General features: G+C 39.9%; 1 protein-coding gene and 1 pseudogene across 1 annotated transcript; both read right to left on the reverse strand.

Moving 5' to 3' along the window:
- Positions 1–20,731: 20,731 nt before the first annotated feature.
- Positions 20,732–22,736, reverse strand: LOC611145 (proline-rich protein 23A-like). Its single transcript, XM_038571030.1, has one exon. The coding sequence runs from the start codon at positions 22,734–22,736 to the stop codon at positions 22,005–22,007; it is 732 nt and encodes a 243-aa protein (XP_038426958.1). The 3' UTR covers positions 20,732–22,004.
- A 2,976-nt stretch (positions 22,737–25,712) lies between these two features.
- On the reverse strand, positions 25,713–35,588 carry LOC611155 (annotated as a pseudogene).
- Between the last annotated feature and the right edge of the window lie 36,501 nt (positions 35,589–72,089).

The following is a 72,089-nucleotide window of genomic DNA, read 5'->3' on the forward strand; positions in this document are numbered from 1 at the left end:
TCTGCATGATTTTATTTTATTTTATTTTTTATAAATAGTGGTGTGTTTGGATTCTTTTCTCTTTATCTTTTGTGAACAACTGTACTTTTTTTGGTGTGTGGTTACTATGGGGTTTGCATTGAACATTTTGTAATTATAACAATCTTTTTAAAGCTGATGACAACTTAACTTCAATTGCTTGCAGAAACTACTTTATGTAATTGATGACAGATTCTATTTTTCTCTATATTGTGTTTCTAGTAACAAATTTCTGTGGTTATAGTTATCCTTACTGTTTTTGTCTTCTAATTTATATACTACTGTTAAAGTGATTTATGCACTACCATTACAGTATTACAATATTCTGTTTGTCCTTATATTCACCTTCAGCAGAGATTTATACTTTTGTAAGCTTTTATGTTACTTAGCATCTTTTCATTTCTACTCGAAAAACTTCCTTTAGTGCTTCTTGTAAGGCAGGTCTAGTGTTGATAAACTCCTTCAGTTTTCGTTTGGGAAAACCTTTTCTATCCTTGATTTTTATTTTATTTTATTTATTTTATTTTATTTTATTTTATTTTATCCTTGATTTTTAAAGGACAGTTTTGCCATGTATTCTTGGTTGGCAGTTTTTTCTTTAAATACTTTGAATAGATCATCCCATTCTTTCCTGGTCTGCAAAGTTTTTGCTGAGAAAACCACTGAAAGGCTTCTTTGTGCATGGCAAATTGCATTCAAAATTATCTTTTTGCCTTTCATTTTTTTTAAAAGATTTTATTTATTTATTCATGAGAGACACACGCACACACAGAGATGCATAGACACAGGCAGAGGGAGAAGCAGGCTCCATGCAGGGAGCCCCACGCGGGACTCGATCCCAGGTCTCCAGGATCACACCCCGGGCCACAGGCGGTGCCAAACTGCTGCGCCACCAGGGCTGCCCTCTTTTTGCCTTTCAATAAATTAAAAATTAAATTGTGTCTCCTTGTAGACCTCTTTGGGAACTTTTGGGCTTCGTGACTCATGATGTCAACCTCTCACGTTGTGGGAAATTCTCCACCATTTTTTCTTTAAATAGGCTTCTGTCCTTTTCTTCTTTTTCTGGAACTCTGATAATGTGTATCATTTCTTCTGGTGATTTTAATTAAGTCCTATGTGCTTTCTTCACTCCTTTTCATTCTTTTCTCTTTGTTTCTCTGAGTAATCTCAAATGACCTCTTTTTGCGTTTGTTGATTTTTTTTCTTCTAGATGATTGAATCTCTTTATTGAATTTTTCAGTTCACTCATTGTATTCTTTAGCTCCAGAATTTCTGTTTTTAAAAAATGATTTCTATTTATTAAAAATTTAAATTCAATTAATTAATATATGGTGTGTTAGTTTCAGAGGTAGAGTTCAATGATTCATCAGTCTTAAATAATACCCAGTGCTCATTGTATCATGTGCCCTCCTTAATGTCCATCACTCAGTTACCCCTTCAATCCCACCCTTCCAGCAACCCTCAGTTTATTTCCTATAGTCAAGAGTCTCTTATGGTTTGTCTCCCTCTATGATTTCATCTTGTTTTACTTTTCTCTCCCTTCCCTTATGATCCTCTGTTTTGTTTCTTAAATTCCACACATGAGTTGAGATCATATGATAATTGTTATTCTCTGACTTATTTTGTTTAGCATAATACCCTCTAGTTCCATCCATGTCATTGCAAATGATAAGATTTCATTCTTTTTGGTGGCTGAGTAGTATTCCATTGTGTATATACACCACATCTTCTTTATACATTCATTTGTCCTTGGACATCTGGTCTCTTTCCATAGTTTGGCTGTTATGGACATTGCTGCTGTAAACAGTGGAGTGCAGGTGCCCCTTCGGATTACCACATTTGTATCTTTGGGGTAAATACCTAGTAGTGCAATTGCTGGGTCAGGGAAGCTCTATTTTCAACTTTCTGAGGAACCTCCATACTGTTTACCAGAGTGGCTTCACCAGCTTGCATTCCCACCAATAGTGCAAGAGGATTCCCCTATCTCTGTATCCTTACCAACATCTGTTGTTTCTTGACTTGTTAATTTTAGCCATTCTAATTGGTGCAAAGTGGTATCTCATTGTGGTTTTGATTTGTATTTCCCTGATGCCAAGTGATGTTGAGCATTTTTTTCATGTATCTGTTCACCATTTGTATGTCTTCTTTGGAGAAAGTCTGTTCATGTCTTCTGCCCATTTCTTGACTGGATTATTTGTTTTTTGGATGTTGAGTTTGATAAGTTCTCTGTAGATTTTAGATACTAGCCCTTTATCTGATAAGGCATTTGCAAATATCTTCTCCCATGCCACAGGTTACCTTTTAGTTTTGTTTACTGTTTTTTTTTTCTGTGCAAAAGCTTTTTATCTTGATGAAATCCCAATAGTTCATTTTTGCCTTTGTTTTCCTGGACTTTGGAGACATGTCTAGTAAGAACTTGCTGCAGCTTGTATTCTCCTCTGGGATTTTGATGGATTCCTGCCTCACATTTAGATCTTTCATCTATTTTGAGTATACTTTTGTGTATGGTATAAGGAAATGGTCCAGTTTCATTCTTCTGCAAGTGGCTGTCCAATTTTCCCAACACCATTTGTTGAAGAGATTGTGTTTTTTCCATTGGATATTTTTTCTTGCTTTGTTAAAAGTTTAGTTGACCATAGAGTTGAGGGGGTCCATTTTGGGGTTCTCCATTCTGTTTCATTGTTCTATGAGTCTGTTTTTGTGCTGGTACCACAGTGTCTTGATGATTACAGCTTTGTAATACAGCTTGAAGTCTGGTGTTGTGATTCCATCACCTTTGGTTTCCCTTTTCTACATTTTTTTTTTGGCTATTCAGGATGTTTTCTAGTTCCATACAAATTTTAGGATGATTTGTTCCAGCTCTGTGAAAAAAGTTGATGGTATTTTGATAGGGATTGCATTGAACATATAGATTGCTCTAGGTAGGGTAGACATTTTAACAATATTTGTTCTTCCAATCCACAAACATGGAATGTTTTTCCATTTTTTTTGTGTCTTCCTCAATTTCTTTCATAAGTGTTCTATAGTTTTTTGAGTATAGATCCTTTGTCTTTTTTTATTAGGTTTATTCCTAAGTATCTTATGGTTTTTGGTGCAATTGTAAATGGGTTGACTCCTTAATTTCTCTTTTTTTTTCTGTCTCATTATTAGGGTATAGAAATGCAACTGATTTCTGTGCATCGATTTTGTATCCTGCCACAATACTGAATTCCTGTATGAGTTCTAGCAATTTTGGGCTTTTGACATAAAGAATTATGTCATTCTGTGAGGAGTGAGAGTTTGACTTCTTTACCAATTTGGATGATTTTTATTTCTTTTTGTTGTCTAATTGCTGAGATTAGGACATCTAGTACTATGTCGAACAACAGTGGTGATAGTGGACATCCCTGTCATGTTCCTGACCTTAGGGGTAAAGCTCTCAGTCTTTCCCCATTGAGAATGATACTCATTGTATGCTTTTCATAGATGGCTTTTACGATATTGTGATATGTTCCCTCAATCCCTACACTGTGAAGAGTTTTAATCAGGAAAGGATGCTGTATTTTGTCAAATACTTTCTCTGCATCTATTGAGAGAATCATATGGTTCTTGTCCTTTCTTTTATTAATGTAGTGTATCACATTGATTAATCTGTGGATTTGAACCACCCTTGCAGACCAGGAATAAATCCCACTTGGTCATGGTGAATAATCCTTTTAATGTACTATTGGATTCTATCAGCTATTATCCTGGTGAGAATTTTTGCATTTATGTTCATCAGGGATATTGGTCTGTAATTCTCCTTTCTGATGGGGTCTTTGTCTGGTTTTGGGATCAAGATAATGCTGGCCTCATAGAATGAGTTTGGAAGTGTTCCTTCCATTTCTATTTTTTTGAAATAGCTTCAGAAGAATAGGTATTAATTCTTCTTTAAATGTTTGGTAGAATTCTGGTGGGAGGCCATCTGGCCCAGGACTTTTGTTTTTTGGGAGGTTTTGATAACTGCTTCAATTTCCTTGCCAGTTATTGGTCTGTCCAGGTTTTCTATTTCTTTCTATTTCAGTTTTGGCAATTTACAGTTTTCAGGAATGCATCTACTTGTTACAGCCTAATTTGTTGGCATATAAATCGTCATGATACATTCTTTTTTATTTTTTTAATTAAAAATATTTTTATTGGAGTTCACTTTGCTCACATATAGCATAACACTCAGTGGCCATCCCACCAAGTGCCCCCCTCAGTGCCCATCACCCAGTCACCCCATCCTCCCGCCCACCTCCCTTTCCACTACCCCTTGTTCATTTCCCAGAGTTAGGTGTCTCTCATGTTTTGTCACCCTCACTGATATTTTCACTCATTTTCTCTCCTTTCCCTTTATTTCCCTTTATTTCCTTTCACTATTTTTATATTCCCCAAATGAATGAGGCCATATAATGTTTGTCCTTCTCTAATTGACTTACTTCACTCAGAATAATACCCTCCAGTTCCACCAATGTCGAAACAAATGGTGGGTATTTGTCGTTTCTAATGGCTGAGTAATATTCCACTGTAGACATAGACCACATCTTCTTTATCCATTCATCTTTCGTGGACACCGAGGCTCCTTCCACAGTTTGGCTATTGTGGACATTGCTGCTATAAACATTGGGGTGCAGGTGTTCCAGTGTTTCACTGCATCTGTATCTTTGGGGTAAATCCCCAGCAGTGCAATTTCTGGGTTGTAGGGCAGTTCTATTTTTAACTCTTTGAGGAACCTCCACACAGTTTTCCAGAGTGGCTGCACCAGTTCACATTCCCACCAACAGCGCAAGAGGGTTCCCCTTTCTCCACATCCTCTCCAACATTTGTTGTTTCCTGTCTTGGTAATTTTCCCCATTTTCACTAGTGTGAGGTGGTATCTCATTGTGGTTTTGATTTGTATACATTCTAAAAATCATTTGTATTTCCTTGGTGTTGCTTGTGATTGTTCCTCCTTCATTCATGATTTTATTAATTTGAGTCTTTTCTCTTTTCTTTTTAATAAGTCTGGCTAGGAGTTTATCTATCTTATTAATTATTTCAAAGAACCAATTCTTAGTTTCATTGATCTGTTCTCCTGTTCTTCTGGCCTCTACTTCATTGAGTTCTGCCCTAATCTTTATTATTTCTCTTCTCCTTCTTGGTTTAGGCTTTAGTTGCTGTTCTTTCTCTAGTTCCTTTAGGTGTAAGTTTAGCTTGTGTATTTGAGATTTTTCCAATTTTTGAGAGAGGCTTGTATTGAAAGGTGGTTCCTTTTTAGGGCTGCCTTTGCTGCATCCCAAAGATTTTGGACAGTTGTGCTTTCATTTTCATTAGTTTGAATGAATCTCTTTTTTTTAACATTTTAAAAAATTTAAATTCAAATTTCTAACATATAGTATAACATCCAGTGCTCATTGCATGAATCTTTTTAATTCTTCTCTAATTTCCTGGTTGACCCTCTTATTTTTTACGAGGATGCTCTTTAACCTCCAAGTGTCTGAGTCCCTTCCAAATTTCTTCTTGTGATTGAGTTCAAGTTTCAGAGCATTGTGGTTTGAAAATAAGCAGGGTATAATCCCAATCTTTTGGAATTGGTTGAGTTCTGATTTGTGGCCTAGTTTGTAGTCTAGGATCTTTTCTGAAGAAAGATCCATGTGCAGTTGAGAAGAATGTGTATTTTATTGCATTAGGATGGAATGTTATATATATATCTGTGAATATACACTGGTCCCATCTGGTCCAGTGTGTCAATCAAAGCCCTTGTTTCTTCTGCTCAGAAGATCTGTCCTTTGCTGTGAATGGAGTGTTGAAGTCTCCTACTATTAATGTATTATTATCTATGTGTTTCTTTATTTTGATTATTAATTGGTTGATGTAATTGGCTGCTCCCACCTTAGGGGCATAAATATTCATAATTGTTAGGTTCTTTAAATATGATATAGTGTCCCTCTTCATCTCTTACTACAGTCTTTGATTTAAAATCTAATTTATCTGATATAAGGATTGCTACCCCAGCTTTATTTTGAGGTTCATTTGCATGGTACATGTCCTCCACCACTTCACTTTCAGTCTGAAGGTCTCCTTAGGTCTAAAACGAGTCTCCTATAGACAGCATCTAGATGGGTATTGCTTTTTTATACAGTCTAATACCATGTGTCTTTTGACTGGAGCATTTAGCCTATCCATCTTCAGAGTAACTGTTGAAAGATATGAATTTAGTGCCATTGTATTACCTGTACTGTCTATGTTTCTGCAGATTGTGTTTCTTTGGGCTCCCTCTTCACTTATAGGATCCCTCTTAATATTTCTATCAGGACTGGTTTGGTGGTCACATATTTTTTCAGTTTCTGTCTGTCCTGGAAACTCTTTATCTCTCCTTCCATTCTGAATGACAGCCTTGCTGGATAAAGTATTCTTGGCTGCATGTTTTTCTCATTTAGTACCCTGAATATATTATGCCAGCCCTTTCTGGCCTGCCAGGTCTTTGTGGATAGATCTGCTGTTAATCTAATATTTCTCCCCCTATCTGTTAGGAATTTCTTGTCTCGAAATGCTTTCAGGATTTTCTTTTTATCTCTGAAATTTGCAAGCCTCACGATTATATGTTGGGGTGTTGATCAGTTTTCGTTGATTTTGGGAGGGGTCCTCTTTATCTCTTGGATATGAATGTCTGTTTCCTTCCACAGATTAGGGAGGTTCTCAGATATGATTTGTTCAAATATACCTTCTGATCCTCTCTCTCTCTCCATACCCTCTGGAATCCCAGTAATATGGATGTTATTTTTTTTTCAAACTATCACTTAATTCTTGGAGCTTCTCCTCATGGCTCTTAGTTATTTTTCTCTCTTTTCCTCAGCTTCCTCCCTTTCCATCATCCCGTCTTCTATGTCACTTATTCTCTCTTCTGCCTCATTCACCCTGGTAATAAATTCCAAAATTATAAAAAAGCAAAACATATAGAGAAACAGCAGTAAAAACAAAAAAAGCGGGGAGGAAGTGGGAAGGGAGAGAGAATATACTCTCATAGAGTAGACCAAAACAGTGATCCACTTGGTTCTGAGTGTATTTTTGTCTGTATGTTAGAAGGTACTTAATTTCAAAATTATTTTTTAAAAAAGCAAAGCATACATAAAAATAGAATTGAATATGGTGAAAGGAAGCAAAAAATGAAGAATATATCTATATTATGTAGTAGTAAAATATAAAGTTAAAAAAGAAAAAAACTTAAAAATGAAGAGTTGATAAAATATTATAGCTAAGATGGGAAAAAAGAAAGAATATTGGAAAATTTTAACCTGAAAGATAATCATAAGAAAGCCCTCAAGTTCTATATACTATTTTCCGCTAGTCTTGGAGGTTTTTAGTCCTGTTTGGTCAGTAAACTTGCTGTTCCCCTGTTCCTCCAGCTGGTCTTCTGGGAAGGGGCCTGCTGCACTCATTGTCAGGTGTCTATGTCTGGGTGGAGTGGCCAGGCTCAGTGTAAGCAGTTTGCCATGTGAGGTCTTTGTTCCTGGAGGCTTTTTGTTCCTCTCTTGCAAGTAGTGGTCACTTTTCTATTTGTGGAGTTCCAGCCATTCTTTCTTTACATCTCAGGTTGAATTCATAGGTATTAAAGATGGTTTGATAGTTATCTAGCTATATTTGGGGGACCAGATGAAATGAAGGCCCTACTCTTCCGCCACCTTGCCTCACTTTTTGTTGAGAGATTTTTTTGATTACTGCTTCAATTTCCTGGCTGATATGGGTCTGTTCAGCCTTTCAGTTTCTTCCTCTTTCAGTTTTGGTGATTTATATATCTCTAGGAATGCATCCATTTCTTCCAGATTGCCTAATTTGTTGGCATATAATTGCTCATAATACGTTCTTATAATTGTTTGTATTGGTGTTGGTTGTGGTCTGTCCTCTTTCATTCATGATTTTATTAATGTAAGTCCTTTCTCTTTTCTTTTTGATAAGTCTGGCTAGGGGTTTATTGATTTTATTAATTCTTTCAAAGAACCAGCTGCTACTTTTGTTGATCTGTTCTACTGTTCTTTGATTTCTCTGTCATTGATTTCTGCTATAATCTTTATTATTTCTCTCCTCCTGCTGCATTTAGGCTTTATTTGCTTTTTTTCTCCAGCTACTTTAGTTGTAAGATTAGAATTGTGTATTTGAGACCTTTCTTGTTTCTTGGGAAATCTTGTATTGCTATATACTTCCCTCATAGGGATGCCTTTGCTGCATCCCAAAGGTTTTGAACAGCTGTATTTTCATTTTCATTTGTTTCCATGAATTTTTAAAATTATTCTTTAATTTCCTGATTGACCCATTCATCCTCAGTAGGATGCTCTTTAGCTTCCATGTATTTGAGTTCTTTCCAAATTTCCTTTTGTGATTGAATTCAAATTTCAAAGTATTATGGTCTGAAAATATTCAGGGAATGATCTTAATCTTTTGGTACCAGTTGAGATTGGTGACCCAGTATGTGATCTATTCTGGAGAATATTCTGTGTGCACTCAAGAAGAATGAGTTTTCTGTTACTTGAGGATGAAACACTCTGAATATATCTGTGAAGTCCATCTAGTCCAGTGTGTCATTCAAAGCCCTTGTTTCCTTTTGATCTTCTGTTTCAATAATCTGTCCATTGCAGTGAGTGGGATGTTAAAGTCCCCTACTGTGGAACCCTCTTGCACTGTTGGTGGGAATGTGAACTGGTACAGCCACTCTGGAAAACTGTGTGGAAGTTCCTCAAAGAGTTAAAAATAGAACAGCCCTATGACCTAGCAATTGCACTACTGGGGATTTACCCCAAAGATACAGATGCAGTGAAACACTGGAACACCTGCACCCCAATGTTTATAGCAGCAATGTCCACAATAGCCAAACTGTGGAAGGAGCCTCGGTGTCCATTGAAAGATGAATGGATAAAGAAGATGTGGTCTATGTATACAATGGACTATTACTCAGCCATTAGAAATGACGGATACCCACCATTTGCTTCGAGGTGGATGGAACTGGAGGGCATTATGCTGAGTGAAGTAAGTCAATTGGAGAAGGACAAACGTTATGTGGTCTCATTCATTTGGGGAATGTAAAAAATAGTGAAAGGGATTAAAGGGAAAAGGAGAGAAAATGAGTTGGAAAAATCAAAGAGGGTGACAGAACATGAGAGACACCTAACTCTGGGAAACGAACAAGGGTTAGTGGAAGGGGAGGTGGGCAGGGGGATGGGGTGACTGGGTGATGGGCACTGAGGGGGGCACTTGACAGGATGAGGACTGGGTGTTATACTATAAGTTGGCAAATCGAACTCCAATAAAAATATTTAAAAAAGAAAAAAATAAAGTCCCCTCTGTTACTGTGTTATTATCAATGTGCTTCTTTAATTTTGTTATTAATTGGCTTATATTTATTGGCTGCTTAATCCAAGTTAATTAACTGGCTCCCAAGTTAGGGGTATAAATATTTACAGGTGTGAGATCTTGTTGCATAGAGCCTTTAATTATGATAAAGTGTCCTTATTCATCTCTTATTACTATCTTTGATTTAAAATGTAATTTTGTCTGATATAGAGATTGGTACCCCAGCTTTCTTTTGATGGCCATTAGCACGATAAATCATTTTCCAGCCTCTCACATTCAATCTGGAGTTGTTTTTAGGTCTAAAATGAGTCTCTTGCAGACAGCATATCAATGGGTTTTGCTTTTTTTAAAAAATCCAATCTGATACCCTGTGTCTTTTGACTGGGATATTTAGCCTATTTATATTCAGAATTACTACTGATAGATATTAATTTAGTGCCATTATGTTATCTGTAAAGTCACTCTTTCTAAATATTGTCTCTGTTCCTTTCTGGTCTATGTTCCTTTTGGGCTCTCTCTTTACTTAAAGGATCCCTTTTAATAATTATTGCAGAGCTGGTTTAGTGATCACAAACTCTTAGTTCCTGTTTGCCCTGGAAGCTTTTTATCTCTCCTTTTATTTTGAATGACAGCCTAGCTGGATAAAGTATTGTCAGCTGCATATTTTTCTCATTTAGCACCCTGAATATGTCATGCCAGTCCTTTGTGGCCTGCCAGTCTCTGTGGATAGATGCTGCCAGTCTAATGTTTCTACCCTTGTAGGTTACAGACCTCTTGTCCTGAGCTACTTTCAGGATCTTCTGTTTTTCTCTGAGATTTACAAGTTTCACTATTATATGTCAGGGTGTTGATCTATTTTTATTGATTTTGAGGGAGGTTCCTTGTGCCTTCTGGGCTTGAATGCCTGTTTCCTTTTCCAGATTAGGGAGGTTCTCCACTATAATTTGCTCCAATGTATCTTTTACCTCCCCTTTCCTCTTCTGGGATCCCAATTATTCTAATATTGTCTTGTCTTATGGTGTCATTTATCTCTCTAATTCACTCCTTGTAATACAGTAGTTGTTTATCTCTTTTTCTCAGCTTCTTTATTTTCCATCATTTTGTCTTCTATATCACTAATTCTTTCTTCTGCGTCATTTATCCTAGCAGTTAAAGCCTCCATTTTTATTGCATCTCATTAATAGCTTTTTATTTTTGACTTGATTAGATTTTAGTTCCTCTATTTCTCCAGAAAAAGGATTCTATAAGTGTCTTTTTTATGTCTCTCTATGCTTTTTTTTTCTATCCCATCTAGTATATTTATAATCATTATTCTGAACTCTAGTTCTGACATCTTAGTTATATTCATACTGATAAAGTTCCTGACAGTCAATACTTCCTCCTGTTCTCTTTTTGAGTTTTTTCCATGTTCCATTCTTGTGAAAGTGGTCACTTTCTATTTGGAGAGTTGCAGCAGTTCTTTTCTTAGATCTCTAGTTGAGTTCACAGGTATTCAGAATGATTTGTCATTTATCTATCTAAGCTGAATTCTTGGGGCCAGAAAAAACTAAGATCTCCACTCTTCTGCTATCTTGGAAAGTCCCCAATTTCTATTTCTTTTTTTATCTATTTCTTTTCTTACAGCTTTAAAAAAACATTTATTTATTTATTTTAGAGAGAAAGAGAGTGCACACAGCAGGGAGAGGGGCAAAAGGAGAGGGAGAAGGAGAGAAATCCTCAAGCAGGCTCCCCACGGAGCATCAAGCCTGACTTGGGGCTTGATCTAAGGAATCTGAGACCACGACCTGAGCTGAAATCAAGAGTCAGATGCTTAATAGACTGAGCCACCTAGGCACCCCTGAGATGATTATTTTTAATTCTTTGTGAAATAATTCATAGGTCTCCATTTCTTCAGGGTCAGTTACTGAAACTTTATGTTTCCTTTTTGTGGTTGTGTTTGCCTGATTCTTTATACTTCTAGCCTTGCATTAGTGTCTGTACATTTGGAAAATCAGAAACCTCTTTACAGATTGGTTTTGCCAGGTAAAGACCTTCTCCTACTAAGTCCAGACTGATGGAAATGAGTCTGAACTGTAGTCAAATAATGTTAGATCTGGGTCATAAGGCTGATTTTAAGGTCTGCAGTTTGGCTCACAGTCAGTGGGCCCATTCCTGGAGTCACTGATGGACATAGTTCCTCCTGGGCCTCTTGGTGGATGTGGTTGGTGGAAGCACTCTAAGCAAGTGGATTTGGAGCTGAGTGCCCAGAGGGCTGGAGCAGCTTTTGAATCTGCAGCTGGTACCACACTTTAGTCAGTGGGCCTCTAACTGGTGCTTGTCTTCTCAAAGAGGCCTTACTTGGTCTTGGACTCTACCAGGTTTCACAATCTCCTACCTGGTCCCAAGGCTCCCACAAAGGCCCTTTTGCTCATGAATGGCTGCCAAGCATTGTTTCTGTGGGGAGAAGACTGCTGGGGATTTCCTAGTCTGCCTTCTTGTTGGCATCACTCCTTAGCTGTTTGGTTCTAAAGACTGGCTGCATCTGGAGGATCTCTGAGAATCCTCAATTTGATGTGTCCTATTGGAATAGACTTTACATTTTATGGAATTCTGAATTGTTTTTTGGTTGTGAAATATGAACATAAGGATTGACTCCCTGGAGTTTCACTGCTGTATTTATTGTTGACAGTATCTGATAAAATTTCTTCCAAAGAGGTTCAAGAGTAGTTTTTCTTTGATATCTCTTCTGATAGATGAAGAAACTTTTTAGGAAGATATGGTTGGAATGTGGAATATTGGTGATTGGACTGGGTACACTATATAGTATCCTGCAATATTTTGCCATGTCTACATACAATAGTGCAGAATCTAGTATTGGAGCTAAAATACCTAAATGCATGGGCTTTCCAGTTATTCCTTCACAGGGGGATAACCAGTGTGTCTCCAAGGGATTGGAATGTATAGCCTCAGAAGTGTTAATAGGAGTATATTTGGCCAAGGAAATGTAAGAGTTTCTTAATGTTTGGCTAATTTTAATTTAAGGATGCCATTGGTGGTGTTAATCTTTCTAGGAGATTGTGGGTGGTAAGGACAGTATAGTTTTTGAGTAAGGGGTAATGCTCTTTTATAATGATTTCCATAAAGTATGTACCTTGGTCATTGATATAAAAGTTGGTATGTTCCAGGTTGGAAACACAACATCAAGCAGATTTTTAGTGACTATAAGGCTGTAGATTTTCAGCCTAGAAATGGGAACAACCCATCCTGAGAGGAAACATACAAAAACTAAAGCATATTCATATACAAGTGGAAGCAGAATAAAATCTATCTGAAGGTGTTCAAAGAGTACTTGAAACTTTGGTTCTTGGCTATGTGCCATCTTTAGTTTGTCCAGGATTATGTTATTGGCAGGTGACACATGAACTAGAAATAACCTCAGCTCTCTTTTAAATAAAATTGAGGTTAAATACACACAGCATCAAATTTACTACCCTAATCATTTTTAAGTGTACAGTTAAGTAGTATTAAGTATATTCACATTGTCATGCAACCAATCTCCAGAACTCTTTCATCTTGCCAAATGAAAAGCCTATATCCTTTAAACAACAAATCTCAGGAGGCCTGGGTGGCACAACGGTTGAGCATCCACCTTTGGCTCAGGGCATGATCCCCACATCTGGGATCAAGTCCCTCATCAGACTCCTTGCCAGGAGCCTGTTTCTCCCTCTGCCTGTGTCTCTGCTCTCTCTTTCTCTATGTCTCTAATGAATAAATAAATAAAATCTAAAAACAACAATAACAACAAATCTCCATTTCCTCCTCTCCCCAGCCCCTGGAGACCACTGTTCCACTTTCTGTTTTATGAGTTTGACTACTCTAGATACCCCATATCAGTAAAATCATACTGTATTTGTCTTTTGTGACTTGCTTATTTCATCTAACATAATGTCCTCAGTATTTATCTATGTTGTAGCATTTGTCAGAATTTTGTTCCTTTTTTTAGGCTGAATAATAGTATTCCATTGTGTGCATCTACCACATTTTGTTTATTCATTCATGTTTCTGTGGACATTTGGGTTGCCCTCACTCTGGGTATTTTGAATAATGCTGCTATGAACATGGCTATACAAATACCTCTTCAAGATCCTGTTTTCAATTCTTTTTGTTATATACCCAAATGTAGAATTGCTGAATCATATGGTAGTTCTATTTTATTATTTTGAGGAACTGCCATGCTATTTTCCATAATGGCTGAACCATTTTATGTTATGATCAATAGTGCACATTGGTTTCAATTTTTCCACATCCTTGCCAACACTTCTTTTAAAAAATTTTTAATTTATTTATGATAGTCACATAGAGAGAGAGAGAGAGAGAGAGAGAGAGAGAGGCAGAGACACAGGCAGAGGGAGAAGCAGGCTCCCTGTGGGGAGCCTGATGCGGACTCGATCCCAGAACTCCAGGATCATCCCCTGAGCCAAAGGCAGATGCTCAACTACCGAGTCACCCAGGCATCCCTCTTTCTTTCTTTTTAAAAATAATAATAATCCTGGGATGCCATTTATAGATTTTACTTGGAAAAATGTCAATTCAAGTCTTCTGCCTATTTAAAAATCAGATCTTTTTTTTGATGTTGTGTTGTAGGAGTTCTTTATTATTTGGATATTAACCTCCTGTAAGATATGTAAATCTTTTGCAAAATTTCCTCTCATTCCATAGGTTGCCTTTTCACTCTATTGAGTGTGTCCTTTGATGCATAGAAGTTTTAAATTTTGATGTAGTCCAATTTACCTATTTTACTTTTGTTGCCTGATTTTGGTGTTATATTCAAGAAATCATTACCAAATCCAATGTTCTGAAATCTTCCCCTTCTGTTTCATTCTCATAATTTTATATTCTTAGATCTTATATTTAGGTGTTTGATCAATTTTGAGTAAATTTCTGTATATGGTATAAGGTAAGGTTTAATTTCATTCTTTTACATATGGATGTCCAATTTTCCCAATAAAGTTTGTTGAGGAGACTGTCCTTTCCTCATTGAATAGTCTTGGCACTCTTGCTGAAAATCATTATACATATCTGCAAAGGTTTATTTCTGGACTCTATTCTACTCTATTGGTCTTATGTCTGTCTTTATGCGAGTGCCACACAGTTTTTATTACTGTAGTTTTTTTGAAAGTTTTAAAGCTTTTATTGTAGACAAATCAAGATCACTGTAACTTTGTAAAAAGTTTTGAAATAAGGAAGTGTGAAAGCTCTAATTTTATTCTTCTTTTTTGAGATTCTTTTGGCTATTTGAGGTCATTTGTGATTCCATGTGCAATTTAGGATGGATTTTTGTATCTGAAAAAAAAAAAGTTGTTGGCATTTTGATAGGGATTGCATTAAATCTGTAGATCGCTTTCAGTAATATTGATATCTTAACAATATTAAGTCTTTCAATTTATGAATGTGGGATAGTTATTTCATTTGTCTTTAGTTTCTTTCAGCAATGTTTAGAAGATTTCAGTGTACAAATCTTTTGCCTCCTTGATAAGTTCATTCCTAAATATTTTATTCTTTTCTATGGTATTGTAATCATTTGTTTTTTAAAGAGGTTTCCCTACCAATGCTAATTTAAGATAGTAACCAATTTGTCTGTATCATCATCATGATTAGTTTCATAGACAGGTTTAACTAATATCCATGTGAAATAATCTGATGCCACCAAGTGTTGAGAGCATCAGAGATTATCTGAGTGAAATGGACAATCAGATTTTCATTCTTCCTTTTTAGGGCTTATTGTTTATATTCTATAATGGCATGTTTGAGCCCCTCCAGGGATTTATACCATCATGGCTTTGGTTAAGGCTATTTATTTGACATAATGATCTGCTAGGGCATCTCCTTTAGCTTGCATGTTATCTATTTTTGCATGGACTTCAGCCTTTCTAGTAGCCACCTCTAGGCAGTAGGAGTACATTGAAAAGTCCTTTAACTTGTCCATTTTTGAGGGGATACCAGCAGAGATGAGAAGCTCCCTTTGTATCCAAACCATTCCAAAGTCATATACTACTACAGAAGCATACCTGCTGTGTATGTTTACTTTCTGGCCTTTGGCTAATTATAGTAAGTGCAATAAGTTCTGCCCATCTAGGCTGACTTTACCTGAGGTAGAGGACTATATTCTAAAGGAGAATTTAGATTAGTGATAGTATATCCCGCTCAATAACCTATAGGCTCAGTTTTAAGGTATGATCCAATCAACAAATAATATTAGGTCAGGTTGTCGATAGGAGTCTCTAATAAATTTGAGTGAGGTACAGAGAATTCCCTGAGGTAAGATAATAATGAGGTTCCTCTTCTTTTGGTAGGGGAGGAGAGTGGCAGGATTCAGAGTATTGCAGTGGTGAATTGTGATGTGAGAAGGAAAGAGTAATAGCATCTCATAGGTTATTAATTGGCCAGTTGAAAAGCATGTGTTCTGTCTGTGGTAATATCTGTATTGAATGGGGAACCATAAAGTCATGTGGGTAGGTCAGAGCTAGTTCAGCAGAAGCTTCAAATTTTTCAGGGACGGTTATCACCCTAAGATAAGGGGGACAAACCTTTCCAGGTGGGTCAAGAGTGAGGCTATAATAAGCAATGTTTGTGGTTGATTGTATTTAGAGGTTGGGATAGTAGATAAAAATTGAGCTGGCCATTTTAGTGATATATAGAACTTGCCTCTGATGGACTTCTAACAAAGTCCTCATTTACTGTACCTCAAGCAGTTTTCTACTTCCTTTATGTCATGAGGCTATCAACTTGTTTTTAAATGTATGTTCATCAAAAAAATCTTGTCCCTGAAGTTAACTTCTCTAATGGAGGTTTTCTTCCTTACTTTAAAAAAAAAAAAGATTTTTGATTTCTTTATTTATTTGAGAGAGAGAGGAAGACAGCACGTGTGAGTGAGCATGAGCAGGTGGGAGGGACAGAGAGAGAAGGAGAAGCTGACTCCCTACTGAGCAGGGAGCCAACATGGGGCTTGATCCCAGGACTGCCAGATCATGACCTGAGCCAAAGGAAGACACTTAACCACCTGAACCACCCAGGCACCTCTTTCTTAGATAGCTAATATCTAATCTAATATCTAATATCTATATATATATTAGAACAGCTTTTTAAAAAGATTTTATTTTAGTTTATTATTTTAAAAAATATTTTGTTTATTTATTCATGAGAGATGAGAGACAGAGGGAGGCAGAGAGGGAGGCAGGCTCCCTGTGGATCAGGGAGCCTGATTCAGGGCTCTATTCCAGGACCCTGGGATCTGGACCTGGGCTGAAGGCAGACACCCAACTGACTGAGCCACTCAGGCACCCTTATTTATTTATTTTAGAGAGAGAGAGAGAGAGATAGAGAGGCAGAGACAGAGACAGAGAGAGGAAGAGAGCATGAGCAGGTGTGGAGGGGCAGAGGGAGAGGGAGAGAATCCCAAGCAGACTCTGCACTGAGTGCAGAGCTCATAGGGCTCAATCTCACATCCCTGAGACCATGACCTGAGCCAGAATCGAGAGTCAATGGCTTAACCCACTGAACCATCCAGGTGCCCCCTTTTTAGAACAGTTTTATATTTATGGAAAATTGAGCACATAGCACAGTGTTCCCATATACCACAGCTCTTCCATATAGTTTCCCCTATTACTAACCTCTTGTATTACTATGGTATGCTATTGCAATTAATAAAACAATTAATAAAACAATATTAATACATTATAAACAACTAAAGTCCATAGTTTATGTTAAACTTCACTCTGTGTTGTTCTAGGAGTTCTATGAATTCTATGAGTTTTGACAATTGCATAATGTTGTGCATCCATGTAATATCATACTGAATAGTTTCACCACCCTACAGATCCCTTGTGTTCCACCTATTTACCTGCCTCCCTCTGAGCCTTGGCAACCACTCATCCTTCTACTGTCTCTATAGTTTTTCAGAATGTTACATGGTTGGATTCATATAGTATGTAGTCCTTTCAGATTGGCTTCTTTCAATTAGCAATATGCATTTAGAGTTCCTCCATGTTTTTTCGTGGCTTGTTAGCTCATTTCTTATTTTTTATCAGTGAATACTATTCCATTGCATGAATATATCACAGTTTGTTTACCTGTCTCCCTGTTGAAGGACATCTTAGTTGCTTCCAGTTTCTGGAACAATGGTGTTTTGATGGTTCTCATCAAGTTGAGTTAAAATTTCAAGGGTTTGCCTAGGTTGCTTATGCACAAATAGACACAAGAGGTTTTTGTAGTTAGAGATGCCTAGAGAAAGAGGCTGTTGAATGGCCTTCTTCAGGTTATAAAGCCCTGTTCGCATATGTGTTCCCCAGGTGAGGGTTTCTGTCTGAAGACTTAGTCAATTCAAAAAGAGGTGTTTCAATCTCAGAAAAATTTGGCACCAATTGTTTGGATGTTTGCCAACATCCAGTTAAAATAAAAAAATACTCTCAATTGTTCTTTTTTTTTAATTTTTTTTTATTTTTATTTATTTATGATAGTCACAGAGAGAGAGAGAGAGAGGCAGAGACACAGGCAGAGGGAGAAGCAGGCTCCATGCACTGGGAGCCTGATGTGGGATTCGATCCTGGGTCTCCAGGATCGCGCCCTGGGCCAAAGGCAGGCGCCAAACCGCTGCGCCACCCAGGGATCCCACTCTCAATTGTTCTTTGTGAGGGGTTTAGGATATGTTTGGGTGGTCTTTAGTCTACCAGGACAGACCATTTTTCCTTTTTAAGATAAGCCATGTTCTAAATAAAGGGTAGTACTTGGGCAAAATTATAACTTATCTTTTAAAACTTTATGTTTCTTTTATGCTAAGGCTGGGGGCAAGTAAATGTAATCCTTTTTACACCTTTCCTTGTTCTCTGAACAAAGTAGGAGATTATCTACACATTGTATTTGGACTAAATCACAAAGGAAATTTAGATCTTTTAAGTCTTGATTGAGGACCTGGGAAAAGTAGGAGGGGGCACTAGTGATCTCTTGGGACATGACTGTCCAGGTAGATTGTTGTCCTCTCCAGGTGAAGGCAGAAAGGTATTCATTGTTTTGAGCTAGAAGCACAATTGTTGCAATTATTGAGCTAATTGATACATAATTTAAAATAGGAACGCTTAAATTTTTCTAGAGATAAAGGAGGAGGTATTCATTAAAGAAGAAAAAAGTTTATATGACATTGATTAAAAGTTGTGAAATAAGGGCAGGTAGATATATTTTTTTATTGGAGTTCAATTTGCCAACATATAGCATAATACTCAGTGCTCATCCCATCCAGTGCCCCCCTCAGTGCCCATCACCCAGTCACCCCCACTCCCCGCCCACCTCCCTTTCCACCACCCCTTGTTCGTTTCCCAGAGTTAGGAGTCTCTCATGTTCTGTCTCCCTTTCTGATATTTCCCACTCATTTTTTCTCCTTTCCCCATTATTCCCTTTCACTATTTTTTATATTCCCCAAATGAATGAGACCATATAATGTTTGTCCTTCTCTAATTGACTTATTTCACTCAGCATAATACCCTCCAGTTCCATCCACGTTGAAGCAAATGGTGGGTATTTGTTGTTTCTAATGGCTGAGTAATATTCCATTGTATACATAGACCACATCTTCTTTATCCTTTCATCTTTCGACACCGAGGCTCCTTCCACAGTTTGGCTATTGTGGACATTGCTGCTATAAACAGTGGGGTGCAGGTGTCCCGGTGTTTCACTGAATCTGTATCTTTGGGTAAATCCCCAGCAGTGCAATTGCTGGGTCGTAGGGCAGGTCTATTTTTAACTCTTTGAGGAACCTCCACACAGTTTTCCAGAGTGACTGCACCAGTTCACATTCCCACCAACAATGCAAGAGGGTTCCCCTTTCTCCACATCCTCTCCAACATTCGTTGTTTCCTGCCTTGTTAATTTTCCCCATTCTCACTGGTGTGAGGTGGTATCTCATTGTGGTTTTGATTTGTATTTCCCTGATGGCAAGTGATGCGGAGCATTTTCTCATGTGCTTGTTGGCCATGTTATGTCTTCCTCTGTGAGATTTCTGTTCATGTCTTTAAGGGCAGGTAGATATTAAAAAAAACAATCAGAAGTCTTGAAAAGGAAAAAATGCAGCATATGAAATGTATACTCTCTTATAAAGAACATAAACAGAATTTTGAAAATATAAAAGGACAGAATCAGTGAATTTTAAGAGAGAAAGTGGGTTATCATAAAGGTCACAAAAACAGAATATGGATACTAAGAGACATGAGGATAAGAGCACTGATTAAGTAGCATGACCATTTGTCTGTTAGAAGTTCCAGATAATGGAGACGGATCCAATGGCCCAAGAGATGATGACTCATTCCTTTTTGAGATTTTTTTTAAAAAGTTAATTCTCCAGATTTAAAAAGCTCATTGAGTTGCAGCAGGCAAAATTTCTCCCACTAAGCACATCACATTGAAGCTGTAGAATATCAAGGTTAAGAAAAATGCTAAAGTAAATCCTAAACAGAATCCCTACAAAGGAGTGGCAATACAAATGACAGAAGGCTTCTCACCTGCAACAATACATGGCAAGGCAAATAATAGAGCAATATCTTTAAAGTAATGAGAAAGTATAGGCCTTATTTTATTTTATTTTATTTTATTTTATTTTTTTAAGTAGGCTCTATGCCTAATATGTAGCCCATCAGGGTTATGTAGCTTAAACATGGGTCTTAAACTCACAACCCCAAGATCAAGAACTGAGATGAGATCAATAGTTGATTGCCCAATAGACTGAGCCACCTAGGAGCCTCAAATTTTAGAATTCCACTTCTCACTAGAATATTACACAGGATTGAGGGTGTAATTGAAATATTTGCAGACATGCAAAACTAAGATTTATACACAGGCCACAACTGAAAGAATTTTATTTTTTAAATAATTTATTTATTTATTTATTCATTCATTCATTCAATTATTCATGAGAGACACAGAGAGAGTGGCAGAGACAGAGTCAGAGGGAGAAGCAGGCTCCCTGCAGGGAGACTAATGCAGGATTCTATCCCAGGACCCCAGGACTCCAGGATCAGGACCTGGGCCAAAGGCAAGGCTCAACTGCTGAGCAACCCAGGCATCCCCTGAAAGAATTTTAAAGAGGGTACCTTGGTAAGAAAAAACACCAGGACAGAATAAAGTAGTGGAATGCAAGAACAGAAGGTGAGCAAAGACACTGGCAAAGCATGTTGGCTAATCTAAATTGTAGTTATTAATGTTCAACAGAAAAAGGAACATCTTGTTGACATCAAATTTATCATGAATAATTTATTTTGTTATCAGGTAAGCCTGCAGAAATATGATATTTTAAAATTAGAAGTTGTATGTATATGGTTGTTTGTAAAAACAAAACAAAACCAAAAACAAAGAAAAAGTACCCAGTGTAGAATTAGAATTGTATCAAATAATATGGAATAGCAGAAAGGCAAAGATATTATATTGTTAGGAGGTGCATATCACCCCATTAATAGGTTAAACAAAGAAGTACAAAAGTCATCTATGCATACGGAAGAGTTTGCATTAAAATTCAACTTAAAAAACCCTTAAAGTGACCCAGCAGTTACTGTTTTTCCCTTTCTACCTTCTTTTCTCAAGTACTCAGGAGGGCATCCAGGTTTTAAAATCCTTGAAGCCCCAAGTCTGGTCCCATTTGCTCTGTTGGTAGGTTTCTGTATGTACCCAATGACCCAAAGGTTCCATGTAGATATTTTATGTATACATACAATTAACTGCCAACATTTATAATAATTTGAGAAAGCCTTTGTAGTCAGTCCAAATAGACAAAACAGAAGTCCAACATTTTTTTCATGATTAGAAAGACTAAAAACTAATCTTCAACAGCATAAGGGCTATCTACCAATCATGCACAGGAAAAATATCATGCTTTCTGGTAAAATTTAGAAACACTTGCATTAATACAAGCCATGAAATAGGGATGCCCCCATCAACCATACTATTGAACCTGGAATTGGAGTAATAGCCAATTAAAAAACCAAGGAAAAATAAAATATAAGAGGCTTGTCAAAAAAAGAGATAATATTCTCATTATTTTGGAAGTATTATTGTCTTTATTAATTAAGCAAGATACTCTACAGATAAGCCATTAAATAAATTAAATAATTTTTCTGGATACCAGATCAACATCACAAAGTATTTCTATATGCCAGTAACAATGTACAAAATATATTTAGGATCTTAGACTATCAAAACACAGAGTCTTTAGAATTATAAACTTTTCCAGCACAGGAGAATTATCTTAAAAATATTTTGGAAGCAAATAATGGAAAAAAGTTGGTTCTTTTGGGGAAAATCCCCCCAACCTAGCAATATAGTTAAAATATTTCATAACATTCTCATTAAAGAAAGGAAGGCACACAATCACTGCTTCTCATTCTGTGTTTGTTTTGTAACCAACAAACATCTGTCCACATATACTTATTTGTTAGGTTCCCCGAAAGCGTCTACAGCCACCATAAAAGTCAAAATGGCAAGCTTGTCATAAACCAGCACGGACACTTGGGCCAAAAGAGCATCAAACGAGCATCTGTCCGTTATTTATCCTTGATGATTCTTGCAAGTTGTGCAATGTACACACAGCCGCTGGTAGAAGGCTCTCTGAAGGTGCTCGCTGGGTGGCAAGAGGCTGCGGGAGCCGTTCATTCCTGGAACAGGCGTCTCCGGGCCTTGGGGGAGGGTCCTGGAGGGCGCTGGGGGCGCACGTGGGGACCCGGACTCGGAGAGGGCGGCAGAGGCTGGAGTGGCGAGCCGGGGAAGGGCTCCAGGAGGTGGGGGTCCAGGTCGAAGTAGCGGAGAGGAGAGAGCCTCTTTGGACCAGGGCCGGGGGCCCGCGGGCGCGGGCGCGGCCCGGCCACCCCCCCAGCGCAGGCCCGCAGCTCAGGCGCCCAGCCGGCCGTGGGGCCCGCCCGCGGCGGCGGGAGCTCGGGGTCGGCGTCCTCCGCACAGGCCTCCTCCTGGGCGGCCACGTCCGGGACAGACGCGCAGAGGGCCTCGTGCGGGCCGGCGGCTTGGTGCCCGGGCGCGCTCGGGACGGCGCCCTGCTCCGGGCCGGCAGGCGGGTGGCCCTGGCCCCCCGCGCGCAGGAGGGCCTCGGGGACCAGCAGCAGGGTGAGGCCCCCGAGGGACACCTGCAGGACCGACGTGGGCTCGGGCTCGAGCACCAGGTCGACGTCGTCCAGGAGCAGCTGCAGGGCAGAGCCGGCGGCCAGGACCACCACGGAGGCGAGCGCGCCGGCGGCCGGGGGCCCCTCCATGCCTTGCGGGCCCTCGGGCTCCGGGGTGCGGCGGCGCTTGGCCGGGCCGGGTCCTCCGCGCGGCGGTCCCCAGCAGGGCTCGGGGTGGGCGCTGGGGCTGCGGGGCCGGCTGCCCATCCCCGGGCCGGCGCTGCGGGCGGCGCTCCCGGGGCCTGGGTCCCGCACGCGGTGCCGGGTCTGGACGCCAGGGGAGGCGGCGGGGGGCGCGGGGCGACGCGGCCCGATGCCCGGGACTCCGGGGGCGCCTCCCGGGAGGCCCGCGGGCCGGGGGCTGGTGGCGCGAGCAGCGGTGCAGGGCCTGGCCTCGGGCGGCGTTGGAATCGCAGGTTCTTCACACCGACGGGTCTGAGCCAATGGCATTTCAAAGGACGCGGCGGAACCAGAGTCGCAAAATGTCACGCGAGGCCCCGCCCCTTCCGAGGCCCCGCCCCTTCCGAGGCCCCGCCCTTCCGAGGCCCGCCCCTTCCGAGGCCCCGCCCTTCCGAGGCCCCGCCCCGCGCCCTCAGTGACCCAGGCTGTGGCGAGGGGAAGACTTCCGAGGGCCTCTAGGAGGCCGAGCGATGGGGCCGCCTAGGGCGTGGCTCCCAGTGTCAAGATCTCGGCCTTCCGCGAGTTGACCTCAGCTGGAAAAGTGATTACGTTTCATTTCCCATCAGTGGAAAGCTGCACCAGGATGGGGAGATGTAAGGCCCTCCCCCCCGGAGCCCCGCCCCGGAAGTGACGAGCTCTTCTTTCGGTTGCGCAGCGAGAGGAGTTTTTGGTCCTTATCCTTACGTCAGCGCGCAAGTGGTGACCCCGGTCAGGACCTTTCAGAGGTGCTGGAGGGGAAGTAAGATTAGCGTTGCTTATGTTACTAGCTGGCCCGGCATGATCAATTTATTACTTAAAATATACATATCTGTTTTGTACAGTAGTAATTATTATACTGCGATCATCAGTGGTCGGAGTTTATTTAGTTCGACGTAAAACACAATCACGAAGTCTATCTATCTTTAGCCCAATTTACAGATGATGAAAATGTCCTGCAGAGCGTTAATCCGCTTGCTCAGAAGCCCAGAACTAGTAGAACTGGGTCTGACACGACAAGGCCCACTTAAGATGCAGCGTCAGTGACTTTGATCTGCGTGGTGCATTGTGGCTGCAAAGAACGAAGGTGTGGTCATCTCGTTTTCTAGTGTTAATAGAAAAAAACATCCACCACTGATTTCGGAATAAGTAATACCCCTAATATGGTTACAGAGGACGAGAAAACATTTCCTTCCACCCCTCCTGTGCCTTATCCAAATGATTGCTCACTTTATACTTTTTTTACAAAGTGGCCTATTTATACTTTCATTTTTAGGGCTGTGTAGCATTCCTTTGTATGGAATTATTTTTAAGCCAGACCTCTCTTAATGGGCATTTAAGCTAGTGGTTTGTGACTTGGCGGCGTTGCCATTCCCTGGCAAATTCGTGGAAAATGCAGATGCTTTCCTCCATCCCCAAATTACTGGATCAGAATTCCTGGAGCATAGGACCTAGGAATTCTCTGTAAGCACCTCCAAAAACATTTTTTTTCTGTTTTACACTGAAGTTTAAGATCACAGTTTTTATTAGCGGTTGAGAAGTTTGGGTAGCAGGGTGGTTATGCCTGCTGTCAGGGCCCTGATTGTTGGTGACAGGGTTATGAAGAAAACTCAAACTTCTTGGGCTGCATTCAGGATTTTTCCTTGCACAGCTGGCCTACATCTTCTCTTAGGGCGGGGTTTCTGGCGTTGCTGGCTGCAGGAGGCACTGTCTTCCTGAACTAGCAAGGACTGTGCGGCAACGCAGCGGAGGTGCGATGAGGGGCAGGGGAGGAGAGAAATCGGGCTGCTGGGAAACTGCAGTCCCCATGGAGTGAATGTGGACGCCGCTGGAAGCTACTCCGAGGGTCCCAGGTGATAGGAGCCACTGCTGTGCTGCTGGTGTTCAGGTAGAAGATGGTGGTAGTGGTGTGGTTGGGGGGTCGGTGGGGAGGAGCTTGCAGGAATCACTGCGGTTGGCCCTTGAAATTTCTAGCGAGGGGAATAATGGGAGTTCCACTCAGTAGAGTGAAAGTGGACGTGCCCTGATGTAAGGCACAGATGACGACTCTTGAGCTCACCAGGACACAGGGAGGGGTGTGGGGCTCCTGGCCTGCCCAGTAGTGGGGCTCTGAGCAAGGTGGATCCTGGCCTTGACTGGTATCACCTGGTATCTGCTGCTCACTTGACTTAAGCAGGTCCACTTCGCAGCTCATCATTGTCCCTGGTCCTGTGAATCCTCACTGTGAATTCCCCTTCCAAGGGAATATGGTCCTGTCCTGAGACAGAACAGTTAGCAGGGCTCCTGGAGTAGATGCACACCTGATTTCCCCTTCTGGTCATCCATTTCCTACTTCGGTGATTGAGGAGCAAGTCATTTCACCTTCTCTGAGCCTCCATTTCCTTACCTGTAAAATGGGAGAATGCCATCTACTGCTGGGCAGTTATGAGATAATGTATGTAAAATGTTGTTGGAACAATTTTTTTTATAAGATCATGTCTGTGAACTGCCTAAGATTATGACAATGAGAGGCATCAGTTAAAATTGTAAGCATATATTGAAAGGAGAATTGGTCCCCAGGGACAAACATATCTGGAACACTATATGAAAATCATCAGTCGAGATAGCCCTTTGTTCTTGGTTCCTAAGCAGGGTTGGGGCAAAACTACTTGTTATAAAGGAAATTCCTAAGAACCTTAATTAGAGTTTCTTTTTTTTTTTTTTTTGTGCTTTTCTTCTTTTTTTAAATAGAACGGGGGAGGGGCAAAAAAACCCCAAAAACAAAAAACAAAAAACAAACTCCAAAACAAAACACAAAAAGAAATGGAAGCACCATCCATCGTGAGGGAAAGAAAAGATGCAAACACTTTGGAATGTTCACAGAGCATGAGGCTAACTCTCTACAGAGTGTGGCTAGGCAGCTTAGTGAATTAATTGCTTATGAATTAAAAATAAATTATTATAAAATAGATTTCTGTACATTTTACATACATATAATCTCTCTGGATATGTAAGCCAGGTTGGGAGGTCCCAGGGCCGCGGGGGCCATCAGTCCCAGCCGAAGTCCTGGCCGGTCATCTGGTAAAACTTCAAGTTGAAGGGCCTGTAGAAGTCGCACAGCCTGCGCACCACGTCGCGGTGGATGTCGGGGTGGGTCCTGCCCTTGGTCTTGCCCAGGCAGTGGGGCTTGCAGCTGCCCTCGGCCTTCTTGAGGCACGGGAAGTTAATTAGAGTTTCTGAAATTCAAACTCAGAGCATGTACTGAGAATCTGTCTTCCTTAACATTTCACTTTATGAGGATCCAAAGGACCGTTGGGTCAATGTGTTGTATTTGTTCAAGATAGTATAATAATCATTGTTATTATTTGTTAAATAACGGGGACACATCCAAACGCTTTCCAATTCTTCCTAAATAAAAGCCCAAGGCTGCTTTTGTTGCTGTTGTTGTAAAAAAAAAATGTTGTTGGAACATAGTAAGTGCTTAGTAAATAGTAGCGGTTTACTGTTTATTATGTTAATAATCTGTCTCTCCCACTTTACAATGTCAGTGCTGTTTGCCAGCGTCTTGAGCCGTGTGCTTGGCATGTAGCAGGCATTGTGCAAATGGTAAAAATATCATCATCATCATCATCATGATCCTCCTAAAAGGGGGTCTGATCTGTTAGAAAGTACTCCTCAAGATCTTTTTAAATTTTTTAAAAAAGATTTTATCTATTTATTCATGATATGATTCAGGCTTGTTGATCAGATACCTTCCATACTGCCTGATTTTAGTTTCCTGCAAGAGTCCCAGGGACTGTCAGGGCCACTCATTGGGTTTCCTTGGGGTCATTCAATACGGTCTAACCAATCAGAAAATGCTTGCATCGCTCTGCGGGCGGAATTAGCTACTATAGCTTCAGGTTCCGGGCAGGGTACAGGGTGGCCACAGACAGGTCCTAGTCGAAAAAAAAAGTGGAGGTCACTTGGGTACTGGAAGTTAAGTGCAAGGTGGACATGAATGAGAGTCGAGTTTCCTCAGCATTGGGCGTCAGGGCACTCGACTCCTTCATTGTTGGACTGGAGACCGGGAGGCCCAAGCCCTATGCTCCGTGCCCTGCCACTGGTCTTGGCATCGGCTGTTACGTTACTTTCTAGAATGCATAACTGGCTTTAAGAAAATTTTATTTACATAAGTAATAATACCTGAATATATTCTCAAAAAAAATATAAACAGTGTAGCTCTCCCTTCCACTCCCCACCAATCCCTAATCCAGGACTGATGTGGTAAGATACTCTCTTTGTATTTACAAACAAAACATAGGGTATTTGTTTCCTTCCTGGAATGGCAAACTATTGTGGGTATTTTTCTGTAATAAGTTAGGGCTTACTGCTCCTTGGTATTGTTATCTGCAAAATACATGATCTCTTCTGTCTTTTATGAAGAGATCTTCGTCAACATGCCATCCCAGAGTCTATATCTTGTTTGAAAATTTTGTCTAAGTACAGGAAAAGGCGACTTCAGATATCTCTTGTACAGCAACTCCTCTGTCTTTTCCTGAAGAAGAATAATTATAGTGGCCCATTCACTTTCTGCTCATCTCAAAATAATTCTGGTAATTCTGGTATATCTTTACTTTCTGAACACATCACTGAGGGGTGAATGGCATTATACAATTACTGATGGTATTACGATGATTAGATATGATCATGGCCTAATGTTATCATAAAATCATTAATACCTTACTGTTTTAAAAATATTTTATTTATTTATTTGACAGAGAGAGATAGAGCATGCACACACAAGCAGAGGGAGTAGCAGAGGCATAGATGGAAACAGGCTCCTCACTGAGCAGGGAGCCCAACCTGGGGCTCCCATCCCAGGACCCTGGGATCATGACCTGAGCTGAAGGCAGATGCTTAACTGACTGAGCCATCCAGGTACCCCAATACCTTACTATTTTAAGAATGCCCAAATTGACAGTAGTTATTTGGATATATGGCCTTTTAAAGGCTAAAGCTGAAGCTAAATTGCAATTTTTTTTTAAACAAACACTTAGGTTTCTCTATTATATGATTTCTCTCTCTCCTTCTCTCTCTCTCTGTGTATGTATAATTTTAAAATTTATTTATTTTTTAAAAAGATTTATTTATTTATTTATTTATTTATTTACTTACTTACTTACTTACTTACTTATTTATTTCACAGGAGAGCATGCCCTCTCCCAAGTAAGGGGAAGGGCAGAGGCAAAGAATCTCCAGCAGACTCCCCCACTGAACCTGGAGGGGAGGGGAGCTCCATCTCAAGACCCATGAAACAATGACCTGAGCCCAAGTCACCAGTACCCCTTCAACTCACTGAGCCCCTTATTGATTTTATTTTTTTTAATCTTAAAGTGCAAACGCCTTTATTGTTTGTAAAGGGAAGTGGAAGAGGAGGGGACAATGGCAGCTCTGGCTCCAGGGACAGCTCCAGAGACTTCAGTCCACTGCTGTCCTTCTAGTGATTTCTGTATGTTAATTTTGCTTTCAGATTTCTTATGAAATTGTCTTTTTTTTCCCCGCTTTCTAGGTTTACAAAAATCATATGGTCTGCAAATGTCTTCTCTTCTCTTCTTTTTTATTTTTTAAGGCTTTTATTTATTTATTCATGAGAGACACAGAGGGGCAGAAACATAGGCAGAGGGAGAAGCAGGCTCCCTGTGGGGAGCCCGATGCGGGACTCGATCCCAGGACCCCAGGATCATGACCTGAGCCAAGGCAGACGCTCAACCACTGAGCCACCCAAGTGTCCTTCTTCTTGTCTTTTGAAATTTTATACATCTGATTTCTTTCTCCTTTTTAATTCTGTTGACTAGTACTTCCAGTACAATGTTAAATACTAGTGGGAAAGAGACTTCCTTTTTTTGTTCTAGACTTTGGAGGGAATGCTGCTGGTGTTTGCCTGTTAAGGATAATACTGGCTGTTGCTCAGAAATTAATGTCATGTCAAAGAAATATCAGTATCTTTTGTTTTGAAATATTTCCAAAAAACCACCATTTATCCTTCATTAACTTTTTACATTTTGCCACATTTGCTCTATATTTCCTGTCTCTCACAAAGACCACACGAGATACAGATATATATATATATATATATCTTTGAATCATTTGATAGTACATTGTATATATTAGGCCTCTTGACTCCATAATATTTCAGTGTGTGTGTGTATATATATATATATATTTTTTTTAAAGATTTTACTTATTTATTTATGAGAGGCAGAGAGAGAGGCAGAGACATAGGGAGAGGGAGAAGCAGGCTCCCTGTGGGGCTCAATCCCAGGACTCTGGGATCACAACCTGAGCCAAAGGCAGATGCTCAACCACTGAGCCACCCAGGTGTCCCCTAACAAGAATATTCTTGTATATCTTTAGTATAGTTGTCAAATTAAGAAAAATTTAACATGGTTGCTATACTTTAAGAGTCCATTTTCCAATTTTGTGTGTTGTACCAATAATGTTTTTAAAATATATACCTCTATCTATCTCTACCTTTTAAAAATTTATTTTATTTATTTATGTATTTATTATGTATTTATTATAATCAATCAATTAATTAATTAATTATTTTGCCTGTAAGGTACAGGTGAGGATCATGTATTTCTTTCACATGTCATGTCTAAGGGGGAGAGGTGTGAGGAGGTGGAGAGAGAGAGGGAGAGGGAGAGAAGGTTAAGCAGGCTCCACTCCTGGCATGGAACCCACCTGGGGCTCCATCCCAGGACCCTGAGGTCATGACCTGAGCAGAAAGCAAGAGTTGTATGCTTAAATGACTGAGCCACCCAGGTACTTTCTATTTGGGTGTAGTCTCAGTAGTTTATTTTTGGTTTTGTTTCCCTTGCCTCAGGAGACCTATCTAGATAAACATTGCTACAACTCTTATAATAATAATTCTTAAAAACTACTTTTCCTCAATGTTAATATAGTTACTTAGCTCTCTTATGGTTACTGTTTGCGTGTTATATCTCCTACCGTTTCAACTCATTTGTTTCTTTGAATCTCAAGTGTGTGTCTTATAGACAACACATAGTTGGATCTTGCTTTTTTTTTTTTTTTTTTTTTAAATCCAGTCCAACAGTTTCTGCCTTTTGATTGGGATATTTGTATTTATGGTCAATTATTTTTGTGGTTGAATTTACACTTGTCATTTTGATATTTATTATCTAACTCCTTCTGTCTTTTTTTTTTTTTGTTCCTCTGCTATTCCTTGACTTCTTTTGTGTTAAGTAAATGGTATTTTTGTGTGTATCATTTTAAAATTTCTCTGTTGACTTTTTAGCCCTATTATTTTGAGCTCTTTGTGGTTGGGATCTAGGGATCACAATATGCATCTTAACTTGCTACAATCTGCTTGAGAGTAATACTAACTTAATTTCAATACTATATAAAAATGTTGCTCTAATATAACATCATTCCTTCTTTTTCATTCTACAGTCTCATCTATATTATATTCATATATGTTATGAATCTAATAATATAGTGTTATAATTATTGCATTTTACAGTCTTCTGTCTTTTAAGGAAGAGAGGAAATGAGAGAATATATTTATAACGTTTCTTAATAATAGATTTTATTTTTTAGAGCAGTTGTAGGTTCACAGAAAAATTGAACAGAAAGTAAGAACAGTTCATGAATACCTCCCTTTACACATGTATAGCCTCCCCAACTATTAATATCCTGCACCAGTACTTATATTTGTTACAACTGATGAACCTACATTGACACATCATTATTACCCAAAGTCCATAGTGTACATTGGGGTTTATTCTTGTCATTGTCTGGTTCTGTGGGTTTTGACAAATGTATATTGACGTGTCTGTCATTGTGGTATCATACAGAATAATTGCCTTAACAATCCTTCTGGTAACCATCAGTTTGTTCTCTGTAGTTAAGAGTCTGTTTATTGGTTTGTCTCTATTTTTTTTTCTTCTTTGCTCATTTGTTTTGTTTCCTAATTTCCACATATGAGTGAAATCATATGGTATTTGTCTTTCTCTGACTTATTTCACTTAGCATTATACTCTTTTGTTCCATTTGTGTTGTTGCAAATGGCAAGATTTTATTCTTTTTCATGGCTGAATAATGTTTCATTATATATGTATACTATGTATGTATATATATTGATATATACACATATACATCTTTATCCATTCATCTATCCATGGACACTTAAGGCTGCTTTCATAATTTGGCTATTGTAAATAATCCTGCAATTAACATAAGAATGAATTAGGTTTTGTTTTTTTTTTTTTTTTAATTTTTATTTATTTATGATAGTCACACAGAGAGAGAGAGAAGCAGAGACATAGGCAGAGGGAGAAGCAGGCTCCATGCACCGGGAGCCCGACGTGGGATTCGATCCTTGGTCTCCAGGATCACGCCCCGGGCCAAAGGCAGGCGCTAAACCGCTGCGCCACCCAGGGATCCCTGTTTTTGTAAATACCCAGTAATGTGATTACTGGATTGTAGTTACTTTTAACTTTTGAGGAGCTTCCAAACTGTTTTCCACAGTGGCTGCACCAGTTTGCATTCTGACCAACAATACACGAGGGTTCTTTTTCTTCATGTCTTCATTAACACTTGTTTGTTGTGTTTTTGATTTTTTTAGGCATTTTGATAGGTGTGAGGGGATATTGCATTGTAGTTTTGATTTTCCTGATGATGTTGAGCATCTTTTTATGTGCCTGTTGGCTATTAGTATATCTTCTTTGGAGAAATTGCTATTCATGTCTTCTGCCCATGTTTTTTTTTTTTTTTTTTTTTCTCTGCCCATGTTTTAATTGGATTATTTGTTTTTGGGTGTTGAGTTGTATAAGTTCTTTATATATATTGGATACTAACCTTTTATCGGATATGTCATTTGCAAATATCTTCTCCCATTCAATAGGTTGCCTTTTAGTTTTGCTGACTGTCTCCTTTGATGTGTAGGAGCTTTTTATTTTGATGTAGTCCCAATAGTTTATTTTTGCTTTTATTTCTCTTGCCTGGAAAAAGTCACTATAGCCAATATCAGAGAAATTCTGCCTGTGATCTCTTCAAGGATTTTATGGTTTCAGGTCTCATTTTTAGGTGTTTAACCCATTTTTAGTTTATTTTTATGTATGGTGTTAAAAGGTAGTCCAGTTTCATTCTTTTGCATGTGGCTGTCCAGTTTTCCCAACACCATTTGTTGAAGAGACTCTTTTCCCACTGTATATTCATTCTTCCTTTGTTGAAAACTAATTGACCATATAATTGTGAGTTTATTTCTGGGTTTTCTATTCTGTTCCATTGATCTATTTGTCTATTTTTGTGCCAGTACCATATTGTTTTGATTACTACAGCTTTGTAATATAACTTGAAGTCCATAATTGTGATACCTTCAGTTGTGTTTTTCAATATTGTTTTGGCTATTTGGAGTCTTACGTGGTTGCACAAAGTTTAGGATTATTTGTTCTAGTTCTGTGAAAAATGGTTTTGGTATTTTGATATGGATTACACTAAATGTGTAGATTGTTTTGGGTAGTATAAGCATTTTAACATTATTTATTCTTCTAATCCATGAGCATGGAATATCTTTCCATTTGTTTATGTCATCTTCAATTTCTTTCGTCAGTGTTTTATAGTTTCCAGAGTACAGATATTTCCCCTCCTTGGTTAAGTTATTTCTAGGTGTTTTTTATTCTCCATGCAATTATAAATGGGATTATTTTTTAAATTTCCCTTTCTACTGCTTCATTATTAGTGTATAGATGTGCAACAGATTATCTGTATATTGATTTTGTATCCTATGACTTTACTCAATTCATTTATCAGTTCTAGGAGGTTTCTGGTGAAGTCTTTAGGGTTTTTTATATATAGTATGTTGTCTGCAAATAGTGGAAGTTTTGGTCAGCCCCGGTGGTGCAGCTGTTTAGCGCCGCCTGCAGCCTAGGGTGTGATCCTGGAGACCGGGATCAAGTCCCACTTCGGGCTCCCTGCATGGAGCCTGCTTCTCCCTCTGCCTGTGTCTCTGCCTCTCTCTGTCTCTGTCTCTCTATGAATAAATAAATAAAAATCTTTAAAAAAATAGTGGAAGTTTTAAATCTTCCTTACCAATTTGGTTGCCTTTTATTTCTTTTCGTTGTCTGATTGCTGTAGCTAGGATTCCAATACTATGTTGAATAAGAGTGATGATAACTCAGCCATTAGAAATGACAAATACCCACCATTTGCTTTGACGTGGATGGAACTGGAGGGTATTATGCTGAGTGAAATAAGTTTGAGAAGGACATTTTATGGTCTCATTCATTTGGGGAATATAAATAATACTGAAAGGGAATAGAGGGGAAGGAAGAAGAAATGGGTAGGAACTATCAGAAAGGGAGACAGAACATGGAAGACTCCTAACTCTGGGAAACGAACTAGGGGTGGTGGAAGGGAAGGAGGGCGGGGGTTGGGTGTGACTGGGTGGCGGGCACTGAGGGGGGCACTTGACAGGATGAGCACTGGGTGTTATTCTGTATGTTGGCAAATTGAACACCAATAAAAAATAAATTTATTATTAAAAAAAGAGTGATGATAATGGGCATTTTAAAAAAGATTTAGGTATTCATTTGAGAAAGAGAAAATGAGAAGTGGGAAAGGCGGGAGGTGGGGGGAGAGAGAGAGAAAAAGAGAAAGAAAAGAGCAGACTCGCCTTGAACAGGAAGCCTGATGTGGAGCTCAGTCTGGGACTGAAGATCATGACCTGAACCAAGGGCAGACACTGAACTGACTGAGCCACCCTGGTGCCCTGACAGTGGGCATTCTTATCTTTAGGAAAAAAGGTCTAGTTTTTCCCCTATTGAGTATGATATTGCTGTGGGTTTTCATATAAGACCTTTATTATGTTGAGGTATCTTGTTGAGGGTTTTTATCATGAATGGATGTTGTACTTTGTCAGATGCTTTTCCTGTATCTATCAAAATGATCATATGATTTTTATTTTTTCTCTCTTTTTTTTTCTTGAGCTTGACAATTTTTTTTCTCACTAAAGGTTTAAAACCAAAGTAGTTTCTCTTTGCAGCAAATGTACATTAGAATAGAGTCTGTATAGCCAAGGGCTCTGGGCCCTGCCTTGCCCTATGTCCCTGTATTTCCTGGGCCAAACCTGAAAATAAATATAGTGTTATTGCTCTGCAGGACATAGAGGCAATGTACTTCCTACCCCCTGAAGTGGCTGGGTGGGACTGATGGTCACTCTAAGGGTCCACAAGCTGATACCTGCTTAGGGTTATTGCTTCAAGGGGAGCAGTAATACCTAATGCAAATAATGAGAAGAGGAACAAAGTGGGGAGGGGCCTTTACTTTTTAAATCCCCCTCTGGAGAGGGGGTTGGATTAAGCAGCAGCAAAAGCATCACCCACTGGGACACTGTGGCCTCCACTCCCTTTTGCAAGGCCCCCTACACTCTGGGGGCATGTTATGGCTTGCAAGGGTCAGCACTGTGTTCTGAGCCTGAGCACACATGTCCCGGCTTCTAAGAACCCCTGGGAGGGGGAGAGGGAGGGCATAGGGCCTACTCCCAGGGACTGATGGTATTGCCCTGGCCCTGCCAGCAGTCTGGCACTGCCCAGCCCCCAGCTCTGCCCTGTTGGGGCTGACCATGTACTGGGCAGGTTCTGCCAGCATCCCCTCCCATACTCACCCCTTGCCTCTGTCCATCATGGTCTTGAGCATCTCCAAGAACAGCTTGTGCATGGGCACCTTGCCCTCCAGCTTCACCCCATAGAAATGGACCATCACTTTGCCCACTTTCTAGCAAAGGGGTGGTAGCATGAGCAGCCTGCCTGCCTGTCACTGCTCAGTACCCCTCCAGGGCCCAGCCTGCCTGCTTCATATTCCAGCAGGACTTCCTGTAGAGTTTCTCACAGCTGCTCCACAACCTTGGCATCCTCAAAGAGCACAGAGTCTGAATTGGCAAGGGTCATGGTCTTCAGCAGGACCTATATACCTTATGCTCCAGCCACAAAGCCTGTAGTTGCCTTACCAGTTACAGCAGGACAGTCCCTAGTTTCCCCCAAGCCAGCTGCTTGTGCCCCCTTTGCATCCAGGACCAGGTCTTCAGCAAAGGCCCACTCACCCTGTAGTGGCAGTGAGTGCTGGACCACACCCAACACCAGGACCTCCATCTATACCCTCTGTAGACATCTGGTCAGACAGTGACTGTGATGATAAGCCTGGGATGCTCTTAGCCCAGCTGATGGTGACCATGATCTCTCCATCAGAGAGGTCACAGAGGGTAGTCAGAGCTGGAAGTTTGGGGGCCCACTGGGTTGGGCATAAGGTTCTCAGGCTCAACCACAGGAGGTAGGACACCAGTGCATTTACTGGAGTGGTTCTCTGAGTGCTTCTAGCTACTTCCAGGGGTGTAGCAGGGTGGGAGCCTGGGAAGGGCACTGGGTCCACCTCTAGCTGCTGCTTATACTTCTGTCACCCACCCCAGATACTGTCCAGACATACCCCCTCCTTGAGCATGTCCACCCCCGGGCACTTGGTGAAGGGACAGGCCTGATAGGGCTGTGTCTCTGCTTGGTGAACTCATACTCATTGGAGGCTGGGCAGCTATACTCAATGTTCTCCTGGATGGTCCTCTTGAAGAATGCTTTGTAGGCCTTACAAGGTGCTACAATCATAGTGGTAGCTGGATGCCACATCCCCATAGAAGTGTTTGGGCATGGGGCTGAGCAGCAGCTTCCCACCACCTGCTCAGCAGGCCCACCCCTCTCCATATCCTCCTTTTTCTTGTGACCTGGGGTGCAGTGGGTGGGAGCTGGACTAGGAGCCGGGGGTGGGGATGAGGGATGGGAGGGGCTTGGTCTCTAAGGAACCCTTTGGGCTGTTGAGGCTGGCTGGCACTGCCATGATGTAAAGAGGCTCAATACCTACAACCTGGCTGGACATGGTGCTGGTCACCTGGAGGCTCCACAGGGTGGGCGGGCAGGCATGGGGACCCAGGGCCAGAGCATGCAGGTGAGCCTGGGGCCATCAAAGGCCCCTCCTCTGCCCTACCCTGCCTTGTCCCCTCACTGGGCAGAGCTGCAGGCAGCTTGTAGGATACAAAAGGACATGCTTCCTACTTTGCTTCCTTCAGCTGACAGGAGGTTAGGCTTTTATTCTTTTATTGATGTAATGTATCATCTTGATAGTTTTATGAATATTGAACCACCCTTGCATCCTGGGAATAAATCCCTCTTAATCATGGTGAATTACTTTTTTCATGTATTGTTAGATTTGGTTTGCTAATATCTTGTTGAGAATTTTTGCATCTATGTTCATCAGAGCCTGCAGTTCCCTCTTTTGTAGTGTTTTTTTTTTTTTTTTATCTGATTTTGGTATCAGGGTAATGCTGGCCTCAGAATGAATTTGGAAGCTTTCCTTCCTTTTCTATTTTTTGAAATAGTTTGAGAAGAGGTATAGGTATTAACTCTTCTTTAATGTTTGGTAGAATTTTCCTGTGAAGCCATCTGACCCTGAAATTTCTTATTTGTTGGAAGTCTTTTTGATTATTGATTGATTCAGTCTCTGGTAATCAATCTGTTCAAATCTTTTATTTCTTCTTGCTTCAGTTTTGGTAGGTTGTACATTTTTAGGAATTTATCCATTTCTTCGAGGTTGTCCAATTTGTTGGCATACGGGTTTTTCATACTGTTCTCTTACAATTGTTTGTATTTCTGTGGTATCAGTGTTATTTGTCCTCTTTCATTTGTGATTCTGTTTGAGTCCTCTCTCTCTCTTTTAATGACTTGGGCTAGAAGTTTATCAGTTTTGTTGCTTTTTTCAAAGAATCAGCTCCTAGTTTCATTCTGTTTTATTTATTTATTTATTTATTTAATAAATTTATTTTTTATTGGTGTTCAATTTGCCAACATACAGAATAACACCCAGTGCTTATCCCGTCAAGTGCCCCACTCAGTGCCCGTCACCCATTCACCCCCACCCCCCCGCCCTCCTCCCCTTACACCACCCCCAGTTCGCTTCCCAGAGTTAGGAGTCTTCATGTTCTGTCTCCCTTTCTGACATTTCCCACCCATTTCTTCTCCCTTCCCTTCTATTCCCTTTCACTATTATTTATATCATTCTGTTTTATTGTTTTGTTTTGTTTTTAGTTTTTAAACATTTATTTCTGCTCTCATGTTTGCTATTTCCTTACTTCTGCTGGTTTGAGGTTTTGTTCTTCTTTTGATAGCTCCTATAGGTATAAGTTTAGGTCATTTATTTGACATTTTTCTTGTTTCATGAAGTAGGACTGTATTTTTGTAAACTTCCCTATTAGAACTGCTTTTGTTGCATCCCAAAGATTTTGTGTATTTTCATTTCATTTTTTTCACATAATTTTTTATTTCTTCTTTGATATATTCATTGTTCAGTAGCATGTTATTTAACTTCCATCTATTTGTGGTCTTTCTTGATTTTTTCTTGTGGTTGATTTATAGTTTCATAGTGTTGTGGTCAGAAGAGATGCATGGTATGACTTAAATCTTTTTGAGTTTGTTGGGACTTGTTTTGTGGCCTAATATGTGAGGTATTCTGGAGAATGTCCCATGTGCACTTGAAAAGAATGTGCATTCTGCTGTTTTAGGATGGAATGTCCTGAATATATCTGTTAAATCCCATCTGGTCCAGTGTGCCATTCAAAGCTACTGTTTACTTGTTGATTTTCTGTTTGGCTATACTGTCCATTGATGTCAGTGGAATGTTTAAGCCCCTTATTTTTTTTTAAATTTTTATTTATTTATGATAGTCACACACACACACACACACACACACACACACACACACACACACAGAGGCGGATACACAGGCAGAGGGAGAAGCAGGCTCCATGCACCGGGAGCCCAACGTGGGATTCGATCCCGGGTCTCCAGGATCGCGCCCTGGGCCAAAGACAGGTGCTAAACCGCTGCACCACCCAGGGATCCCAAGCCCCATATTGATTAGTTCCTTTATGTTTGTTATTAACTGTTTTATGTATTTGGGTGCTCCCATGTTGGATGTATAAGTATTTACAATTGTCATATCTTCATGTTGGATTGTCCCCTTTATTATTATACATTATTATACAGTGTACTTCATTGTTTCTTCTTGCAGTCTTTGTGTTAAAGCCTATTTTGTCTGATATGAATATTGCTACCCTGGCTTTCTTTTGACATCCATTTGCATGATAAATGTTTCTCTATCCCCTCAGTTTCAACCTGCAGGTGTCTTTAGGTCTGAAATGAATCTCTTGTAAGCAGCTTATAGATGGTTTTTCCATTCACTCTATCATCCTGTGTTTTTTGATTGGAGCATTTAGTCCATTTACATTCAAAGTAATTATTGATAGATATGTATTTATTACCATTTTGTTATTTGTTTTGTGGTTGTTTTTGTAGTTTTTCTCTGATCCTTTCTTCTCCTGCTCTCTTTCCTGTTTTTTTTTTTTTTCACTTTCTTTAGTGATACTTGGATTCCTTTCTCTTTATTCTTTGCATACCTATTACTGGTTTCTGATTTGTGATTACCGTTAGGTTTGTATATACCATTTGCATATAACAGCCTATTTGAAGTTGATAGTTGTTTAAGTTTGGACCCATTCTTTACTCCTCTCCCCCCACATTTTTTGGTATATGGTATCATATTTTACATCCTTTTATTTTGTGAATTTCTTTACTGATTTTTACAGATATGCTTATTTTTACTGCTTTTGTGATTCCTACTTTTCATACTTTCACTTATGGTCTTTCCTGTCTTCTCAAAGAGTCCCCTTTAATATTTCTTGTAGAGCTGCTTTTGTGATCATGAATTCTTTTAGTTTTTGTTTGTCTGAGAAACTCTTTATTTCTACTTCTATTCTGGTCTTTTCTTTCTTTTTTTTTAAAGTAAACTTTCCCCCTAAAATGGGGCTCGAACTCATGACCCAGAGATCAAGGGTAGCATGCTCTACTGACTGAGCCAGCTGAGTGACCCTCCCTTTCTATTCTGAATGGTAGCCTTACTGGATAGAGTATTGTTGGCACCAATTATCTCCTTTCAGCACTTTAAATATTTCGTGTCACTCCTGCTTGGCCTGTAGAGTTTCTGCTGAAATATTTGCTGTTAGCCTTAAGGAGTTTCTCTTGTATGTAGCTGCCTTCTTTTCTCTTCCTGCTTTAAATTTTTTTCTTTATCACAACTTTTTTTGCCATTTTAATTACTATGTGTCTTGATGTGGATCTCCTGGGGTTGATTTTGTTTTGGTGGTGGTGGTGGGGGATTTCTGTGCTTCCTGGATCTGGGTATCTATTTCCTTCCCCAGATTAGGGAAGTTTTCAGGTATTATTTCTTCAAAAAATTTTCTTCCCCCTTTTCTCTATCTTCTTCTTTTGGAATCCCTATAATATGAATATTATTATTTTTTTAATGTGAATATTATTATACTTGATGGGGTCACTGAGTTCCCTAAGTATTCTCAATTTGCATAATTTTTTTTCCTCTGACTTGCTCAACTTGATTGCTTTTTATTACTCTGTCTTCCAGGTCACTAATTCATGCTAGGCTTCTTCTAGCCTGCTATTTATTCCTCAAGTGTATTTTAAAGTTAATTTATTGTGTTTTTCATCTCCGAATGATTATTTCTTTATCTCTTTGTTACAGGTATCACTGATGTCTTCCACGTCAGGCATATTACTTATATCCATTTCACTTAGGTCTCTTGCTATGGTTTTGCCCTGTTCTTTCATTTGGGACATATTCCTCTGGTTCCTCATTTTGCCTAACCCTCTGTGCCTGTTTCTATGTGTTAGGAAAGTGAGCTGTATCTCATGCTCTTGAAGATAATGTCTGATGAAGAAGAAGTCCTGTAATGCTCTGCAGTGCAGTGTCTCCTGTTATTCAGGACCTGGTACTTCAGAGGGTGTCTCCTATGTGTGTTGCTATGCCCTACTGTTGTGTCCTGGCCGCTCTTTCCTTCAGTCATTTGCAGAGGCTCTCTTTGCCTGTTACGGGCAGTGTTTTGTCTTACTGGGGGGTGGGGCACATTTTAACAAGGTGCATCCTAGTCTGCTTGTGAAATGAGACCTGCCTTGGCTGCCACCGGAACTGACAGCCTGTAAAATACATGGATTAGAGATGTGGTGTTAGTTGGGCTTGTGCCAGTCTTCTTGGGAAGGGAAACTGCAACACCTACACTGAGGCAAGTGTAACAAGGAAGCATGGATCTTGTGAAGCACAAGGTAGTAGGGCTTCATGTAAGCAAGTTAGATAGCTAGTGTTGGTGCGGTGCTGGTTCCTGCAGGTGGCCCTGTGTTTATGCTGAGTGTTGGGGAAGGGAAATATTGTGTGCCAGCTCCTTTGTTCTTAGAGGGTTCTTCCTGCGATTCCCGACTCTTCAAACACTCTCTGAGATGAGTAAATAACTCTCCCTCCTACATGCTCCAGTTGTTTTTCAAGCCGCTGTTTCTACACTGTATCTCTGTAGGTCATTTTCTGTACTATCTTTTCAAGGGCTGGAATTCAGCTGCCTATCACCTTCCAGACTCTCCTAGAACTGAGCCTCTGATTTTTAAAATTCCAGGCTTTAAGTCCCGCTGACTGTAGGAACTCATGAAATTTGTTGGCTCCTCTGACTTTGAAAGCCATAAGTTATGAGGATTTGTCTTCCCCATGAGGGTTCCCTGGAGTGCTAGTCTGTTTATTGCCCTTTACTGTGTCCCCTACTCACTCCCAAGCAGGGACAGCTATGATTTGTTTTGCTCCTAAACCACATTTCTGCCCTTCCTACCTTCTTTGATGTGGTCTCTTTTCTATCTTTAGTTGTGGAGTTTATTCTGCCAGTTTTTGGGTCACTTTCTGGGTTATTTATGCTGATGTGAGTGTTATCTGGTTGTATCCATAAGACAAGATGAGCTTAAGGTTCTCCTACTTTGCCATCTTTCCAGCCTCTGTACTTAATTTCCTTTTTGTTTATTAGAGTTTCTGTCTCTCTACTTACGTTACTTATTTATTATTGTATGTTGTCTTCTTTTTCCATTGGATCCCTTAGTATGTTAGCTAGAGTTATTTTAAATTCCTGGTATAATAATGCCAACATCACTCTCATATTTGAATCTGGTTATAATGCTTGTCCTGTTTCTTTAAACTGTATTTTTGCCTTTTAGTATGTCTTGTAATTTTTTGTTGAAATCCAGGAATTATGTACTAGGTAAAAGGAACTATAGTAAATAGGCTGTTAGTGATGTGGTGGTAAGGGGTGTGTGTGTGTGTGTGTGTGTGTGTGTGTGTGTGTGTGTAGGGGATGGGAAGCATCTTATAGTCTATGATTAAGATCTCAGTCTTTTGGTGAGCTTGTATCCCTGGGCTGTGAACTCCACTTACATTTTTTGGTTTCTTTCAGTGTGGGACAAGATGGCTACAGGGGATGAGTTGGGCATTTCCCCTTGTCCAGGTTAGTCAAGCTCTGAGAGAAACCCAATAAGTTCTGGTAAAATAGTTTTTTTTCAAGGTCATGCCTTGTTAAGAACAGAAAGCTCTGGCATATTTAAAAATGTTTGTTTTCCCCTCCCTCTGCTGAAAGCAGGAGGGGAATATTCTTTTTACTAGTAGAGCTCCTGGAAGTAAAACCCACAAAAATGTGGATTCCGTTTCCTAAGCTGTGATTTCTCTCCATCTTTCCAATTTTGGTGGCAGTTTCCCTGGGACTTCTCTGATGGATTTAAGAAGAGTTGATTTCCATTTTTTTCAGCTTCTTACTTGTTTTTAGGATGGAGTAATGAATTCCAAGCTCTTTCTATGCTGGACAGGAAATTGAAAGTCTCTTCGTAGTGTGTTAATATTAATGTAGATATTTACCATTTTCATGCTCTTCATTTCCTTCTTTGGATCTGAATTGTTGTCTAGTGTCATTTCCTTTTACTTGAAGGACTTTAGTAATTTTTTGGTACCCATTTAAAAAGTTTAAATTCAATTTAATTAATAAATAATATATTAGTTTTATTTTTTTATTTTTTTATTTTATTTTATTTTTTTTAATTTATTTTTTATTGGTGTTTAATTTACTAACATACAGAATAATCCCCAGTGCCCGTCACCCATTCACTCCCACCCCCCGCCCTCCTCCCCTTCTACCACCCCTAGTTCGTTTCCCAGAATTAGCAGTCTTTATGTTCTGTCTCCCTTTCTGATATTTCCCACACATTTCTTCTCCCTTCCCTTATATTCCCTTTCACTATTATTTATATTCCCCAAATGAATGAGAACATATAATGTTTGTCCTTCTCTGACTGACTTACTTCACTCAGCATAATACCCTCCAGTTCCATCCACGTTGAAGCAAATGGTGGGCATTTGTCATTTCTAATAGCTGAGTAATATTCCATTGTATACATAAACCACATCTTCTTTATCCATTCATCTTTCGTTGGACACCGAGGCTCCTTCCACAGTTTGGCTATCGTGGCCATTGCTGCTATAAACATCGGGGTGCAGGTATCCCGGCGTTTCATTGCATTTGTCTCTTTGGGGTAAATCCCCAACAGTGCAATTGCTGGGTCGTAGGGCAGGTATATTTTTAACTGTTTGAGGAACCTCCACACAATTTTCCAGAGTGGCTGCCCCAGTTCACATTCCCACCAACAGTGTATGAGGGTTCCCTTTTCTCCGCATCCTCTCCAACATTTGTTGTTTCCTGCCTTGTTAATTTTCCCCATTCTCACTGGTGTGAGGTGGTATCTCATTGTGGTTTTGATTTGTATTTCCCTGATGGCAAGTGATGCAGAGCATTTTCTCATATGCATGTTGGCCATGTCTATATCTTCCTCTGTGAGATTTCTGTTCATGTCTTTTGCCCATTTCATGATTGGATTGTTTGTTTCTTTGGTGTTGAGTTTAATAAGTTCTTTATAGATCTTGGAAACTAGCCCTTTATCTGATATGTCATTTGCAAATATCTTCTCCCATTCTGTAGGTTGTCTTTGAGTTTTGTTGACTGTATCCTTTGCTGTGCAAAAGCTAGGAATAAACCTAACCAAAGATGTAAAGGATCTATACCCTCAAAACTATAGAACACTTCTGAAAGAAATTGAGGAAGACACAAAGAGATGGAAAAATATTCCATGCTCATGGATTGGCAGAATTAATATTGTGAAAATGTCAATGTTACCCAGGGCAATATACACGTTTAATGCAATCCCTATCAAAATACCATGGACTTTCTTCAGAGAGTTAGAACAAATTATTTTAAGATTTGTGTGGAATCAGAAAAAACCCCGAATAGCCAGGGGAATTTTAAAAAAGAAAACCATATCTGGGGGCATCACAATGCCAGATTTCAGGTTGTACTACAAAGCTGTGGTCATCAAGACAGTGTGGTACTGGCACAAAAACAGACACATAGATCAGTGGAACAGAATAGAGAATCCAGAAGTGGACCCTGAACTTTACGGGCAACTATTATTAGTTTTAGAAGTAGAGTTCAGTCATTCATCAGTCTTATAAAATATCCACTGCTCATTACATCATGTGCCCTCCTTAATGCCCATCACCCAGTTACCCCATTCCCCCCAACTAATTCCTGTTTAGCAACTCTCAGTTTGTTTCCTATAGTTAGGATTCTTTTATGGTTTGTCTACTCTGTTTTCATCTTATTTTTCCTTCCCTTCCCCTATGCTGATCTGTTTTGTTTCTTAAATTTCACATGTGGGTGAATTTGTATGATATTTGTCTTTCTCTGACTGACATATTTTGCTTGGCATACTACCCTTTAGTTCTATCCACATCAATATAAATGGCAAGATTTCATTCTTTTTGATGGCTGAGTAGTATTCCATTGTGTGTGTGCATGTGTGTGTGTGTTTGTGCATGTGTGTGTATTAAATCTTCTTTATCCATTAGTTTGTCAGTGGACATCTGGGCTCTTTATGTAATGTGGCTGTTATGGACATTGCTTCTATAAACACTGGGGTAGAGGTGCCCCTTCAGATCACCATATTTGTATCTTTAGGGTAAATACCCAGTAGTACAACTGCTGGGTTGTAGGGTAACTCTATTTTTAACTTTTTGAGGAACTTCCATATTGTTTTTCAGAATGGCTGCACCAACTTGCATTCCTAGTAACTGTGCAAGAGGGTTCCCCTTTCTCTGCATCCTCACCAACATCTGTTGTTTCCTGACTTATTAATTTTAGCCATTCTGACCGGTGTGAGGTGGTATCTCATTGTGGTTTTGATTTGTAATTCCCTGATAACAGGAGATGTAGAGCATTTTTTCATGTTTCTGTTCATGTTTGTATGTCCTCTTTGGAGAAATGTCTGTCTGTATGGTCATGTCATGTCTTCTGGCCATTTCTTGACTGGATTTTTTTTTTTTTTGGATTTTGAGTTTGATAAGTTCTTTGTAGATTTTGGACAGTAGCCTTTATCTAATAAGACATTTGCAAATATCTTCCCCCATTTGATAGGTTGCCTTTTAGTTTTGTTTACCATTTTTTTTTCTGTGCAAAAGCTTTTTATCTTGGTGAAGTCTCAATAGTTCATTTTTGCCTTTGTTTTCCTTGCCTCTGAAGACATGTGTAGCAAGAAGTTGCTGTGGCCACAGTCAAAGAAGTTGATGCCTCTGTTCTCCTTTAGGATTTTGATAGATTCCAGTCTCACATTTAGGTCTTTTATCCATTTTGCATTTATTTTTGTGTATAGTGTAAGAAAGTGGTCCAGTTTCATTCTGCATGTGGCTGTCCAATTTTCCCAACACCATTTGTTGAAGAGATTGTGTTTTTCCCATTGGATATTCTTGCCTCCTTTGTCAAAGATTAATTGACCATATAATTACGGGTTTATTTTTGTGTTTTCTCTTCTATTCCATTGATCTATGTGTTTGTTTTTATGTCAGTACCATACTGTCTTGATGATTACAACTTTGTAATACAGTGTAAGTCCAGAGTTGTGATGTCACCAGCTTTGTTTTTCTTTTTTTCAACATTTCTTAGGCTGTTTGGGGTCTTTTATGGTTCCATACAAATTTTAGGATGGTTTGTGTTTCAGCTCTGTGAAAAGTCGATGGTATTTTGATAGGGATTGCATTGAACGTATAGATTGCTCTAGGTAGCATAGACATTTTAACAATATTTGTTCTTCCAGTCCATGAGCATGAAATGTTTTTCCATTTCTTTGTGTCTTCCTCAATTTCTTTCCTAAGTGTTCTGTAGTTTTCAGAGTACAGATCCTTTACCTCTTTGGTTACATTTATTCCTAGGTATCTCATGGTTTTCGTTGCAATTGGAAATGGGATCAATTCCTTGATTTTTCTTTCTTATGTCTCATTGTTAGTATGTAGAAATGTGACTGACTTCTCTGCATTGATTTTATATCCTGTGACGTTGCCAAATTCCTGTATCAGTTCTAGCAATTTTTTGTTGGAGTCATTTGGGTTTTCTACAGAGAGAATCATGTCATTTTTGAAGAGTGAGAGTTTGATTTCTTCTTTGCTGATTTGGATGCCTTTTATTTCTTTTTGTTATTTGATTGCTGAGGCTAGGACTTCCAGTACTGTTAAGTAACAATGGTGAGAGTGCACATCCCCATTTCATTCTTGACCTTAGAGGAAAAGCTCTGTATTTCCCCATTGAGAATGATATTTGCTGTGGGTTTTTCATATATGGCTTTTATGGTATTGAGTTATGTTCCTTCTACTGCTGCATTACAGAGAGTTTTTGTCAAGAAAGGATGCTCTACTTTGTCAAATGCTTTTCCTGCATCAATTGAGAGGATCATATGGTTGTTGTCTTTTCTTTTATTAATACTGTGTATCATGTTGATTGATTTGTGAATGTTGAACCACCCTTGCAGCCCAGGAATAAATCCCATTTGGTCATGGTGAATAATCCTTTTAATGTACTGTTGGATCCTATCAGCTATTATCCTGGTGAGAATTTTTACATTTATGTTCATCAGGGATATTGGTCCATAATTCCCCTTTTTGATGGGATCTTTGTCTGGTTTTGGGATCAAGGTAATGCTGGCCTCATAGAATGAGTTTGGAAGTTTTCCTTCCATTTCTATTTTTTGAAACAGCTTCAGAAGAATAATTATTAATTAAGAACCTATTAATTCTCCTTTAAATGTTTGGTAGAATTCTGGTGGGAGGCCATCTGGTCCAGGACTCTTGTTTGTTGGGAGATTTGTTAAAAATATTTTATTTATTTATGAGAGAGAGAGAAAGAGAGAAGAAGAAGAGGGAGAAGAAGAAGAAGAAGAAGAAGAAGAAGAAGAAGAAGAAGAAGAAGGAGGAGGAGGAGGAGGAGGAGGAGGAGGAGGAGGAGGAGGAGGAGGAAAGAAGGAGAAGGAGAAGAGAGAAGAAGAAAGAAGAAGAAGGAGAAGGAGAGAAGAAGAAGAAGAAGAGAGGAGATAGCAATTGAGAGTGTGAACAGTGGTGGTGGGGAAGAGACAGGGAGAGGGACAAGCAGACTCAACTGCCAAGTGGGAGCAAAATGTGGGGCTCAATCCCAGGACCCTGGGATCATGACCTGAGCTGAAGGCAGATGCCTAACTGATGGAGCCACCTAGGCACCACCTCTTGGGAGATTTTTGATTACTGCTTCAATTTCTTTGCTGGTTATGGGTCTGTTCAGGTTTTCTATTTCTTCCTGTTTCAGTTTTGGTAGTTTATATATTTCTTGGAATGCATCCATTTCTTCCAGATTGTCTAATTTGTTGGCATATAATTGTTAAAATTGTAATTATTTGTATTTCTTATAATTGTATTTCTTTTTTAAAAAATTGTATTTCTTATAATTGCTTGTATTTCTTCAGTGGTGGTTGTGATCTCTCCTTTTTCATTCATGATTTTATTTATTTGGGCCCTTTCTCTTTTCTTTTTGATAAGTCTGGCTAGGGGTTTATCGATTTTATTAATTCTTTCAAAGAACCAGCTCCTAGTTTTATTGATCTTTTCTATTCTTTTGATATTTATGTCATTGATTTCTGCTCTAATCTTTATTATTTCTCTTCTCCTGCTGCATTTAGGCTTTATTTGCTGTTGCGTTTCCAGGTCCTTTAGGATCTAGGTTAGTTTGCAGATTGAGACTTTTCATATTTCTTGAGAAAGTCCTGTATTGCCATTTACTTCCCTCTTCGGACTGCCTTTGCTCATTCCAAAGGTTCTGAAGTATCATGTTTTAACTTTCACTTGTTTCCATGTATTTTAAAAATTCTTCTTTAATTTCCTGGTTGACCCATTAATTCTTTAGTAGGATGCTCTTTAACCTCCTAGGATTTGTGTTCCTTCCACATTTTCTCTTGTGATTTAGTTCAAGTTTTAAATCATTGTGGTCTGAAAATATGCACGGTAGAATCTCAATCTTTTGGTACCTGTTGGACCTGATTTGTGACCCAGTATGTGATCTATTCTGGAGAATGTTCCATGTGCACTCAAGAAGAATGCATATTCTGTTGCTTTAGGATGAAATGTTCTAAATATATCTGTGAAGTCCATCTGGTTCAGCGTGTCATTCAAAGTCCTTGTTTTCTTGTTGAACTTCTGCTTCAAAGACCTGTCCTTTGCTGTGAATGGGGTGTCAAAGTCCCCTATTATTATTGTATTATTATCAGTGTGTTTCTTTAGTTTTGTTACTAATTGGTTTATATAATTGGCTGCTCCCACATTAGGGGCATAAATATTTATAATTGTTAGATCTTTTTGTTGGATAGACTCTTTAATTATGATAGCCTGTCCTTCTTCATCTTTTATTACCATCTTTGGTTTAAAATCTAATTTGTCTGATATAAGGATTGCCACTCCAGCTTTTTTTTGATGTCCATTATTATGATAAATAGTGTTCCACCCCTCATGTTCTATCTGGAGGTGTCTTTGGGTCTAAGATGAGTCTCTTGCAGACAGCATATAATGGATCTTGCTTTTTTATCCAATCTGATACCCTGTGTCTTTTGACTGGGGCATTTAGCCAATTTATATTCAGAGTTACTACTGAAAAGAACTTAGTGTCATTGTATTATCTGTAAAGTCACTGTTTCTGTATGTTGTCTCTGTTCCTTTCTGGTCTATGTTCCATTTGGGCTCTCTTTTTGCTTAAAGGATCCCTTTTAATAATTATTGCAGGGCTAGTTTAATGATCACAAATTCTTTTAGTTCCTGTTTGTCCTGGAAGCTTTTTATCTGACCTTTTATTTTGAATGACAGCCTAGCTGGATAAAGTATTGTTGGCTGCATATTTTTCTCCTTTGGCACCCTGAATGTATCATCCCAGTTCTTTCTGGCCTGCCAGGTCTCTGTGGATAGTTTTGCTGCCAGCCTTATGTTTCTACTCTTGTAGGTTAAAGACCTTTAATTCCAAGCTGCTTTCAGAATTTTCTCTTCATCTCTGAAATTTGTTAGCTTCATTATTATATGTTGGGGTGTTGACCTATTTTTATTGATTTTGAGGGGGGCTGTCTATGCCTCCTGGACTTGAAAGCCTATTTCCTTCCCCAGATTCGGGAAGCTCTCTGCTATAATTTGTTAAAATAAACCTTCTGCCTTCCTCTCTCTCTCTTCTCGTTTGCTGGGACCTCTATTATTTGAATCTTCTTGTGCTTTATGGTATCACTTATCTGTTGAAATCTTCCCTTGTGATCTAGTAGTTGTTCATCTCCCTTTTTCTCAGCTTCTTTATTCTCCATAATTTTGTCTTCAATATCAGTGACTTTTTCTTCTGCCTCATTTATCCTAGCAGTTAGAGCCTCCATTTTTGACCGCATCTCAGTAATAGCATTTTAAAATTTCAGCTTGATTAGATATTCTTTTATTTCTACAGGAAGTGACTCTCTAGTGTCTTCTATGCTTTTATCAAGCCCAGCTAGTATCTTAATAATTGTTTTGAATTCTAGTTCCAACATCTTACTTATATCCATATTGATTAAATCCATGGCAGAGAGTACTGCCTCCTGTTCTTTCTTTTGTGATGAATTTCTCCTTCTAGTCGTGTCCAGAAAAGAAAGGAGAAAAGAAAAAGACCCAGTAGGAACGAACAAGGGGTAGTAGAAAGGGAGGTGGGCGGGGTGTTGGGGGTGACTGAGTGATGGGCACTGAGGGGGGCACTTGGCAGGATGAGCACTGGGTGTTATGCTAAATATTGGCAAATTGAACGACAATAAAAAAATAAAAAAAAGAAAAAGACCTAGTAAAAATAGCAATAATAATAATAATGACAATAACAACAACAAAGCCTCTGAAAGTGTTTCTGGTGTATGCTGTATATACTCTGCTGTTGTATTTTGGCTGCTCTTTCCCACTGGTCCTTCCTCCAAAGAGTTCCTCTTTCCTTGTGGTGGGGAGTGTTTGGACCTTTACATGGATGTGTTTTGATTTGTTTGTGAAGTTAAGCCTGTAAAGGAAAATAGGGGATCCCTGGGTGGCGCAGCGGTTTGGCGCCTACCTTTGGCCCAGGGCGCGATCCTGGAGACCCGGGATCGAATCCCACATCAGGCTCTCGGTGCATGGAGCCTGCTTCTCCCTCTGCCTGTGTCTCTGCCTCTCTCTCTCTCTCTCTGTGACTATCATAAATAAATAAAAATTAAAAAAAAAAGAAAATAGAAAAGAGAAGGAGAAAAAAGAAAAAAAAAAAAAAAAAGCATGATCCAAAGCAAGAGAGAAGGAAATGGATCAAAAATTGATACCATCATATAGACAATGAACTTTAAGCCTGATTCTAAAAAATATGAAAGAAAGAGGGAAAGAAAAATAGGGAGAGAAGAGAAAAAAATTAAAAATTAAAAAAAGCAGCCTGATCCAAAAACTAAGAGAAGGAAACAAATGAAGCAACAAATGCACAAAAGATTATAAGCCTGATACAAAAAAAGAAAAAGAAAAAATGTATAAAGTAAGGGATGAAGAATAAAGAATAAGAAATAGGAAAATAAATGATGTAAAAATTTTTTAAAATTAAGAAAAGGAGGGGGGTGGGGGGGGGAGAAGTAAGCCTGGTCCTATTTCCACTGGATGTTGATGTTTAAGGAACTTTCTTTAGTCAGTAGATTTAGTAGATGTGGGGAGCCTGTGTAAGTTATTTGAGGGAGAGGCCTGCTGGGCTGGTGCACAAGCTGACTTGCCCTTGTACAAATGCCCCTGCCAGGCCAGGGGGCAGGGTTTAGGGTAGGGGGCTCCAGCCTCCACTAGAGATGCTGTGTTTCTCTCTGGAGTCTGACTGTGTGGGTGAATGAGAGGAGAGAGGGATGGTGGAAGAGATAGAATATGGAGTCACCCCTGCCCTCTTGTCCCTGGGGAGTGGAACTCCAGGCCACCCTGTTCAAGATGCCCTCTTAGAAAAGGGAACAATCTCTTGTGTCCTTGGGCTTTAGTCATTTCCCTGTCCTAGCCTGGCACACCCAGAGCCACAGATCTGTATTTTATCTTTGCCTGGTACCTAGGACTCAAAACTCCACATTTTATAGGGCCTGGTAAGGTGCACATCCTGTCCCCCAAAAGCCATAGCACAGTGTGAGCAGAGACTAGAGTTTATTGTAACACTCGGTGAAAAGCTGGAACCAGGTTATCAGCCATCTGCACTAAGTCTCTTACTCCCTTTTGTCCCAGAAAAACCCTCACAGAGGCTTGGATCTGTTGTGGCAGGCAGCAAAAAGCTGCAGCCAGGTTATCTATGGTCTGCTCCAGTCTCTCGTGCTTTGCTCAGTTCAGCCTCAGAAAAGCAGCCCCTGTGTGAGCACGCAGAGGTTTAAGCCTACTGTGGCTCATGGTGAAAAGTTGTTCAGAGGTTTTTTTTTTTGCCCTCTCTGTGCACCTCTGACCCTGCTGCTGAGATCTGTTTAATGGTCCCCTGGCTGGCCTTTGGTCTTTAGAGAGGCAAAATACGCTCTTCCAAATGCCCTCTGGGAAGGGGAGCCTTCTCTCCCTGAGTGACCCAGGGGGTCTTCTCTTGGAGGTTTATAGTGTGGTCCCAACCCACTGTGCTCTTTCCCACTTTCTCCCTTTTCCTGACTTTGCTCTGCAAGATGGGTTTCCTCCCTTTTCTGGCTCCTGGCTTCCTCTCCCGGGGTTCATGGCTCCAAAACTCCCATCTGCCTCGTTATCATGCTCCAGCTGTGCAGATTATTTCCTTAATCCACACAATCCTCTTCCTAGTTGTTCAAAATAGTTGAATGTTATATGTTCTCATTCATTTGGGGAATATAAATAATAGTGAAAGGGAATATAAGGGAAGGGAGAAGAAATGTGTGGGAAATATCAGAAAGGGAGACAGAACGTAAAGACTGCTAACTCTGGGAAACGAACTAGGGGTGGTAGAAGGGGAGGAGGGCGGGGGGTGGGAGTGAATGGGTGACGGGCACTGGGGGTTATTCTGTATGTTAGTAAATTGAACACCAATAAAGAATAAATTAAAAAAAAATAAAATAAAACAAAATAGTTGAATGTTGATCTAGCTGTATTCCAAGGGTAATACAAGTTCAGGGTTCCCCTACTACTTGCCATTTTAACTCCCATCCCCTTTAGTATTTCTTGTAAAGTAGGTCTTCCAGCAGTAAACTATCTTTGTTTAGGGGGGAATATCTTCATTTTGCTTTCATTTGTATTTTTATTTTATTTTAATTTTTAAATTTATTTTATTTTTTTATTGGGGTTCAATTTGCCAACATATGGCATAACACCCAGTGCTCATCCCATCAAGTGCCCCCCTCAGTGCCCGTCACACAGCCCCCCCCCAACCCCTGCCCACCTCCCTTTCCACTACCCCTTGTTCGTTTCCCAGAGTTAGGAGTCTCTCATGTTCTGTCTCCCTCTCTGATATTTCCCATTTTATTTTTAAAAAATATTTTATTTATTCATGAGACACACACACACACACACACATACACAGAGGCAGAGACACAGGCAGAGGGAGAAGCAGGCTCTATGCAGGGAGCCCGAAGCGGGACTCAATCCGGGGACTCTAGGATCACACCCTGAGCTGAAGGCAGACGCTCAACCGCTGAGCCACCCAGGCATCCCTGCTTTCATTTTTATAGTATGATTTTCCCAGATATAAAATTCTTGTTTGACAATTTTTTTCATTCAACATGTTGAATATGTTATTCCATTGCCTTCTGGCCTCCTTGGTTAATATGAGCAATTAACTGTTAATAATATTTGTCTTCCATTTTACAAGTCATTTTTGTTTTGCTGCTTTCAAAATTTTCTCTTTGGGCATGGCTTTCGAGAATGTGACTATGATGTATCAAGGTGTGGACTTTTTGTATTTATCCTGCTTGGAGTTCATTAAACTTATTGAATGTATAGGTTATTCTTTCCTTTTTTAAAAATCAAATTTGACAAGTTATTTTGTCTCCCTTTTCCTATCTCTCCTCTCCGGGGACTTCGATTACATGCAGTTTGGTACTTTTGCTATTTCTCACAGGTTTCTGTGATGCTGTCCATGTTTCTTTTAATCATTATTCTGTCTGTTTTTCAGGTGAGATAATCTCTCCTGATCTGTTTTCACACTCGATGATTCTGTCCTCTATCTTGACTCTGCTGTTGAGTCCCTCTAGTGAGTTTTTCACTTCAGTTATTGTACTTTTCAGTTCCAGAATTTCCATTTTGGTTCTTTTAGTTGAGAATATCTGCTTATTGGTTCATTGTTGTCACATTTTAGTTTATTTTTTAAAAGAATTTGTTTATTTTAGAGGGTGAGAGAGAGAGGGGCAAAGCGAGAGAGAGTGAGAGAGAGAGAGAGAGAGAGAGAGAATCTCAAGCAGATTCCCTGCTGAGCACAGAGCACAATATGCGGCTTGATTCCACGGGCCTGAGATTATGACCAGAACTAAAATCAAGAGTCAAATGCTTAACTGACTGAGCCACCTAGGTGCCACATATTTTAGTTTATTATTGAAGCATCATTTTCTTTTGCTTTCTGAACATATGTATAATAGTCTTTTTTGAAATATTTGTTTGCTAAGTCCAATGTCTAGGATCATACAGAGGCAGTTTCTATTGACTGGTCCCCACCTCCTCAACTCAAATATAGGTCATACATTCCTGTTTCTTTGAGTGTCTTATAATTTTTTGTTGAAAAGCAAACATTTAAATAATATATTATAGCCTCTCTGGATTCTGTCTTTTTTCCTCTGGAAGGTTTTTGTGGTTTCTATTTTGTGTGTTTGTTTGCTTTTTGTTTTAGAAACTTGCCTGGGATTAATCTGTGAAATTTCTCTCCCTTGCAGTGTGGCTACTGATGTGTCTGCTCTTTTTTAAGAAATCAGTATTTTAAAAATTTTTATTATTTGTTTTTAAGACTTGCTTCATAGGGGTTGCTCCTGTTTCTGAATAGCTTTGTTGTCTTCTTAGACAGAAATTATTCTCTAACACCCCAAGTCAATAAGGCCTCCATCTCCTCTTTATGAATGTGTGTGGGTAGGAGAGTAGATTCAATGTTCAGGGTGTTTTCACTTGCCTGGCATTTAATTCCACTGGATTCTTTCATATCTCTTCTGAGCATGTGCACAGCCTTAGGGTTAGCCAGGAGTATGTGGCAAAACTGGGCTCTCTTTAGTCTCTGCTGTACACATGTGCAAACTCAGCCAGGAATTTGCTTATTCCAACCATGAGTGGAGCCTTAGGCTAGTAGAGCATTTAGTCTTCCTTCTTGCTTATCTCTGAGATTATTACTTACACCAATAGCTTTTGGGCAGGGCTGTCACCTACCACTCCACATTTAGTGAGCCCCTTTGATTACAGTAGAAAAGCTGCAGGTTGTTTCAACCTGCACCACCCCAGACAGACCTCCATTAATTGAACTCCTAGGAGGAGGGAGAGAAGCCGTAGGCCAGAATGCCACAGATACCCATTGTTCTTACCCAAATTTCAGCGATTTAAAAACCATAAAAGCTTCTCATATTGTTGCACATGCCTTGTCAATTTTTAGAGTGCAATGATTGTTTTGTCAATGTTGTCTAACTTGGAAGGTGCTTTTTGGGAAGAGGAGAGGATTTGCCAATCTTATTCAGTCATAGCCAGAAGTCTGTTGATTATGTTAATTTTCATTGGTTGATTAAAATGTTGTCTTTAACCACAATGTCTTTTCACTGTACATTTACTGTTTTTCTTGTGTAATTAAGTTTTGAATATATAAATTTTGTTCCTCATCAAACCCCTCCTCCTATATTTAGCATTCATTGATATTTTCTGAGTGATACAACTTTACTGTTATGGTAGCAAAATGGTGACTTTTCTACTTGGCTTTGTGCTGTTAGGAAGAGTTTTCTCTCTCTCCCTTTCCATCCATCCATATATCCAGACATTCTTATTATAGATATGCACATTCTTATTCTATTCTTTGGGTATAACTTGTTATTACCTTTTTTGATGCTAAAATTGTTCAGATTTGGCTAGTGGGAGTGTCTTCAGATTGTCCCTTGTGTCTTTTTGTTATGTCTCCATCATTTTTTTTGAGCACTTTCTTCCTTTACTTTTTTTTTTAATGGAAGTATAGTTAACATATAGTATTACATTAGTTTCAGGTGTACAATATAATGATTCAACAATAGTATACCTTCTCAGTGCTTATCAAGATAAGTATATTCTTGGGACACCTGGGTGGCTCAGTGGTTGAGTGTCTGCCTTCAGCTCAGGTCTTGATCCTGGGGTCCTGGGATTGAGTCATGCATCGGGCGCCCCTCAGGGAGCCTGCTTCTCCCTCTGCCTATGTCTCTGCCTCTTTCTCTGTGTCTCTCATGAATAAATAAATAAAATCTTGAAAAAAAAGATAAGTGTACTCTTAATCCCCTTTATGTATTTCATCCATTTCCCCACCCACCTCCCTACTGGCAACTACCAATTTGTTCTCTGCATTTAAGATCTGGGTTTTTTCTGGGGGGGGGGGTGTCTCTCTTTTTTCTTTATTTGATTATTTGCTTTGTTTCTTAAATTCCACATATGAGTGAAATCATATGGTATTTTTCTTTCTCTGAATGACTTATTTCACTTAGCATCATGCCCTTTAGGTTCATCCATGTTGTTACAAACGGCAAGATTTCATTGTTTTTTATGGCTGAGTAATATTCCAGTGTGTGTGTGTGTGTGTGTGTGTGTGTACCACATATATTTTATTCATTCATCTATGGATGGACACTTGGTTTGTTCCATAGCTTGACTATTGTAAATAATGCTGTTAGAAACATAGAGGTGCATGTATCCTTTTGTTTTTTTTTTTTAATTTTTATTTATTTATGATAGTCACAGAGATAGAGATAGAGAGAGAGAGAGAGAGAGAGAGAGAGAGAGAGGCAGAGACACAGGCAGAGGGAGAAGCAGGCTCCATGCACCGGGAGCCCGACGTGGGATTTGATCCCGGGTCTCCAGGATCACGCCCTGGGCCAAAGGCAGGCGCCAAACTGCTGCGCCACCCAGGGATCCCTGCATGTATCCTTTTGAATTAGTATTTTTATTTTCTTTGGGTAAGTACCCAATAGTGGTGTTCCTGGATCAGTTGATAATTCTATTTTTAAATTTTTAAAGAAACTTCATATTGTTTTCCATTGTGGCTGCATGGATTTGCATTCCCACCAAGAAGCACTTTCTTACTTTCTGACAACAAGATAACCTAGGCTCATCTTGTACATTACGTTCCCCAGGTCTGTACTTTGTGTAGTTTTCTATTATGTGGACTGTCTTCCAGTGATATGTAGAAATTTTTTTATTATTGGATGTTAGCTCTTGCTAATTATTTTCTCAAATCTGTTGTTTCACTTGTACCTTAGATTATGGTATCTTTTGTCATATGGAATCTAATGTCATGTCATTATCTTTTATATTTTGATCTTGCTTTATTATTTTTTAAATTTTTAAGATATTTTATTTACTCATGAGACACACACACAGAAACAGAGAGAGAGAGAGATAGAGAGAGAGAGAGTGTGTCAGAGACACAGGCAGAGGGAGAAGCAGGCTCCATGCAGGGAGCCCAACATGGCACTCAATCCTGGCTCTCCAGGATTACGCCCTGGGCCGAAGGCAGGTGCTAAACTGCTGAGCCACCCAGGGATCCCTGATCTTGCTTTATTTGATATGATTTTTCCCCTACCAATTTTATTAATATATGTTTAATTAATTTTTAATGGCTTTGTAAAATTTCCCCCCTTTTACCTTTAGGTGTTCTATTTGCTGAAAAAACTTTAAATTAATATTGTGCATGAAGATTTTGTCTTTATTTTTTAAAAAAAATGGATAGCAGTTGTCTCTACACCATTGTTGAATAGTGAAGTGTTTCTCTATTTATTTGAATCACTATCTCTATTTTATATGAAATTCTCCCCATATATTTTTGGCCTGCTTCTAAACTGTTATGTTCATTAGTCTGTGATATATTTTTCCCAATTACCAAACTATTTTTATTATTAACTTTTTGATGTCTCATAGGGCAAGTTTGCTCATTAGTCTTCTCTTTCAAAATTGCCTTGACTTTTATGCTTATGTTTACCTTGAGGTGAATATATAGTCAGTCATCTTATTAGCTTCTTTTTAAAGCCTATTATGGGGATCCCTGGGTGGCACAGCAGTTTGGCGCCTGCCTTTGGCCCTGGAGACCTGGGATCGAATCCCACGTCAGGCTCCTGGTGCATGGAGCCTGCTTCTCCCTCTGCCTATGTCTCTGCCTCCCTCTCTCTCTCTCTCTCTCTCTCTCTATCATAAATAAAAATAAAAAAAATAAAGCCTATTATGGTTTTGAGTGATGCTGTATTGTTAATAGATTAATTTGAGTATACTGATGTCCTTATAACTTCAGATCTTCCCATGTAAGAACAGTATATCTAAAAATTTATTTGGGTTTAAAAATTGTTTTTATTTTTATTTTTTTACTTTTTATAAATTTATTTTTTATTGGTGTTCAATTTGCCAACATATAGAATAACACCCCGTGCTCATCCCATCAAGTGCCCCCCTCAGTGCCCATCACCCAGTCACCCCCACCCCCCGCCCACCTCCCCTTCTACCACCCCTAGTTCGTTTCCCAGAGTTAGGAGTCTCTCATGTTCTGTCTCCCTCCCTGATATTTCCCACTCATTTTTTCTCCTTTCTCCTTTATTCCCTTTCACTATTTTTTATATTCCCCAAATGAATGAGACCATATAATGTTTGTCCTTCTCTGATTGACTTATTTCACTCAACATAATACCCTCCAGTTCCATCCATGTCGAAGCAAATGGTGGGTATTTGTCGTTTCTTTTTCTTTTTTTTTTTAAAATTTATTTATTTATGATAGTCACAGAGAGAGAGAGAGAGGCAGAGACACAGGCAGAGGGAGAAGCAGGCTCCATGCACCGGGAGCCCGACGTGGGATTCGATCCCGGGTCTCCAGGATCACGCCCTGGGCCAAAGGCAGGCGCCAAACCGCTGCGCCATCCAGGGATCCCTATTTGTCGTTTCTAATGGCTGAGTAATATTCCTATTGTATACATAAACCACATCTTCTTTATCCACTCATCTTTCGATGGACAGCGAGGCTCCTTCCACAGTTTGGCTACTGTGGCCATTGCTGCTATAAACATCGGGGTGCAGGTGTCCCGGCGTTTCATTGCATCTGTATCTTTGGGGTAAATACCCAACAGTGCAATTGCTGAGTCGTAGGGCAGGTCTATTTTTAACTCTTTGAGGAACCTCCACACAGTTTTCCAGAGTGGCTGCACCAGTTCACATTCCCACCAACAGTGTAAGAGGGTTCCCTTTTCTCCGCATCCTCTCCAACATTTGTTGTTTCCTGCCTTGTTAATTTTCCCCATTCTCACTGGTGTGAGGTGGTATCTCATTGTGGTTTTGATTTGTATTTCCCTGATGGCAAGTGATGCAGAGCATTTTCTCATGTGCATGTTGGCCATGTCTATGTCTTCCTCTGTGAGATTTCTGTTCATGTCTTTTGCCCATTTCATGATTGGATTGTTTCTTTGGTGTTGAGTTTAATAAGTTCTTTATAGATCTTGGAAACTAGCCCTTTATCTGATATGTCATTTGCAAATAACTTTTCCCATTCTGTAGGTTGTCTTTTAGTTTTGTTGACTGCATCTTTTGCTGTGCAAAAGCTTCTTATCTTGATGAAGTCCGGGTTTAAACATTTTTTTTGAAGATTTTTTAAAAACATTTTTAAATTCTTTATTTATTTATGATGGTCACACACACAGAGAGAGAGAGAGAGAGAGAGAGAGAGAGAGAGAGAGGCAGAGACATAGGCAGAGGGAGAAGCAGGCTCCATGCACCGGGAGCCCAACGTGGGATTCGATCCCTGGGTCTCCAGGATCGCGCCCTGGGCCAAAGGCAGGTGCCAAACCGCTGCGCCACCCAGGGGTCCCTGAAGATTTTATTTTTAAGTAACCTCTGCACCCAATGTGAAGCTCAAACCTACAACCTTAAGATCAAGAGTTGCATGCTGTACTGACTGAGCCAGTCAGGTACCCCTGTTTAGTTTTTTAATATAAAAATACTGTAGCTTTCTTCATATAGGTCTTATGAATTGTTTCTTAGATCAATTCTTATTTATTTATTTATTTATTTATTTATTTATTTAATTTTTGCTTTTGTGAATAGGATATTTTCTTTTTCTATTACATTTTCTACTTTTTTTAAATAATAAATTTATTTTTTATTGGTGTTCAATTTGCCAACATACAGAATAACACCCAGTGCTCATCCCGTCAAGTGCCCACCTCAACATTTTCTAATTACTTATTGCAGGTGTCAAGGAAAGCTATCTTTTGCATTTCTTTCTTTTCTTTTCCCTTTTCCTTATCTAAAGTTAACTTGTGGATGCTGAGGTTATAACTGCACTTTTTGGTTATATGGGGGGAGGGTGCTGTTCAGGGGCTATGTCACTAGTCTCTGTGGGAGCTTCCGATTTTTCCTAGGAGTCTCCAGACCCTCTGTGCTGTTGTCCTTTTGTGGTCTCCCTCACTGACTGCACTTGGGCCAGATATCATTACCTGGTACTAGCAGGTAATGATAAATTTTAAAATTTAAAAAGCCATTAAAAATTATTAAACATATATTAATAAAATTGGTAGGGGAAATCATATCAAATAAAACAAGATCATTGCTTTATTGGGCCAGATATCATTACCTGGTACTAGCAGGTTAAGAGATGGAGGAGAGAATGACCCATCTGGCTGCTCTTTCTTTGATCTCCCTGACCATTTACACAGATGATTGCTTCAAGGCCTCTGTGTCAAGAACTAGGAGGTTCCAAGATTTTACCTGTTTGCAAGCTCACAAGTGAGCCTGCCACACTCTCATGGATTCTGTAAAAGACACAAGACTCCTAAATCAGAGACAAATGACTTTACTACTTGGGACCTAGAAAGCAGTTTAAGCTTCCATTGTCATGTCAGTTGCCCTAACCTCTTCCTCCTCCCCCCAAGTCCCACAGGGGTGACGAAGCTGGTTCAGGTAGATGCTGCCGATGCAGTGGGTTGGTGTCAAAGCTAAAGGACCCTGTGCTTAGGGAGCCCCAATCTTTTATGATGGGCTGCAAGCAAATTTGCTCAGTCTTTGCCCCTAAGGGAGACACTATTTTTATCATACTAGATAGCAACAAAACTTGCTCTCTGTTCCTGGAAGGAGACACTATTTCTATCTTTTAAGGGTATTCTCTATTCAAGCATCCTTTGTTTCATTGGGATAGTCTGGAGCAAAAATTGTCAGTGACTGTTTATAAGGCATGCAGAGATGTGGGAGACTCATCTCTCCCAACACTCTCCTGCTTTTGGGGTTCACCATCTCTGAGGTTTGAGTTAGCCTTGCGGTCCTGACTGCTTTTATGCACCAAGTCCTTTCAAGCTTGAGTTTTCTCTTTCAAACCATATCTTCTCTGTCTTTTATTTTTCAGAGATTCCTGAAATTTCTGGTTGATAAAGCACTTTGTCCAATTTTCCTGTGGTTTTAAGGTGAGGAACAGTGATCCTGGGGGCCAGGGTTGTGGCACTAAGAATTACTGTGGGGCCTGATCTCACACTCCCTCCTGTTCCACATGGTCAGCTAGCCATGTTGATTATTGCTTTACAGCCTCCCTTAAATCCATCTACTTCTCTGCCATTAATTTATGATCTCTCATTAGGATTATTCTATTGAAGATTAGCTCCCTAAGGGCAGAAATTTGTGTCAGTTTTGTTCACTATTCCCTCACTGCCTAGAATAGTGCCTGGAGATTTATTTATTGAGTGAATGTTTTTTATTTTTTAATAACATCTTTGTTTTTTTTTTGTTGTTGTTTTTTTTGAACATCTTTGATATATAATTCACATACCATAAAATTCACCCTTTTAGAATGTACAGTTCAGTGGTTTTAGTATATTCACAAAGTCATACATTAATTACCACTATCTAATTCTAGAACATTTTTATACACCCCCCACCAAAAAAATCCATTCCTATTAGCAGGCACTCCACATTTCTTCCTCCCTCAGTCATGGGCAACCACTAATCTACTTTCTGTCTACAAATAGATTTGTCTATTCTTTTTTTTTTTTTTAGATTTGTCTATTCTTGACATTAATATACATCTTGACAATAATATAACTAATATACATTAAGATCATATAGTATGTGGTCTTTTATGACTGGCTTCTTTCAATTAGCATAATGTTTTCAATATTCATCCATGTTGTGGTATGTATCAATATTTCATTCTGTTTTATGGCTGAATACTATTCTACTGTATGGATCTATCACATGTTATTTGCTGTTCATCAGTATGATGCACATTGGTATTGTTTCCACTTTTTTGGCAATTATGAATAATGCTGCTATGAACAGTTTTGTATAGGTCTTTGTGTGAAAATATGCTTTCAATTATCTTAGGTGGAATGTAGTGGAATTACTGGATTATATGGTAACTCTTTGTTCAGCTTTTTTGAGGACCTGCTGATTTATTTTTCAAAGCAACTACACCATTTAACATCTCTACCAGGAACTTATGAGGGTTCCAATTACTCTGTATCCTCACCAATACTTGTCATTTTCCTTTTTATTATTGCCTCTTAGTGGGTATGAGGTACAATCCCATTATGATTTTGCTTTGCATTTCCCTAATGACCAATGATGTTCAGCATCTTTTCATGTGCTTATTGGTCATTTGTGTATCTTCTGAAGAGAAATGTCTATACAAATACTTTGCACAGTTTTTAATTGGGTTATTTGTCTTTTTATTGTTGAGTTATTGAGTTGCAAGAGTTCTTTTTATATTCTTGAGTAAAGTCTCTTATGAGGTACATGTGTACAAATATTTTCTTCCATTCTGTAATTTGTCTTTTCATTTTCTTCATATTGTTCTTTGAAGGACAAAAATTTTAAATTTTTATGAGGTTCAGTTTCCTTATTTTTCTTTTATCATTTGTATTTTTGCATCATATCTAAATTGAATAAATGTTTGAATAGTTTTTTTGTTTAAAAATTTATTATAAAATATTAGAAAATATTTTGAAAGCATGATCTGAAATACTTCATTTATGCAAACTTTTTTAAAAAGATTTTATTATTTATTTATTCATGAGAGACAGAGAGAGAGAGTGAGGGAGGCACAGACACAGGGAGAAGCAGACTCCATGCAGGGAGCCTGATATGGGACTCGATCACAGGACCCCAGGATCACGCCCTGGGCCAAAGGCGGCACCTAAACCACTGAGCCACCCGGGCTGCCCTTATGCAAACTTTTAATTAAAATTTTTTTTCTTTCCAAAATTTTTTGGATAAATTTGACATGTAACATTGTGTAAATTTAAGGTATACAGTGTGTCACTTTATTTATGCATTGTTATATGATTGCCATTGTAACAATTTTTATCACATTATATGCTTAAAGGACAGTATTATTGTCTATTGAATAGTTTCTTTCTTTCTTTCTTTTTTCTTTTAGAGAGAGAGCCCACATACCTGGTGGAGAGGGGTAGAGGGAGAGAGAGAGAATCTTAAGCAGGCTCCACACCCAGCACAGAGCCTAACTTGGGGCTTGACCTCATAAACCCCAATATCATGACCTGAGATGAAATCAAGAGTTGGAGGCTCACCAACTGAGCCACCTAGGCACCCCTTTATTGAATAGTTTCTTAACTACTCTTCCTACCTTCCAACTCCATGTCTGTCTTTTTTACATTATAATGAAAGTGAGTGTTCTAAAAAGACAATTTATAATTCCTATTTTAAATCCCGATTTGGCTTCCGTGGCTTCCTGTTGCTTTCAGGAAAAATCTAAATACTGTTTTATGGCCAGCAGGCTCTCAATGATGTTGTCTGTCATATGTACTAGTACCCTGCTTTTAGCTCACGTTGGATCAATGACTCCTGCTCATTTTCCATCTTTTCCTTTCTCATTAAGGCCTATGGCTCTATATATGTGAAAGAGTAACATTGTGGAGAGATGAAATTACATAGGACCCTGACAGCATGAAAAAAATGTCTTCAAAATGGGCTTTGTGTAATAGAAATAATATTCAGTCCTGGAAATCCCAAGTGTGTACTAATAAGGAATGAGTTTATTTCAAAGGCTAAAGCTGCCTTAGATGGTGATCCGAATGACTTCTTATCAACTTGAATGCCTTTTCCTGTGCAGTGTGCAGTTACTCTCAGGGTGAACACTTCTGAACTCCCTGGGAGAGCTGAAGCCTTCTCTGATTTCAGCGTAATTCAATTTAAGCAACGCTGTCATAGCATCTGCAGCCCGAAGCTGTTTCCCACCCAGATATCACAGTTTAGGGTAGACGTGGAGGAGGCAGGGAGAGGGATCATGCAGCATGTGTCCCCAGTCTTTCTTCTTGGGAGGTGTGGGAATGGGAGGATGGGATTAAGAGCATCTACTATATGTCTGGTAAGGTGCTAGCTGCTTTCTATCTATTATAGCATTTAATCTTCATAATAATCTGCTGAGGTAGGTATTATACCCATTTATACAGAAGGCTGTTTTTTTTTTTTTTTTTTTTTTTTTTTTTTCTGCCCAGATTCTGCTCATGAGTTGCTCCATCTGAGAGCAGGAGAACATTAAAAATGCTCCCATCTTGGCCTCACACTCCTCTGGCCTAAGATGCAGTCATAAATATGGGCTTGCAGATTGGGGGGGGGGGGAATGTTTGGCTGGGTCAGATATCCCCTCCTGGAGCTGACTTCCAGGGCTTCTCTCTACTCTCCTGGAATGTTTCTCTTTCCAGCTCTTAGTTCTCATCCCTGCTGTGTAACATTGCTTACCTCGTGACCACAGTGTCTGTATCTTTTTCTAGCTTCCCTTGGACTTCAGGAGAGTGGGGCTGCAGTGGGTGCAACCCCATGGTGATTTCTCACAATGTGGTAGGAGAGTCTTTGCCACCTTTCCCTCAACACCAAATCCTTGGTCTTGTCTGCTGTATGGGAGATGCTGGATCAGTGCTGGGGTATGGTGGTGAAGATGAGAAACACAGTTTTTGCCCTTATAGAGCTTACCTTCTTATGTGGGAGACCATTAACCAACAAGTAAACACACATAAGCAAATACACACAAGCAACGTCATTTTGATAGGAGCTAGGAATGAAACCATTGGGGGACTGTGTTTTAGATTAAGTGGCTGGCACAGATCCAGCTGAGATGAGAACGATGAACTGGATGCAGTCAGGGTTCCTTGGGCAGAAATGGCACAGAGGTCCTAAAGACAGAAAGCTTGGTGTGTCTGGGGAACTGAGAGAAGGCTTGTATCGGGTATGGTAAAGAGAATGCAAGGTGGGTGGGTGGAGGTGGGCAGGGACCAGTTCGTGTACAGCCAGTCAGCAAAGAGAGTTTGGGAATTTTTCAAGGTGTGTGGAAAGCTACTGAAAGCTTTTAAGCAGGGGAGTGTGTGATAAGACTTGTTCTTAAGAGATCTGTCTGGCACTGTATGGAGCTTGCACTGGAAGGAGCAGTGGTTCATAGGAGAGAAAACTGCCTGGGACCAGGTGGCAGAGAGAGATGGAAGATCTGAGAACATTCAGGAGGCAGCACATTCAAAGCATGCTGTTGGGTTGGATGAAGGGTTGAGGGAGAGACAAGGATGAAGGAGGAAGGGCAAGGGCACAGCTCTCCTGCTCTAGCTTCCTCCCACTTTTTTATCCTATTCCTCCCCCCACCCCAGCCCCCATCCCCCAGGTGCATGAATTTCTTCCTCCTTCCTACTGATTGGGGAAACCCCTTCCACAGCCCCAGCTTTAGGAATTTCAAATCCAACCCCCAGCTAGACATCCTGGCTTAGCCAAAGCATGGCAACTTTCTTTTTTTATATTGGAGTTCAATTTGCCAACATATAGCATAACACCCAGTGCTCATCCCATCAAGTGCGCCCCTCAGATGGCAACTTCTTTTTTCATTTAGGTTGGCCAAGGCAAGGTTTGTGTTTTTCTGTTAAAGGAAGTTTATATCATGAAAATAGGAAGAGGAAAGTTACCTTAGTAAGGAAAAGTTACCTTAGTAAGGAAAATTACCTTACTAACATCAATAAAAAAATGACAAAACTTTTGCAAAAGGAGGGTTTCAGAATGCAGATTCTTATGTGTAATGATAATTTGGCAAACATTAACTAATTCCTATGGCTGGGCTGGCTTCTGGGAATCAGGGTTGAATTCCAGTGGGTTTCTGCCGTTGGGAGCCCTCAGGCCCATGGGAGAGACTGAGGAGAAGGGTCAAACTCATGGTCAGGCTTTCTTAGGGGCACAATCAGGGGACCCTAGGTGAGGTGAGTGTTGAGAGAGATCATTTTCTTGTCCTTTTTGACACAGAGCCATGCCCTGGCACATCAGGCCTGCAGTGGATTTATTGGTCGGACTGATGTGAAAAGGCTGAAACTATAGGTACTGGAAGGCTAACTTGGGCTTTGCTCAACCAGTGTATGCCAGCTCTAAACTTATCATCCGGGTGTTCCTGGGCTGACAGGACTCCTTCATATGGCTAGCAAAGAGAGAACCATCTACTGTTGGGGCCTGGAGCAACAGTCAAAGATTTACTGTCTGGGCAGCCTCCTAAGCAGTCTGAATCCTCAGGCTGGACCCTCCTTGTCAGAATCAAGGCAGGTATTCACTCAGAGCAGAGGAAGGGGCAGTAGTATCCTGGCCTGGCCACTCAGCCTGAGGGACATGAGCAGGCCTGCAGAGCACTGGGGTGAGTGTAGGCCCAGGGGATTGCCATGAGCTCCTGAGCTCCTCAACAAGCTCTCAAGAGAGGAAGGGTCACTAGGTGGGTGGCAGGTGGAAGTTTCATTCACCTGGGGCCCTGGGGAAAGGGGAGACAGGACCCTCTGCTGGCATGTTGAAATAGCCACTCTCCATCATGGCAGTCACAGTGGCCATCTCTCTCAATTTCCCAGGAAAGTCCCCATAGTTAGCTGTATTTGTGGAGAAAAATGTATTAAATTTGAATCCTAGATCTGACATGTGGCTATGCAGCCTCAACTTTCTTTTTTCTGGGCCCATTTTTACACCCATAAAGTGAGGGGTTGGGTCTAGAATCGATCACTGAGCAGTGTTCAGTCTGTAGAGCCCACCTCAGAGCCCACCTTCCCTCTCTGGCCTTTCCTTTCTTTTCCTCTTTCCCTCTGCTCCTATATACTCACCCATTCCAAGGGCCTCCAAAGCCCAGGCTCTTCCCTGGTCTACCCTGGAAGGCAATTTGTTCTGTTAGTCTTGTGAAACATTTTCAGGACAAACACACCTTCCCTGCTGATCCTGATCATTTTTCATGGCACAACTTTGATGTGTATTTGGAGATACTCCATTCCCTAGGGGTCCTTCTCCATCCTTTTTGGTGAGGGACAGGGTGGACTAGAGGGCCCTATCTCTCCCCCCCTTTCACTTACCCTCTTCTCTTCTCTAGTTTCCTTTTTTTCTTATTGATTTTATTTATTTATTTGAGAGAGAGAGAGAGAGAGAGAGAGCAAGCACACAGAAGAAGAGGGAGAAACAGATTCCATGCTGAACAGAGAGCCTGACATGGGGCTGATCTCAGGACTCTGAGATCAGGATCTGAGCTGAAGGCAGACACTTAACCTACTGAGCCACCTAGGAGCCCCTCTAGTTTCCTGTTTTGTTTGACACTATCTATATTGTGGGGTCCTGGAGCTGGACAGACTCCCCTTCTGATTCCTGCTCTGTCTCTTCCTGGCTATATGATCTCTCCAGCACCAATTGTTGAAAAGATTTTCCTCCTCTATCCAATTGCTTTGGCATCTTTGTCAAATATCAGTTGGTCATTATAATACAAGTGCATCTATCTGTGGGATTTATAGTTACTGTATGTCCATATGCCAATGCCATTCTGTCTTGATTACTGTAGTTTCCAGTAAGTCTTGAAATCAGGGAGTATAAGTCCTCCAACTTTGTTCTTCTCTTTCAGAGTTATTTGATTCTTCTAGGTTATTCTGCAGTTCCTTATACATTTTATTTTATTTTATTTATTTTATTATTTTTAAAAGATTTTATTTATTTATTCATGAGAGACACACACTGAGAGAGAGAGAGAGAGGCACAAACACAGGCAGAGGGAGAAGCAGGCTCCATGCAGGGAGCCTGATGTGGGACTCGATCCCAGGACTCCAGGATCACACCCTAGGCTGAAGGCAGCGCTAAACTGCTGAGCCACCGGGGCTGCCCTCCTTATACATTCTAGAACTGGCTTGGTAAATTATTAAAAAACATCCTGCTGGTACTTTGATTGGGATTCTGTTGAATCTATAAGCCAATTTAGGAACAATTGCCATCTCAATAATGTTGAAACTTTCAATCCATGAACATGGAATATCTCTTCATTTATTTAGGTCTTATCTATTTTTGTTGTAAAGATCCATAGGTTTTTAATTTTGCTAACATAGCACTTCCTGTTTTAATAGGGGGATCTGGGAATATGGAAAAAGATATTCTCTCACCACTGCTATCTCCCCCAAATCCCTTTTGCTAACTTCTTGAGAACAAACTTAATTCCTTAATTTTCACTCTTGTTTTCATTACAAACGTGGGCATTTGTGGCTGTAAGTTTTCCTTTAAGCACTGCTTTATCTGTATCTGACAAATTTTGGTATATAGTATTTGTCAATTCTCTTCACTTCAAATGATTGTCTATTTTCTTTTGGGACTTCTTTGATCCACTGGTCATTTCAAAATATATTCCTTGATTTCTGGACATACAACTGTATTTTAGAGTTTGTTGTTGTTTTTACTGATTTTAACTTAATTGCATATAGTTAGAGAACATACTCTTAGGATTTCAGTACCTTTCAGTTCATTGAGATTTGTTTCATGGTCAATTATATGTTAATTTTGTCATTTTTTTGTGTGTACTTGGAAATAATTTTTATTCTGCAGGTGTTGGGTGCAGTATTCTATGATTGTCCCTTAGTTAAATGTTGTTAAACTGTTCTTTATGCTTATTGATTTTTTAAATCTGCTTCTCTTAACCAGCTACTAATTATTAAACCTCTTGTTTTGAGAATTTATTTATTTTCTTTGTAGTTTTGCCTATATTTGAGGGCATAATACAAGTTTTAGGGGCATATTATTGACTGCATATAAATTTAGAATTATTTTTTCTTCTTGATGAACCTAACCTATTGTCACCATGAACTGGCTCTCCTATTTTCTAGTAATGCTTTTTGCCTTAAGGTTTTCACTGACTGATAATAGTATAGTCATACTACTTTTTTAGGTTATTAAGTGGATGGTATCCTTTTCTATCCTTCAGCTTATAACTTTTCTATCTTAGTCCATGTGAGCTGCAATGGCAAAATGCCATAGACTGCCTGGCTTGTAAACAACAGAAATTTATTTCTCACAGTTCTGGAGGCTGGAAGTCCAAGGTCATGGCACTGGCAGATTAGGTATTTGGTGAGGGCCTGCTTCTTCTCACTGTGATGACACATGATAGAAGGGGCAAGAGAGCCCTGGGGGGCCTCTTTCATAAGGGCACTAATTCCATTCTTGAAGGCCCTGCCTTCACAACCTAATCACCTTTCAACATATCAATTTTGGGGGAACACAAATAATCAGACTGTTACACCTTTCTATATACTTATATTTTATATGTTTCTTATTTATTATTTTAAATTGAAGTATAGTTGATATATGATGTTCTATTAGTTTCAGGTGTGTAATAGCAATTTGACAATTACAGACATTTTGAAATGTTTACCATGATAAGTGTAGTTACCATTCATCACCATAGAAATTGCAATCTTATTGACCATATTCCCCGTGCTGTACTTTTCATCCTTATGACTTATTTATTTTATAACTGGAAGTTTGTACCTCTTAATCCTCTTCACTTAATTTCATCTTCTCCCACTCCTCTCCCCTTTGGCAGCCATTATTTTTCTCTATATCTATGAGTGTTTCTCTTTGTTGTTATTGTTGTTTGTTCATTTTTTTCTTTAAAATTTTTAATTTTTTATTGTTTATTATTTATTTTATTTTATTTTTTATTTTTTTATATTCTTTAAAAATTTTTTAAAAAATATTTTATTTATTTATTTGACAGAAAGCATGAGCAGGGGGAGCAGGAGAGGGAGGCGGAAGCTCCCCACTGAGCAGAGAGCCTGATATGGAGCTCGGTCCCAGGACCCTGGGATCATGACTCCAGCCGAAGGCAGAGGCTTAACCAACTGAGCCACCCAGGTGCCCCTGTTTTGTTTTTTATGTTCCACATATGGATGAAATCATATGGTATTTGTTTTTCTCTGCCTGACTTATTTCCCTGAGCATAAAACCCTCTAGGTCCATCCATATTGTTGCAAATGGCAAGATTTGATTTTTTATGGCTGAGTAATATTCCACTGTGCATATACCACATCTTTTTAAAAATTGTGTTTTATTTTTATTATTTTGCTACTTTCTCTACTTTTACCCTATTCTTAAAACAAATTTTTTATACCCCATTGTCTTTATACATTTATCTATTGATGGACACTTAAATTTGCTTCCATATTTTAGCTTCTATATATCTTAGCTTCCATATCTTAGCTATATATAGAATCATATATGTTTTCAAATTAATTTTTTTTTAAAAGTAAGCTCTATGCCCAGTGTGGCATCACGACTCTAAGATCAAGAGTCACATGCTCTGCTGATTGAGCCAGCTAGGTGCTTATGTTTCGCTTTTTAAACAGATATATTGGGATCCCTGGGTGGCGCAGTGGTTTGGCGCCTGCCTTTGGCCCAGGGCGCGATCCTGGAGACCCGGGATCGAATCCCACGTCGGGCTCCCGGTGCATGGAGCCTGCTTCTCCCTCTGCCTGTGTCTCTGCCTCTCTCTCTCTCTCTGTGACTATCATGAATAAATAAATAAAATCTTTAAAAAAAAAAATAAACAGATATATTTAAGTACTTCTGATAGTCTTTCAGTTGGGTTTTTAAAATTGGAGTATTTAATTCATTTATATTCAATGTATTTAAGTCTACCATTTTTATTATATGCTACCGGTTTTGTCACACATGAGGTTTCTTTTCTTTTTTTTCTTCTTGTCTTCTTTTGGATTTGTTTAATTATTCCAGCTTTTCTCTGTTAAAGTGGAATCACATACTCTTTTACTGTCCTTTTAATGGTGTCCTATAGGTTATAATGTGCGGCGTATGTTTCTCTGGTGTCTAGTGCTTGCTATTCTATTCTATTTATTTATTTATTTATTTATTTATTTATTCTTGAGAGACACACAGAGAGGCAGGGACATAGGCAGAGGGAGAAACAGGCTCCCTGGGGGGAGCCTGATACGGGTCTCAATTCTGGAACCCTGGGATCATGCCCTGAACTGAAGGCAGATGCTCAACCACTGAGCTACCCAGGTGTCCCACTATGTTGAGTTCTTTTTTTTTTTTTTTAATTTTTATTTATTTATGATAGTCACAGAGAGAGAGAGAGAGAGGCAGAGACATAGGCAGAGGGAGAAGCAGGCTCCATGCACCGGGAGCCCGATGTGGGATTCGATCCCAGGTCTCCAGGATCGCGCCCTGGTCCAAAGGCAGGCGCCAAACCGCTGCGCCACCCAGGGATCCCTATGTTGAGTTCTTAATTAGCTTTCTGCGTTTTGCTTGCTGTGTATGTCTTGTGTACCTTTTCTTCTTCATATCTGTCTGCTGGACATCACCCCAACCATTTCACCCCTTACCATATGACCCACCCAACACTGTCTATGTGGCAGACTTTATTGTAGGGTTTGGCAGAGCAAACAGCTTAACGTGGAATTTTAGACACCTTTATTCTTAAAAGTCCTGCAATCATTTGAACTTCCAGAGACTTCTGTGTGGATGCCTTAACTACTGTTTGAACTGTTTCTAGAAGGCCGCATCTCCAATGATCAAACATGCCAACCTGTGAGTATTCCTAAACAAATGGCAAATGTAACTATTATTACTGAGCACTTACTATGTGCAAATCATTCAATCAGCAAATATTTATTTGGTTCATACTTTATTCTTGGTACTTCCTAAGCACTAGGGAGGACTCTCCTTCGCGCTGTGCTTAGTGCATCTCTTGTAGTATCTAATTTCATCCTCATGGCAGCTTCACAAGATAGGTACGATAATGATCCCTTTTGTGCTGAGAAAATTGAGGAGATATGGCTTGGAGACATTAGGTCACTTGGCCAACACAGTTCTCTTCCTGAAAGATATTCCGTTATGTGTTTTGAAGTAATATATATTTACACTATGTAGTGGAATCAAATAAGATATTGTATGTAAATCATCTAGTTTGTCAAATCAGAGTTGCTCAAGTAATGTTAGTTCAGTGTAAACTGAAATAACAACCACAACACTAAAAGAAACAAAACATGAAGGCCAGTAATCACCTGACCCTAAAAGGTATTGGCTTTAGTGGACTGTTTTTAGAACAAGGCAGGAAATAAACAAATGAACACCTTAGCAGGGAAGCCGAAGTGCTTCACTGATGCGTGATCTCCACACACATTCCTTGTGGTGGGGATGTGTGGGGGGTATGCAGCTCCGGGTCTGGAGGGAATGCACCTCCCAACTCAGTCCTATAATGAAAGCAGGGAACTTACTGGATGTTTGGCACTGAGCCAAGCTCTACCTGCAGGCTCTCATTTAATCCTTAGAACAACTTCATGGAACAGGTTTTCTTTCTTTTCAGATTAAGAATCCAAGAGTACCAAGGCCCAAGAGTACCAATCACTTGTTCATTTTCCCCTCCAGTAGGCCCTGTGGGGACAGTCTGATTGGTTTTTTCCAGATGCTCACCTAACCCTGTGCCTGCAGGCAGTGTGGAGGCTGGGGCTGGGTTGGTGTGGGTTGCTGTCCGGGCCACTGTCACATGAATGGGTATAGAGGTAGAGCGTCTTTTTTCTCTGACTCCACCATCCCAGAAATGGGTGTATCAGTGGATAGTCTGCCTTTTGTGGCTGCTTGGGGCCAGAATAAACCAGTTGTTTGAGTGCATCCTTGGCATCCTGCAAGCAAAGTCACTTATTACCTAGTGGACCTTGTCCATATCTAGAATTGCCCCATTGTCATGGTAGCTTTGGATTTGGAGATGAATTTCCCTGTGGAAGACAGGCTGGGGCATGTGTCTGCCACAGGCTCCCACAGCCTCCTGGGCTTCCTTCTCTCACAGCGCTGATTCTCCCAGGCTGCCAATATCAGACTAACCTCTGTGTCTTCCTTCGCTGTAGACATCTGGGGGCACAGACCAAGCTGTAGTCATCCTGGGATGGGACCGAGAGTGGGCAGGTAAATGCTTCTTGGATGGATGAAGTGGTATTTGAGCCCTGATCCCGTGTCCAGAAGACCAGCCTGGTCTCATATTTCTTGAGGTTTATGTAGCCTTCTGGGCTTCCTTGACTACTCAGCTCCTCAGAGCCTGGGGTCAGCACTGTCTGCCACTCTGCGTTTCTAAGCCCAGGCTTTTTCTGGTTTCTGCTGCCTCAGCTGTGTGTGGCTGTCAGGGCCTCTCTGGCCTCAACTCAGCCTTATGGCCCTTCTAGTCCACTTCACTTGCTTTGAAACTCCAGTTCTCTAAAGCCAGACTTTTTTTTTATAAAGATTTATTTATATGAGAGAGAGAACGAGAGGGTACGAGTGCAGGGGGCTGCTGTGGAAGGGGCAGAGGGAGAGGGAGAGGGAGAGAGAGAGAGAATTTCAAGCAAATCCCCATCAAGCATGGAGCTGGACTCAGGACTCACAGTCTCACGACCCTGAGATCATGAGCTAAGCTGAAATCAAGAGTCAGACACTTAACCAACTGAGCCACCCCGGCGACCCTAGGGCCAGACTATTCATGCCCTTTTTCATCTTTTCACTAGCTAGTCTACAAGTGGCCAGTGTCCATCCATCCTGGTCTGATGGGCGGGGACTCAGCTGGTGGAGTCACATGGCCCACACTCCAGGAACCCGGGCAGCAGAGGGTCTGCACTGGCAGAGTGCCCTGGAAGGGAGGTGGGCTCTGGTCCAGAGGGCCTGGGCCTTGGCAATTTTTAGCAGAGGCAGCAGTTCAGGAAAATCTCA

This window comes from Canis lupus, chromosome 23 (genome assembly GCF_011100685.1).
Source record: "Canis lupus familiaris isolate Mischka breed German Shepherd chromosome 23, alternate assembly UU_Cfam_GSD_1.0, whole genome shotgun sequence".
Classification (NCBI taxonomy): domain Eukaryota; kingdom Metazoa; phylum Chordata; class Mammalia; order Carnivora; family Canidae; genus Canis; species Canis lupus.

Coding starts and splice junctions, on each gene's coding strand:
- LOC611145 (XM_038571030.1), bottom strand. CDS start 22,736: ATGGGCAGCCGGCCCCGCAGCCCCAGCGCCCACCCCGAGCCCTGCTGG.